The following is a 60,948-nucleotide window of genomic DNA, read 5'->3' as shown; positions in this document are numbered from 1 at the left end:
GAAATGTATTACCACATGTGGTGGAAGTGTCCAGAAGCAGAAAAATGCTGGGCTATGATTAGAAATTGGTTGAAAGAGATTCTAAATTATGAACTAGAACTAAAACTGGAAGGGATCCCCTTGAGATCATCTTAGAGATCCCAAGTTGGAGATTCCTAACAATCTTACTGTAACCCACCTTTCGTATGTCAACCATTGAAATAAATAAGGACAGCTGTCCTGACTCTTGGAGATCTGGCCTGTTCCACAGATTCCAAGGCACAGGTGTGTTTTGCAAAGATGGCTAATATTGCACTAACAGGAAGGAACTGAAGCACCTTCAAATTAAATACATTTTTTCCAGTGCAAGTAATCTTTATACTCATGGGAACAAAAATAATAATTGCTGGTTACCACCTAATGGTGGCAATACACTCCCACATGCACACACTCCAGCAAGCAAGCTGAAAGACCCAAGCAAATATAAAGATGGCTTTCTGTGCTGCAAGACCAGAGATCCATTCTAAGAGGTCCTTTTTTGAAGCCCATACACACCTGACTGCTTAATGATTTCTCTCTCAGAAAAATACAATTTAGTCTCAGGTAAGAAGTGCTAGGATAGCTGTCAGGAACAAGAAAGAAAGAAATCTAAATAAAGCATTGTTTCATAATTGAAGTGAATGGGCAGGGGGAATAATGCAAAATTATTGCACTAAAAGGGATTATGAAATATGATTCCAGAACAAGAGGAAGATAAATATATAATAGAACTACCAAAATCAGGAAAGGTAACTGGCATGTTTAGTAGTATTTTATTTATTAATTTTAATTCTATGCCTCTCCGAAGACTTGAGGCGGCTTATAACATATAAAAATCCAGTAAAAAACAGTATTAATAGTTTGTTTTACTTCCTTGGTAAAAAAAATGTAGTCTTTTTAAAAAAATATCAAGTTTCAATTTTACCCAAATCATTTTTTAAGTAAGAGTTGAAATTGGGATTTTTTTTTATTTTGTATTATTTTTATTATTGTTATTTTGCATGAGAAAACTACTGGGTTCTATATGGGCGAATGAAATCTGTTTTTTCTTCATTCTTTTTGTGGGGAACATTTGAAGCTGAACTTACTTTATACTTTTATTTGCAGAAAAGGATAGATGGCAAAGACAAATTGCACCTTGGTGTATGAATTCATCCTACTTGGATTTGGTGGGTCACCCAAATTACAGATTTTGCTCTTCATTTTCTTCCTCATAATTTATTTCATCACCTTGGTGGGAAATTTTGGGATGTTTCTGTTAATCCAGGTAGATTCTCGACTTCACACCCCCATGTACTTCTTCCTTAGCAACCTGTCATTAATTGACCTTTGCTATTCTTCTGTGGTCAGCCCAAAGATGTTGATAGATTTTGTAACAGAAAGCAAAACCATTTCCTTAAGCAAATGTGCAGCACAAATGTGGTTCTTTTCTTTTTTCGTGGCTGCTGAAGGTTATCTCTTAGCCTCCATGGCATATGATAGGTATGTAGCTATTTCTAATCCATTGCTTTATACAGTTATGATGTCCAGGAAAACCTGTCTGTTACTCCTAGTTCCACCTTGTTTTGCTGGACTATTAAATGCCATGACACATACAGTTATGACTTTCCAATTAACTTTCTGCAAGTCAGAGATCAATCATTTTTTCTGTGATATCCCTGCTGTCATATCCCTCTCTTGCTCTGACACACAAATCAACAAATTGGTCCTTTTTCTCATGTCCTTCGTTCATGGTTCCCTCAGTGGCATTTTTACTATTATCTCTTACATATATATTTTTTGCGCCATCCTGAAGATCCGATCAGTGGAGGGCCAGCGGAAGGCTTTCTCCACCTGTTCCACCCACCTCACTGCTGTTTCCATCTTCTTCGTCACCCTCTTCTGTATATATGTGCGACCCAGCCGTAATTTTATGCCCAACCAAGGCAAGCTGTTTTCTGTGTTTTATACAGTGGTCATCCCCATGTTAAACCCATTGATCTACAGCATAAGGAACAAGGAAGTACAAGATTCCGTAAGGAGAGTGATCAGAAGAAAAAGACTTCCATCAATCTTGAGCTAGTGATGAATCTTTCTCCAAAAAGAAAAATAATGATTTAAATTGTATGAGTGCCGTTAAATCGTAAGCTTCCTAGAGTTGCCTCAGCGAGATGGGTGGCATAAAAGTTTAATAATAAATAAAATAAAATTTATACCCTTTGTTTTTAAAATACAACTGGTAAAGTTTTAATAACAAAGATTGTGCAGAATATATTTTATTTTGCAGTAGTTACAAAACTATATTGTGGAATCAATAAAATTAATCCTGAGCTTCTATGATTGCTAATTATTTTGTGGTAGATAATATTTTTTTTCAATATTCTTATTCCTCCACCCCCATATTAATGAATTGCAGTCTCTTCGGTCCTGAAGGATGAGCACATACAGTTTTACATAATGTTCCATAAAGAATCTTGATCTCATCCTGGCAGGGATTCACAGTCTTTACCTGCCTAGAAACTACTAGTCTGGGGCAGAGGTCTCCAACCTTAGCAACTTTAGTACTGTTGGACTTCAACTCCCAGAATTCCTCAGCCAGTTGGGACTCTTGGCTAGCCTGTCAAAAATGCTTTGTGGAAGAAAGCAAGAAACCTGCATGGATATATGGATTTTGACTCAATGTATCCTCTGTCATGATGTTCAAAGGTCAAGTGCAGGCATCAGCTATTCCCCCCGGCCCTGTTTTTGTTTAGATTTATTATTGTCTGTTAAAAATATGTAAGATGCATATGCCTTTGGTCAAATTGGTAAAGATGAAAGAAAGGTCCTAGAGATTCATTCATTCATTCTCTTTTTGATTTTTACTTGAGACCACCGGCAGGCAGGGGGAAGTACTCTTAAGAAGCTTGTATGTAACTGTTACCCATCCATGTTTTGTAAAATTCTTTTGCTGTGACTCACCTACATAGTCTCTGTGGAGAATCCTTATATTTTCATTAGCGGTCCTGGTGTTCAACTGGGTCCCCCCCCCATAATAGAAAATATATTTCCCTGTATACAATCAGAGACAGCCGGCTAAATGTTCTGCCTGTGGCACTCTCAACGGATCCTATTCAGAGAGTGGGATCAGCATTGCACTGATTAAGCACCTTGGTGCAAGTGTACCTCTTTCCTCCTGGCTTTTAAGAACTGGAGTTCCAGTGAGTACCCAGCTTAGAGACATGGACCACTCCAAACAAGATTTTCTTTTGCATTGTCAGTGTGTTGTGGCCTTTCAGCCACCGGCCCCTCAGCAGCTGAATCAGAAGAGGAAAAGACATGGGAGTCAGGATCAAGGCAACCCAAGAACTCCGGGTGGGGTGGGGAGAGGATGTGGAGCTGGCAGAGAGAGAGGTGGAGCCTAGAATATCCACCAGCCCTCAGATATGGAGTCAACAGGCTCCAGGTCTGGAGCTGGTTGATGAGAAAGAGGAGGAACAGCTGGGTCTAGTACCCTGATATGCAAATAGGCAGAAGGCAGAGAAGAAGAGAGTAGTGGAAAGTCATCAGCCAATCCTGGGGAAGGAAGAGCCACCGGTGCTAGCGATGCCCCACCCTAACTCTGGGGATAAAAAGCAGGGTACGGAGATGAATAGATGTGTCAAACCAGGTTGCTCCTGGTTCAGACTGGTTCCTAGAACTGGTAGCGCTGGTGGCAAGAGGCTCTGCCCACCCATCTAGAATGCACAGAAATGTTGTGCATATCGTACATGTGGTGGAAGTGTCCAGAAGCAGAAAAATGTTGGGCTCTGATTAGAAATTGGTTGAAAGAGATTCTAAATTATGAACCAGAACTAAAACCAGAAATTTACTTACTAGGAATTATTAGAGGGCAACATAAAAGGGCAAATCTATATCAAATAATCCATATAGCTACAGCAGCAAGACTGAGTTTTGTGCAAAACTGGGAAAAAGAAAATGTACCAACAGAACAAATGGTAATTAGAAAGATACTAGAATGGGCAAAAATGAATAAAATTACGTTAGAAATCCAGAACAAACAGGAAAATGAATATTATACCGTATGAGGAAAATTTTATAAATGGATACAGAAAAAGATGGAAATACAATAATTAGGTGAAGTAAAAGGGGACAATGTAGAAAGGTAATGTAAAAACAACTTTATTTCAAAATGTATAAGTTTTTGTAATTTTTTGTAAGATGTATTGTATAGTTTGTTCATTTTTTGTTTTTGTCTTTGAGTTGTGCATATGAATGCATGCATGAACAAATAGTAACGGGTTTTAAAAATCCCTACTGTGGCAGACATATTTATCTGTAGCATAACTATTCATGTGGACTGACAGATTTGTTAGCCTGCATTGGGAGAGAAACCTTTTACTGCAGCTGCTGGCACTCCTAATAAAGGAATCGTTGAGTTAACTTCAGAGGGTTTGTCTTGTTTGGAGAGCTGGGTCAGAACACAATGGCTGAACCTAAGTTCTCCTTGGTTGACCCTTATCTAGGGCGGAGCCTTCCGCTGCCTTCATGATTCAAAGAAACTGGGAGCATTTCATCCCTGGTTTCACCAATCATATCTCAATCTCATCTCCATAATTAACCACCTCCCGTGTTTTAAAGGAGAAAATCTGGCACAATGCTGAACCCCTACAGGGAGAGGAGCTTAAATTTAATTATTAAATGCTAGAAGTTTAGTCAACCAAATGTCTGAATTCCTCCTTCTACTTGACACCTCCAACTTCAATATAATTTTTATATGCGAAACATGGCTAAATGCTTCCTACCCAGACTCCATTATCACATCAAAAAACTACCATGTTTTCCACTCAGACCGTGAATCCCACAGAGGAGGCGGAGTAGCTATATTCTAGAAAAAATTGCTGAACCTAAAAATCCTCAAAGTTGCACAGGATTTATTGGTACCTAAAACTATTGTCTGTGATTTATCCCTAAATATCTCAATTTGCTTCTTACTCTGCTACAGAGCCCCAGACTACCACATCGAACATGCAAACAAATTATCCACATTACTAACGTGGGCAACCAACTGCCCATACCCCATTATCTTCCTCTGAGACCTCAACCTACCACACATTAATTGGTCCTTAAATGAATGCAGTACGGAACTCATCCATTCTACTATATATAATACCGTCACCTATCTGGGACTTGACCAACTAGTAACTAACAATACCAGACTTGATAACTGTCTGGACCTCATCTTCTGCAACAGCAAAAGTGCAAAATATGGCTTACAAATAACAGAACCATTTTCCAACAGTGACCACAGCATGATAAACTTCAGTCTCAACCTAAGCCACACTATGATCCACCAAAATAATACAATACCAAAATTCAATTTCAAAAAAGTGAACTACGCACTCATTGAAGCCCACCTCTCAACATTAAATTGGAAAACTCTATTCTCTGAATGCTACACCACTGAAGACCTCTACAACAAATTCCTATTCGAAATGAAAATTATTATCAGACTTCATGTACCTCTAACATGTACCACAAAAAAATAATAATAACCACCCCATCTCAATAAGAAAATTACAAACAAGAAAAAAATCTCTCTGGAGGAAAAACAAAAAAGGACAAGTTTCCAACTTCAAAAGCCAATATAAAAGCATTTGCAATCAAATAAAAGCAGAATGCCTTAAGTACTACAGCAAACAAGAGGAAAACCTCCTACGCACCAAATCTAATAGAGCTTTCTACAACTTTGTCAACAATAAACTCAAAGACTCTAGACCTATCCCACCTCTCAAAGGACCCAACAACAAAGAATACCACGATGATTCATCCAAAGCCAACCTCCTCAACTCTTTCTTTGGCTCTGTCTTTGTTAACAGCAATGGCTCATCCCCCAATTTCATCAATCCTTGAAACACCATTGAAAATGTCCAAAGATACTTCACCAGAAGAGCCCTTCACTCCTCCACTCGAAACAGAATACCCTACAAGACTAGACTTTCAATCCTGGGCCTAGAAAGCCTAGAACTAAGACGCCTTAAACAAGATCTAAGTATTGCCCACAAGGTCATATGCTGCAACATCCTGCCTGTCGGCAACTACTTCAGCTTCAACCGCAACAACACAAGAGCACACAACAGTTTTAAACTTAATATTAACCGCTCCAAACTTGACTGTAAAAAATATGACTTCAGTAACCAAGTTGTCAAAGTGTGGAACTCATTACCGGACTCCATAGTGTCATCCCCAAACCCCCAACACTTTACCTTTAGATTATCTACGGTTGATCTATCCAGATTATTATTATTATTATTATTATTATTATTATTATTATTATTATTCCCATTTCAAAATGGCTTTGTAAAATAAAAACATTTCCCAGAAATCAATTTTTAAAAAATGTTTAAGGACATTGCAGTTACAGATGTGTATAAAACTACTTAGAGAATTTTAGAATTAAAGGGCTGGAGGGGATCCCCTGGAGATCATCTTAGAAATCCCAAGTTGGCGATTACTAACAGTAGAAGACCTTTTACAGTAACCCACCTCCTAGATCTCAACCATTCAAATAAATAAGGACAGCTGTCCTGACTCTTGGAGATCTAGCCTATTCCACAGATTCCAAGGCACAGGTGTATTTTGCTAATATTGCACTAATAGGCAGAAACTGAATCACCTTTAGATTAAATACATTTTTTTCAGTGCAAGTAATGTTTATACCCACCGGAACAAAAAAAGTAATTGCTGGTTACCACCTAATGGTGGCAATACACTTCCCCTCCCTACTCCAGCAAGCAAGCTGAAAGACCCAAGCAAATATAGAGATGGCTTTATGTGCTGCAAGACCAGAGATCCATCCTAAGAAGTCCTTTTCTGAAGCCCATACACACCTGACCGCTTAATGATTTCTCTCTCAGAAAAATACAATTTAGTCTCAGGTAAGAAGTGCTGCGATAGCTGTCAGCAATGAGAAAGAAATCTAAATAAAGCATTGTAATTGAAGTGAATGGGCAGGGGGAATAATGCAAAATTATTGCACTAAAGTGATTATGAGATATGATTCCAGAACAAGGGGAAGATAAACATGCGATAGAACTACCAAAATCGGGAAAGGTAACTGACATGTTTAGTAGTATTTTATTTATTAATTTTAGTAGCATTTTATTTTTTAATTTTATTTCTATACCGCCCTTCTCTGAAGACTTGGGGCAGCTTATAACATATTAAAAAAACAGTTAAAAACAGTATTTGGTAGTCTGTTTTACTTCTTTGGTCCATCTAGCCCTTATACTATTCCCTGTATTTTATCTTAGGAGGGACATATATTTATCCCAGGCATGTTTGAAACCCTGCTGTTCTGCTCATAAAAAGTCACTCATGTACTGTTTGGGTCGTATACAAAGGTTTATTTTAGGTACTTAACTTTGGTCTTTTTGAAAACTTTTTTCACTGTGATACTAATTTGAACTTTTCTTAACACGATGAGAGTAAAATTGAGATGAAAAAATTACCCCCCCCCATTTTTTCAAGCATGTCACTTTATAAATTTTTCTAGGCCCATAATTACAAATATTTTCAATAACTTTGGCATTGAATTACCAATTTGAACATTTCTGAACATAATGAAATGAAAATTGAACTTAAAACATTTATGCTTATTTGTTTATTTTGCTCAGAAAAGGCCCCCACCAGGCTGTTTTCAGTTTTTTCAGTTTATATAAAAATTATGCTCTTAATTTCAAAATTACATACTTGTTTTTAGTAAAATGTATTTCTTTCATAAAATTAGTTGTCTGGCCATCATGTACTTAGTTTTCAAAAGGATATTCCAAGTATTTTCAGCCAAATCTATATAAAAACTGAACATAATGGCACACAGCAAGTCTGAGGGGTGGGGGCTCTTTGTGAGCAAAATAAACAAGTAAGCATCATTTTTTTCTGCTCATTTCTATTTTTCTTATGATCAGTAATGTTAAATTTAGTATATCAATACCTTAGGGGGAAAGTTTTGTGGAGATTTGCAGCCTAAAAAAACCTGAAAAAAATGCTCCAAATCGAGGGGGGGGCTTTCTGACCAAAATAAACAAATAAGCATCAATTTTTCCAGTTCAATTTTTATATCATTATGTTCAGAAATGTTCAAACTAGTATTTCAATGCATAAAGTTTTAATAATAATTTGATTTTGGAGCCTGAAATATATATAATATATTCTTTAAATTGGGGGTTTTTTAGATTATTTTTAATATTAGATTTGTTTTCATTGTCTTTTCATTGTTGTTAGCCGCCCCGAGTCTTTGGAGAGGGGTGGCATACAAATCTAATAAATAAATAATAAATAAATAAATAAATATGAGTACATTGGAGGGGGGGGCTTTTAGGAGTAAAATAAACAAATAAGCATCTATTTTTTCAGTTCAATTTTTATATCATTATGTTCAGAAAAGTTCAAATTAGTATCCCAGCAAAAAAAGTTTCAAAAAAGTTGGAAATGGCAGGATTTGTAGCCTTAAAAAAAGGTAAAGTGAACATGATTGCACACAGTCATGGGGGGGGGTGACCCTATTTCTGAGCAAAAAACCCAATAAGCATTATTTTTTTTCACTTCATTTCTATTTTTCTAATGATCAGGAATGTTCAAAATAGTGATCCAACACAAACAGGTAAAAAAAAAATTGAACTGGCAGCCTGAGCTAGATAAAAATGAACAAAATTGCACAAAAACACTAGGGGTGGCCTTTTGCGAGCAAAATCAAAATATAAGCATTCTTTTTTTTTCATCTCAATTTTACTTTCATTGTGTTCAGAAAAGTTCACATTTGTATCCCAGCAAAAAAAGTTTTCCAAAAGACCAAATCTAATTACCTAAATTAAACCTTTTTTGGTCCGGGTCGTATACGACACAAACAGTACATGAGTGACTTTTTTTACACAGCAAAAACTAAGGCCGCCCCACCCCCCCAAAAAAAATACTCAAAGAAAGTACCCATCATATGATATAAAGTCATGGAATTTCAAGTTCCAGATATGCAGGGAAAAGATTTTACAGGGTCTCAAACATGGCTTCGGGTCCCATTATGACCAGAACAGAACAGCAGCATTAAATTCAGTTACTGTGGATTTGCCAACCACATCTCCTGGAAGTTTTTTCCAAGCATCTACTATTCTTTCGGTAAAATAATATTTTCTCACATTGCTTCTGATCTTTCCCCCAACATGGGGGGATGAAATTGATTTTTCTTCATTCTTTTTGGGGGGAACATTTGTAGCTGAACTTAATTTATACTTTTATTTGCAGAAAAGGATACATGGAAAAAACAAATTGCACCTTGGTGTATGAATTCATCCTACTTGGATTTGGTGGGTCACCAAAATTACAGATTTTGCTCTTCATTTTCTTCCTCATAATTTATTTCATTATCTTCGTGGGAAATTTTGGAATTTTTCTGTTAATCCAGATAGACTCTCAACTTCACACACCCATGTACTTCTTCCTTAGTAACCTGTCATTAGTTGACCTTTGCTATTCTTCTGTGGTCACCCCAAAGATGTTGATTGATTTTCTAAGAGAGAGCAAAATCATTTCCTTAAGTGAATGTGCAACACAAATGTGGTTTTTTTCCTTCTTCTTGGCGACTGAAGGTTATCTCTTAGCCTCCATGGCATATGATAGATATGTAGCTATTTCTAATCCATTGCTTTATATGGTTATAATGTCTAGAAAAACCTGTCTGCTACTCTTAGTTCCACCTTGTTTTGCTGGACTATTAAATGCCATGACACATACAGTTATGACTTTCCAATTAACTTTCTGCAAGTCTGAAATCAATCATTTTTTCTGTGATATCCCTGCTGTCATATCCCTCTCCTGCTCTGACACACAAATCAACAAAATGGTCCTTTTTTTCATGTCCTTCGCTCATGGCTCCCTCAGCGGCATTGTCATTATTATCTCTTACATCTATATTTTTTGTGCCATCCTGAAGATCCGATCAGTGGAGGGCCAGCGGAAGGCTTTCTCCACCTGTTCCACCCACCTCACTGTTGTTTCCATCTTCTATGCCACCCTCTTCTGTATATATTTGCGTCCAAGCCATAGTTTTCTACCAGACCAAGGCAAGGTGTTTTCTGTGTTTTATACAGTGGTCATCCCCATGTTAAACCCATTGATCTACAGCATAAGGAACAAGGAAGTACAAGATTCCATAAGGAGAGTGATCAGAAGAAAAAGACTTCCATCAATCTTGAGCTAGTCTCCTAAGTGTTGAATCTTTCTGCAAAAAGAAAAATAATGATTTAAAATGTATGAGTGACTTTAAATCATAAGCTGCCTAAAGTTGTGGTAACGAGATGGGTGGTGGCATAGAAGTTTAATAATAAATAAAATAAAATTTAGACCTTTTGCTTTTAAAATACAACAGGTAAGTTTTTAATAACAAAGATTGTGAGAAATATTTTTTCGATTTTGCAGTAGTGACAAAACTGTACTGTGGAATCAATAAAAGTAATCCTGAGTTTCTATGATTGCTAATTATTTTGTTGAAGTCTAAATATGAAGTCTAAATTCTGTTGCTACTGCTCAAGCAAATACAGTGTCAAACTGGGTTTAATAACAACAGAGTTGGAAGGGACCTTGGAGGTCTTCTGGTCCAACCCCTTGCTTAGGCAGGAAACCCTACACTACTTCAGAGAGATGGTTATCCAACATCTTCTTAAAAACTTGCAGTGTTGGAGCATTCACAACTTCCTGGAGGCAAGCTATTTCACTGATTAATTGTTCTAACTTTCAGGAAATTTCTGCACAGTTCTAAGTTATTTCATTCCTTGTTTAGTTTCCATGCATTACTTCTTGTTCTACCCTCAGGTGTTTTGGAGAATTTCTTTTTTGCTTTCTGCGTTCTTCTTTGTGGCAACCCCTGAGATATTGGAACACTCCTATCATGTCTCCCCTGGTCCTTCTTTTCATTAAACTAGCCATGCCCCGTTCCTGCAACCATTCTTCATATGTTTTAGTCTCCAGTCCCCTAATCATTTTTGTTGCTCTTCCCTGCACTTTTTCTAGAATCACAACATCCTTTTTGCATCATGGTGACCAAAACTGAATGCAGTATTCCAAGTGTGGCCTTACCAAGGCCTTATAAAGTGGTATTAACACTTCACATGATCTTAATTCTATTTCTCTGTTAATGCAGAGAACTTAACTGTGTTGACTGTGTTGGCTTTTTGGCAGCTGCTGCACATTGCTGGCTCATATTTAAATGGTTATCCATTAGGATTCCAAGATCCAGAGGTGGGCTAGGGCCCAGACTGGGATGGTGGATGCAGTGGGGTAGCAAAAATGGAGCTCCACCCCAGAGCACCCAATTTGCACTGAAAGATGTTGAAAGAAAATGCAAGGCGTCCTGCATAAGCCACACCCACAGTGTGGTAGTAAAAATTTTGGTAGCCCTTCACTGCCAAGATCCCTCTCACAGTTACTACAATTGAGCAATGTACCACACATGCTGTACCCGTGCAGTTTGTTTTCCTTGCCTAAATGTAGAACCTTACTTTATAATACTTATTATATATGAAGGTAATATTTATTATACTTTTCTTATTCCACCACCCCCATATTAATGAACTGCAGCCTTTTCAGTCCTGAAGGATGAGCACATACAGTTTTACAAATGTTCCATGAAGAATCTTGATCCCATCCTGCCAGGGATTCAGCCTTTACCCGCCTAAAACCACCAGTCTAGGGCAAGGGTCCCCAACCTTAGCAACTTTAAGACTTCTGGACTTCAACTCCCAGAATTCCTCAGCCAGTTGGGACTCTTAGCTAGCCTGTCAAAACTGTTTCCTGGAAGAAGGCAATGGGAAACCTTGTGTGTTTGTGTGATTGCCAAGAAAACTGCATGGATATATGCAGTGAAGGGCTACCAAATTTTTTAGTACCACACTGTGGGCGGGGCTTATGCAGGACACCCTGCATTTTCTTTCAATATCTTTCAGTGCAAATTGGGTGCTCTGGGGTTGAGCTCCATTTTTGTTACCCCACTATGCCCCCCCCATCCAAGCAGTAGCCCACCCCTGAATATATGGATTTTGACTCAATGTATCCTCTGTCATAATGTTCAAAGGGTAAGTGCAGCCCTCAGTTATCCCCGCCCCCCTAGGCGGTTTTTGTTTAGATTTAATATTCTCTATTAGAAATATGTAAGATGCATATGCCTATGGTCAAGTTGGTCAAGGTAGGAGAAAGGTCCTGGAGAATGTTTTTTTATTTTCTCTTTTTTTATTTTCACTTGAGACCATTGGCGGGGAATGGGGCATACTCACAAATTTCAGTTAAGAAGCTTGTATCTAAATGTTACCCATTGTGAAACACTTCGACTGTGGCCTCACGTCCATAGTCTCCCTGGAGAATCCACTGATCTCTATAGTAAGGTAATGTTCAGTTTTCCTTGGTAATCCTGGTGTTCAACTGGGATTCCCCCCCCCAATAGAAAAGATATTGCCCTGGATACGATCAGATACACCTGGCTAACTGTTCTGCCAGTGGTGCTCTCAATGGATCCCATTCAGGGAGTGGGATCAGCATTAGACTGATTAAGCACTTCAGGTTGGTGCAGGTTTACCTCTTTCTCCCTGACCTTCAAGAACTGGAGCTCCAGTGAGTACCCAGCTTGGAGACCACTCCAAGCAAGAGTTTCTTTTGCATAGTCAGTGTGTTGTGGCCTTTCAGCCACCGGCCCCTCAGCAGCCAAATCAGAAGAGGAAGAGGCATGGGAGTCAGGATCAAGGCAACCCAAGAGCTCCGATGGGGGAAAGGAAATGGAGCTGGAAGAGAGGGGGCCAGAGAGAGAGAGAAACAGACGGAGCCTGGACCATCCATCAGCCCTCAGATGGAGAGTCAACAGCCTCCAGGTCTGGAAGTAGTTGATGAGGAAGAGGAGGAACAGCTGGGTCCAGTGCCATGATACACAGATGGGCAGAAGGCAGAGAAGAGGAGAGTAGTGGAAAGTCATGGGCCAATCCTCGGGAAGGAAGAGCCATCACTGCTAGTGATGCCACACCCTAGCTCTTGGGATAAAAGGCAGGGGGTGGAGATGAATAGATGTGGCAGACCAGCAGTGAGTTGCTCCTGGTTCAGACCAGTTCTTAGAACCGATACCACTGGTGGTTAGAGGCTCCACCCACCCACTTGGCATGCACAGAAATGTCATGCAGAGAAGCACATGCAAGAACCAGTAGTAAATGGTTTTAGAACCTATTACTTTGACAGACATATTCATCTGTGGCATAAGTATCCATCTTCCATCCAGCCGGACTTCTTAGTCCGCTTTGGGAGAGAAATCTTTTGCTGGTGCTCCTGATAAAGGAATTCTTGAGTTAACTTCAGAAGGTTTGCCTTGTTTGGAGAATTGGGTCAGAACATAGTGGATGAACCTAGGTTTTCCTTGATTGACCCTTATCTACTTTTTAGGTGCCTACATGACTCACCTACATGACTGATCTAAATCCACAGGAAAATGCTTTGGCTGAGAAGAAAGACCTGACTAGCCTTCCCCCTCCCCCAAACTGCAAAGTAAGATTCCCTTGACTAAAGGTAGAGAGATTAAACACATAGGCAAAGATATCTCTCACAATTCGCTTGTAACTGTTGGTCATTGGAGAGACAGCAAAGGGAGTGTGAGGCTCTGTCAACCTGCCCAGATGCTGCCATTTGGGTTCTTTTACCCTCTGCACATGTGCAAAGAGTTCTGTGTATGTGCAGAGGGTAAAAGAACCCAAATAGTGGTTTCTGGGTGGGAGGGTGGGTAGAGTTTCACGCTGCCTCTGACAACTGTCAGGCACAAACAAACCAGCAGCATTTCATCCCTGGTTTCACCCATTACATCTCAATCTCATCTCCATAATTAACCACCTCCCCTGTTTTAAAGGAGAAAATCTGGCACAGCATTGAACCCATGTAGGCAGAAGAGCCACTTTAGCTGTTGGCCAAACTATGGAGTATTTGCTTTAGGAAAGAAGGCAGGATTATGCCATTCCCATTTCAAAATAGCTATTTAAAATAAAAACCTGATCAACATTTTCCAGAAAACTATTTTAAAAAAATGTTTAAGGTGTGAAAGTTGTGTATAAAACTGCTTAGAGAATTTTAGAATAAAAGGGCTGGAAGGGATCCCCTGGATATCTGTTCTGTCTGGGTGCCCCCAGACCTCAACACCAACTGGAAAAAACAGCCAGACACGCTGGTAAAAGCAAAAGTACTTTACAGTGATCCCTCGATTAGCACGGTCTCGATTAGCGCGAAACGCTGCAACGTGGTTTTTCAAAAAATATTAATTAAAAAAATAAAATATTAAAATAAAATATTAAAAAATAAAAAATAAGTCCACGCTAGTTCTCTCTCTCTTTCTCTCCCTGTTGCCGGCGTGGTATATGAGAGAGAAAGAGAGAGGCAGAGGTCGGGCGCATTACCGGGAGGTGGAGGCGGCGTGGGGACGCTGGGTGCCGGTTCCCTGAATGGAGACCGCCGGCCGCTCAATCGGGCCGGCAGGGAACAGAATGGAGCCTTCCGCGGCGGGGCTGGTAAGGGAGGGAGCCGAGGGGGGAGCCGAGCCCAGCCCCGTGGCATTCGCTTTCCTCCCGCCCGCAGCCGACTGATCGTGGGCTCCTTCGCAACCTCGGAGAACTTCCTGGTTTTCGTGAGCTTTCATGCCCTGGAAGCTCTCCGAGGTTGCGAAGGAGCCCACGATCAGTCTCGGCTGCGGGTGGGAGGAAGGCGAATCCCCCGTGGGCTCCGTTACATCTTCCACTGCCAGCCAGGCCATGCTGGCGGCAGCGGAACAATCGCCTTCCTCCCGCCCGCAGCCAACTGACCGTGGGCTCCTTCCCGAGCTCCCTTCCTGAGCCTCCCGTTTTCTCTCCCCCCCCCCCTCGCCCCTTCGCCTCCCTGTGTTCCTAGGAGAAGTGCTGGGGATTGAGGCAAGACAGACCTTCTGCTCCTCACCAGCACTTCTCCTAGGAACACAGGGGGGCGAAGGGGCGAGGGGGAGGAGAGAGAACGGGAAGCTCAGCATTCCGTCAGCCGCAGCGCTGGCTGTCAACTTTTCTTTTTAAAACTGGGCAGGAGCTGACTTGCCTCCCCAGTGCTAAAAAGAAAAGTTGACAGCCAGCGCTGCGACTGACGGAATGCTGAGCCTCCCGTTCTCCCCCCCCCACCTCGCCCCTTCCGGTTTCGGCGTTCGGCAATGGAGTCCGGCGCTGGGGCCATGCGGGGCTGCTCATCCAGGGGGGCGTGGACTGGCAAGTCACCCTCCTTTCTCTTTCTTTCTCTCTCTTATACCACACCGGTAACAGGGAGAGAAAGAGAGAGAGCGGAGGGCACCTTGCCGGTCCACGCCCCCCTAGATGAGCGGCTCCGCATGGCCCCAGCGCCGCCCAGGCAAAGGGGAAACCCCAAGATCTTGGGGTTTCCCCTTTGCCTGGGCGGCGGGAAGACCAAGGGAAGGTTCCTTCAGCCGCCCAACACCTGATCCGCTCCGCAGCGCGGCAACGGGGAAACCCCATCTTCGGCTCCTCGCTGCTTCCGCGCTGCGGAGCAGATCAGCTGTTGGGCGGCTGAAGGAACCTTCCCTTGGTCTTCCCCGCCACCCACACGCAAACTCCACCATCTGCGCATGTGCGGCCATGAAAAAATGGCGCACATGCGCAGATGGTGGTTTTTACTTCCGCATCCAGTATAACGCGGAAATCGGTTAGCGCGGGAGGTCTTGGAACGTAACCCCCACGCTAATCGAGAGATCACTGTATAGCTTGAAAAATAAACACAGAGAAAAACCTGTTCTTCCCAACAGGCAGGCTAGGAGACTTTACAGCAGAGTCCTGATGTCCAGACAATACAGCAAACTTCTTGCTGGCACACCCACCACTGTAGAGCATAAGACCCCAACCTTTTCCCCCCAAGGTTTCAGTAGTCAAAGTCACAAACCAGAATTCCAAGACGCCAAAGATCACAGCCAGGTCCCAGGACTCCCAAAGATAATACTCCACAAGCCAGGAAGGGTGGGTCTGCCTTTTAGCCTTTCCAGAGAGCACCACACCCAAACCCAGCTGTTGCCTCTTTAGTGCTGAAAGTACCTAGCCAATTGGTCCCTTCTTTGTGTTGCTCTTCTCTGTCGCAGATCGATTATTGCTTGTGCATTTTCCTCTAAGGAATCCAGGCTGCTTGCTGGGGAGAGCTCCCTCTCGGGGGCCTCTGGCTGTTCCCCCTCTTCCTCAGCCTGGGATTCCTCCTCCTCGTCTGCCTGCACCTCCTGTTCCTCATCCTCCCCCTCTGAGCAGGAAACTGACAGAAGATCAGCCGTTCCCTGAGGGGCCTCGGATGGAATCACAACAGATATCATTTTAGAAATCCCAAGTTGGAGATTCCTAACAATCTTACTGTAACCCACCTTTCGTATGTCAACCATTCAAATACACAAGGACAGCTGTCCTGACTCTTGGAGATCTGGCCTATTCCACAGATTCCAAGGCACAGGTGTATTTTGCAAAGACAGCCAATGAGAAAAGTGCACTAACAGGCAGAAACTGAAGCACCTTCAGATTAAACACATTTTTCCAGTGCAAGTAATTTTTATACCCACGGGAAAATCAAGAAAAAGCAATTATTGGTTACTACCTGATGGTGGCAGTAAACTCCCCGAACTCTAGTAAGGCTGAAGGAAAGATATAAAGATGTCTTTCTGTGCTGGGAGACCAGAAACCCATCCCAAGGAGTCCTTCTCTGGATCCCATGCATGGTTTTCTCAGATCTGACTGCTTAAATGGATCCTCTCTGTGCAAAATACAATTTAATCACAGGTAAGAGTGATTAGGGTTACAGTCAGGAACAAGAAGGAAATAAATCTAAATAATATTTCATAGTTTTGGTGTAAAGTGGGGAAAATGCAATACAGTGTTCCCTCGGTTTTCGCGGGTTCAAACTTCGCAAAAAGTCTATACCACGGTTTTTCAAAAATATTAATTAAAAAATACTTTGTGGTTTTTTCCCCTATATCACGGTTTTTCCTGCCCGATGACGTCATATATCATCACCAAACTTTCGTCCACCCTTAATAAATATTTTTTTTATAAACTTTAATAAAGAAACATGGTGAGTAATAATCTAAATGGTTGCTAAGGGAATGGGAAATTGCAATTCAGGGGTTTAAAGTGTTAAGGGAAGGCTTGTGATACTGTTCATAGCCAAAAATAGTGTATTTACTTCCGCATCTCTACTTTGCGGAAATTCAACTTTCGCGGGCGGTCTCGGAACGCAGCCCCCGCAAAAATCGAGGGAACACTGTATTACAGCATAAAGAGATTAGGGTATTTATGGGGTATGATTTCAGAAGAATAGAAAGATAAAACTGCAAAATTTGGAAAACTTATCTGGCATGTTTAGTAGTATTTTTTGTTAAAATTGCACATGATGCACATAATCTGTGTTTTCTTTAAAAAATCAAGTTTCACTTGTTATCCTAACTTTCTGGGTTTTTAGGTAACAGCTGAAATTGGTGAGGGGAAGCAAAATGTTATATGTGGGAATGTCCTTTTTTAAAATCTTTTTTCATTCATTGTCAATGTTTTATGACATATTGCAGATAAACTTGCTTTCTACTTTTATTTGCAGAAAAGGATAGATGGCAAAAACAAATTGCACCTTGGTGTATGAATTCATCCTGCTTGGATTTGCTGAGTCAACAGAGTTAAAGATTTTGCTCTTCATTTTCTTCCTGACGATTTATTTCATCACCTTGGTGGGAAATTTTGGGATGTTTCTGTTAATCCAGATAGACTCTCGACTTCACACCCCCATGCACTTCTTCCTTAGTAACCTGTCCTTACTTGACCTTTGCTATTCTTCTGTGGTCACCCCAAAGATGTTGATAGATTTTGTAACAGAAAGCAAAAGCATTTCCTTAAGGGAATGTGCAGCACAAATGTGGTTCTTTTCTTTTTTCGTGGCTGCTGAAGCTTATCTCTTAGCCTCTATGGCATATGATAGGTATGTAGCTATTTCTAATCCATTGCTTTATATGGTTATGATGTCCAGGAAAACCTGTCTGTTACTCTTAGTTCCACCTTGTTTTGCTGGACTATTAAATGCCATGACACATACAGTTATGACTTTCCAATTAACTTTCTGCAAGTCTGAGATCAATCATTTTTTCTGTGATATCCCTGCTGTCATATCCCTCTCCTGCTCTGACACACAAATCAACAAGATGGTCCTTTTTATCATGTCCTCTACTTTTGGCTCTCTCAGTGGCATTTTTACTATTATCTCTTACATCTATATTCTTTGTGCCATCCTAAGGATCCAATCTGTGGAGGGGCAACGAAAGGCTTTCTCCACCTGTTCCACCCACTTCACTGCTGTTTCCATCTTCTATGTCACCTTGTTCTGTATATATGTGCAACCCAGCCATAGCTTTCTAGCAGTCCAGGGAAAGGTGTTTTCTGTGTTTTATACAGTGGTGATCCCCATGTTAAACCCATTGATCTACAGCGTAAGGAACAAGGAAGTACAAACTGCTGTAGGCAGGGTGATCAGAAGAAAGGGGCTTTTATAAACTAAATTAAGATTTCCAGGTTTGTGTAAAATGAAAGAGACTGATTTTAATATTTTGCTTTTTATGGAATAAAGTCTGATTTTGTAGTAATCATAGTAACAATAGAGGCAATTCTGAGCTTGTGTGAATCTTAATTAATTCTGTTTTGGTAACTTTTTTCTATGCATACACACAAACACACACACACACATGCCCTGTTTTTCTCTTGGTATAAATCCCTAAGGAGTGGGGACATACAGTTTTCCATAACTTTCCATACAGAGTGTGGAGCTGATCCTGACTGGGAGATTCTGGAGCTTCCAAACTTCACATACCTAGGAAACACCATCCTGGTAAAATATTTGCTACCTTTAAGCAACATGGGGAAAAGCAGCCACAAATCTGAATTAAGAACATTATATCTGTTTCCAAAAATGCTTTATTAAACTGTTTCTTCTACTATGTCTTCATGAAATAGCCTCCATCTGATTTCCAGCCCTTACCCTAAGGCAGTGCTTCTCAAATAGGGGGGCGGGAGTGATGCCAGAGGGGGCATGTGTGACCCAGGGGAACATGTGTGGTCCCTCTTGATCGATTCTCCCAAAAGGGGGAATGTTTTCGCAGTTGTATGCTGCTCCGAGCTCAGAAGAGAAAGCGGCCAGGTGGAGCAGGGTGGCTGAGTGGGTTCTTGTTGTTCTCGGCGGGCGCCGCTGTAGCCAGAAGTGCATGGCGAATCTACTGCTGGACAAGGAGGAGCATCCTCTACAGCTGGGTGAAAGCTTTGAACGGCATCCTAAAGCCGTTCCACACCATTCGCTGTGAGTGTCCAGCAGAGGCAATGCTTATGGGCCAGGCCAGCAACCCCCAAACATAGGCTTGGTTATGCTGGCTTTGCCCCGTGCATTAAGGTTTCTCCTTAATGTACAAGTACACAGATCTGCCAAAATGCAGGAGTGGTTACTCTAGAGCAGTGTTTCCCAACCTTTTTTGAGCCGCGGCACATTATTCACATTTACAAAATCCTGGGGAACATTGAGGGGGGGGGCTAAAAAAAGTTTGGATAAAAAAACCCTCTCTTCCTCCCTTTTGCCCTATTTCTCTCTCCCTCCCTCTTTCTTTCCCTCTCTCTCTCCATCCCTCTTTCTTTCTTTCTTTCTTTCTTTCTTCCTCTCTTTTTTGCTCTTTCTCTCTCCCTCCTTCCCTCCCTCTATGTCTTTCCCTCTCCCTCCTTCTCCCCCTCTTTCTCTCTTTCTTGCTTTCTCTCTCTTGCATTCTTTCTCTCTCTTTCTCTGTCTCTCTTGCTATCTCTCTTTTATTCTCTCTTGCTTTCTCTCTCACACACTTTCTCTCTCTTTCTCTCTCCCTTGCTTTCTCTCTCTCTCTTTCTCTCTCTCTTGCTTTCCTTCTCTCTTTCTCTTTCTCTATTTCTTGCTTTCTCTCTCTCTCTTGCTTTCTCTCACACACACACCCTTTCTCTTTCTCTCTCCCTTGCTTTCTCTCTCTCTCTTTCTCTCTCTCTTGCTTTCCTTCTCTTTCTCTTTCTCTTTCTTTCTCTCTCTCTCTTGCTTTCTCTCTCTTGCTTTCTTTCTCTCTTTCACCCTCCCACCGGGCCCCAAAAGCTCACTTGCCATCACCGCCAGGGAAGCTCCAGCTGGGCCGGGCTCACGGCACACCTGACCATGTCCCGTGGCACACTAGTGTGCCGTGGTACACTGGTTGAAAAACACTGCTCTAGAGGAGATCTCCTCGGGAGTAAGACTTGGAGCTAAAAATCCTTAAAGTGATATTACAACTGTAAATATATTAACTACAATAGGCAGTTTAACAGACATGGCAATCCCAAATAACAGTATGTACCATGTACTAACACATATATACCTAGAATTAAAGAGTATATTTTTGTATGTTCAGTAATAGTAAATAGATAGGGAAATTGTATCTCTTTGATGCGAGGAGATGCCAGGCACCCTAACCCCAACCCAAACCCTTGATGTGAGTGACTTTAAGTTGGCCACCTTTAAGCCAGTCACATGACCTTTAAGCCACCTTCCGGTCACATGATCATCAAACTACTTTCGCCTGGTCATATGGCCAGCAAGCCACACCCACAAAATAAGCCACGCCCACAGTGTGGTAGTAAAAAAATTTACAGCCCTTCACTGTGTGACCCTCCAAATAAGGCAAAAATACTACTCCCAACAGACCCAGTTTAGCAGTATTTGGAAAACCACTACTGAGCTTCATAGCCAGGGATGTTACATTGTTTCAGGTAATTTCTTACATCATTTCTCTAACATGCTTTTTGGAGTTACAGTATCAGTGGATGCAGCCAGCAGAGTTCTCTAATTTTTGTGATGAGCTGAAGTGCCTGAGCCAGCTACCAAGAAAGGAAATCTTAATTAGACAGGAGGAAATATCATAACAAAAACAGCACTTCCAGTTGTCATAAAATTTAATCTTGGTAGGCTTAGTGATTAGTGTTGTTATAAGAATGTGACATTCAAAGGTATAATATGAAAATCTGTTATAGAAGAGATGTTTTGACATATCTGAGTGAAAAACAAGTTAAATTAATATAAATGGGATAGAATTAAGTAGAAGTAAACTGGAAAAATATGACCTTGATTCTCGTCCAGAGGGAGATTATTAAAAAACATATGCAAATGATAAATCTGTTTAATGTTAGCAATAACATACTTGAAATTACACTGGCAAGTACGAATTGAAGCCTCAGTCAATTTCTATGAATTTTTTGCTACCCACAGAAGTAAGCTTGTGGATGTTATCTGTAACCAGCTGAAACTGGGGAACCTTGAAAATGTTAATCTAACTCTAATTAATAGGATAAATACCATTATTTTTCTTAAATTGTAGTTGCTCTGGCCTAGATTATCTCTGCATCACCAGGTACTTCTCAAAGAATGGCTCTCTCCAACTTGTCTACTGAATATATTATGACCTTCTATCTTCTAGTGCAAACTTGCTCAAAGATATAGGATGGTTCTGACAGGTTTTCAGTGACAGGCTAAGCCTACAAAAAAGGAAAGGTTAACATAGCTGTTAGCAAGATTGCCCACCAAGCTTCTTAACATCAAAAATAATTGAAGGAAATTGGGGAAATCAGCAGCCCAAGAGAACCCTTAAGAGATTCTAAGGGCAGAGCCACTTGTCTGAGGGAATGGCAGGCGTTAGCTGCGGTCAATGCACATTGAAACAGTGACAACATTCAAGCATGGCTCTCCAGAGTCCCATTCAAAAGCTTTTTGCACAACATTGATGTATGCTCAGCAGGATTTCCACAATAAATTCTTTACTTGGTTGATCTGACATATTTATACCATTCAACTAAAATTTGCTTTCCACAGAATCAGAGGATCTGAAGGATTTTAACTAAGCATGCCTGGAAATGAATTGGAAATATCATGAATCTAAATCAAAGACCTCGTTTTGTTTCTCCATAGCAACAGCATAGTCCTCCTCCTTTTTAATCAATACTAAACTTTGCCTTCTAACAACAGACAAAAGGTCAATCTACTCTTTTCCATGCAGGGAGCTACTCTTAAAAGGTATCCAGGAGCTTCATTTGGTATGAAATGCAGCATCTCAATTCCTAAAAGATACATAATATCTTATCTTGCCCATGGTAAATTATTTGGTCCCTCAAGCCACTGTGTTCATTGTAGCAGAATGTGTCTCTGGGTATATAAACGTGTGTGTTTGTGAGTGTCTGTGTGAATTCCTGGGAGGGATGAACAAGGAATACTGGGAATAAATGAGGGCCATATATTCCCACTAAGATTACCTAAGTGATTTAGATCATGCCAACTGCCCAGTAAAGCAAGCAGAAACAGCAATACATAGGAAAATGCTGGAGAGGTGGATAATCATTTTATTGACAATAGCAAAGCTATTCTATGCTTTGCAGGGAAAAGCTAGGGTCAATTACTCCTGTATTTTATCAAAAAGCCCACATCAATCTAATGCCAGTTGCTCAACCTTCAGGTTGCCTGGCACCCATGCTACTACTACTACTAATAATAATAATAATTTATTAGATTTGTATGCTGCCCCTCTCCAAAGACTCGCGGCGGCTCACAACAATAATAAAAAACAATATTATAGCGAAACAAATCTAATATTAAAAAAGAAGCATATAAAACCCTATCATATTTAAAAACCAAACAGCACATACTAAGGAACAACTGAGGATCTTTCCCGGTATTAATTATATTTATTGACAAGGGTTAAAAAGAATAGGACCAATCTAATGTCAACAGATATAGCAATTAAGCTTAGAAATGACAACAGTGGTGGAAAGCTTTTGTTTCTTAGGACCAACTGTCAATAATAAAGAGAGGAGAAGAGGCAACCGGAAAGGAGATAGTAGCTAAGAAGTCTGACAAGAGTAAAGTGTCTATTTTGTTTCCTCTGACTGGTGTCCAGAGAAGTTCTTCAAGCCATTTTCCTCAAATAACACAAAGATTAAGAAAAGGAGAAGATGGAAGAAGCCCAGCCCAGGAATAACCAAGCAAAAAAAGGCAAAGCAAAAGTCAAGACTTTATCAGAAAAGAAATAGAAGGCAGAATTTAAAAAAAAAGATATGGAAAGATAAATTGCAGAAAAAGATGAACAGCTCTGTAAAAAGTGACCATCAAGATGTACAGGATTAATGCAACAGGAATTTAGAAGTCATCCATAAACAAATATATTAGAGCTATAAAATTGAAATGGAAATATAATAGAATTGGACTTATAAAGTCCTTGTAGAAATAAATTGTTAAAATAGAAAATAAATTTATTTATTTATTTTTCTATGCCACCCTTCTCAACCAACTCAGGGTTTTATTATTATTAATAAACTATTAATAAATAGTTTTATTATTAAGATTCGTTTCTACACTAATTTTCAACCTCCTTTCTTTTATCTGTAAGCTTTTCTTTCATAAAATAAAAGTCTTCTCCATTCCCCACCCCCCCACCCCAGCAATTGAGGGGAGATGCAAAAACCTAATCTGTTGCCTAAATTCCCAATGCTTTTTGTTGATTGAGTATGAATGGTTTAAAAGAAGAACGTGAAACATCATCAAACCAGCATTTAACAGGGAAACAATGAAGGTCTTGCAAAAGGCAACCAGATACTATAACAATTTATATCTATAGAGTTCAGAATTATATCTACAGAATAGATCTGTGACACATGTTGTGATGATGATGATGATGATGATTGTGATGGTGATAGTGATGATTATTTGATTCATTATCTGTCCTTCTATCTACAGGAGACTCAAGGAAGAAATAATTTAATGTAGTATCTAAATATTGATATTTAGCAAAAAAATATTAGGGCAAGTTGTTTTCTAGTGATCAAAAGTAATACTAGAGTCACAAGTAGGGTATTTTCTACTTGCTTTTGTTAAATCTAGAATAATTAATAATTAATTTTAATTTGCTTTTAGTATTGGATTATTATTGTATATTGTCTAAGATTACTGTTAGCCACCCCAAGTTTTCGGAGAGGGGCAGCATATAAATCCAATAAAACTTAAACTTGAAACTTGAATTAACTCCCATGAATCTGCAAGACTTATAGTTTTACAATTGTTACAATGGTCCTGAAAAAAAATGACTTATTGTCAGTACCTGTACTGACAACCAGTAGTGGGATTCAAGTCAGTTTGCGCTATTTCTGGAGAATCGGTTGTTAACTTTCTCAGCAGTATGATGAATTGGATGTTGGAAGAAATCATTAGGGAAGAGAACTGGTTGTTAAATTATTTGAATCCCATCAGTGCTTACAGCCACCAAAATGTCCTCGTGATCACATAATTAAAACCGGGGTGCAAGATAACCAACATGTATTTATGAAGGATTGCAGTGTCATGGGCTCACATGATCATCATTTTGACCTTTCCAAGGGGCTTCTAAGAAGCAGAGTCAATGAGGGAAACCAGATATGCTTAACACAGAAAACAAAATCAGGTGCAAAAAAAATCATTAAGAATTTCATTTGTAGTCATATATTTTGAAAGAAAAAATTCACCTATTTGACAAAATCCTAAATTAAATGGGAATAATATCGTACACATATTGTTTGAATTACTGATAGTAACACAGCAAAACTCAACAATTACACAACTGGGTTCTTTATTGTTGCTTTCTTTATTTCTCTAATAGATAAGATAAATAAATAGTGCTGGCTTGCTGTATACCATGGAAAGTATGGGTCATCTCACGCCTTTCCAGTATATTCAATTCCAGTTCTCATAATTTTGCCATTCCCCAAGCTGGCTGAAATCAATAGACATTGCTAACAGCCAAAATCCAAGCCATAAAGAGTATCAAGTCGCCTCGAAACAGGGGCACCCCATGGCTTTTTACCTGAATCTGACAAATGCTACCTTTGATTTTAATTCATGAATAAGTCCAGCAGATGGCAGCAATGCACTACTCTCTTGAAATCTCTGACAACCAATTGGGTTGCTGCTATCTATTGCTTCCATTTGTGTGACTGCATGATTGCTGTCAGCTTGTCAACTTATTTATCAAAGGGCAAACTGGTGTAAATCATTCTGGGCCTGAAAGAAAGTGTGAAAGTATGTGGGTGCCTCTGGGCAAGCCCAGGCATGTCATGGCATACTGAGAATTAAAATAGATAACCAGCTACCTCAAATACATACCAATGATTTCCAATAAGCCCTTTGAAGAACCTGACATTTTCGAGCAAACCATATTACAACTTATTGGTTTCTGGAGTCCCCCCACCTCATTCCACATACTTACTGACATTTCCAGTGCTACTCCATCAACATCCATCACAACCTATAAGTGAGAAGGAAAACATCTTCAACTTAAGTTTGACTATAGGTGATTTTATGGCCAACAACATTGCAAAAAAGGCTTCAAGAGTTGTTAACTTAATCCTATGTAGTTTCTTCTCTGGTAACATCACTTTACTAACCAAAGTATACAAAACTTTTGCCAGACCAATCCTTGAGTACAGCTTATCTGTCTGGACCCCACACCACATTTCGGACATACAGTAAATACATTAGAAAGCATCCAGAGATACTTTATGACAAGAGCCCTCCACTCCTCTACTCACAACAGAACACAACCAGACTTAAAATACTAGGCTTAGAAAGCTTAGAACTACGTTGCCTTAAACACGACCTAAGCATAGCCCATAAAATCATCTGCTGCAATGTCCTTCCTGTCAATGACTACTTCAGCTTCAACCACAACAATACATGAGTACATAACAGATACAAACTCAAAGTAAAGTGCTCCAAACTCGACTGTAGAAAATATGATTTCAGCAACCGAGTTGTTAATGCATGGAACCCACTACCGGACTCTGTTGTTTCATCACCGAACCCCCAAAATTTACCCTTAGACTATCCACTCTTGACCTCACCCAATTCTTAAGAGGTCAGTAAGGGGTGTGCATAAGTGGGCCAGCATGCCTACCATCCCTGTCCTAAGCCTCTCTCTTATTAGTACCAATATCATGTACATAAACAGTGTTATTTCTTTGTATACTACCAATGTGTACTTGACAAAAATAAATAAATAAATTAAAAGTCCTGAAGTTTTAGGGAAAACACAACAGTTGTTTGTTTATTGACTTCTGGAATGATTTTTCTGATTTTCAGGTCTAGTTTACAACTCTGGGATTCCCTAGCATTCTCTCGTTTGAGTATCCAGCCCTGCTTTCCTTTGGAGATCAACCCCAATTATATGCCGTCATTTGCTTGGGCAACCCTCCATTAAGCTCCGTTAAAAATGTGCTCCAGAAGGGAAAGTGGGTTGGCGGTTAAGTCACAGAACATTTGTTTCCATGTGACAAAAGGAAGCTTCTCCAGATGCTGCGATGTCTCCAAATGCTACCAAGGGAGGCTGGGAGTACCAAGGAAATTTATATAATGTTTTTATATGAACGTCCACATTGTTTGCTTAAGCAAAAAATAATAATCATGGTGATTCAAATAGATAGGGAGTTGAAGCTTTGAAGTCAACTCTCCCTTTTCAGAAAATTAGTGTGAAAATAAAAATCCTGCTAATTGAATAGAAATACATCAAAAGCAGATCAAGATTCCTTCTTTCTTTGTTCAGATTATAAAAAAGCAGAAAAAATACAGAGGAATTTTAGGGAAATAACTAATAACTTTGAAGCTAGGTGAAGTGGGCTAAACAAGGACCTCCAGCAGAGTGAGTCAAACTAAAAAATAAAGTGGAAATACGAATTGAGAAGAAACTAAAGTCAGGGAATACTGGAAGAAATGTTTTGGGGCCATGTATAAAAGCAGGAAATATATGTCAAAAATGGAAACAAATAGTTTCTAAAATTAATGAAAAAGAATGATAATTGCTTTCAGAACATCAAAATGTTAAACAGTATTGTGCATGAAGTATTGTTAAAATAAAAATATGAATTCCTTACAAAAGTTGTATACTGTAGTTTGTTTAACACTCTGTGGGCATTGCATCTGTGCTGGAGATTCAGAAGAATATTACCTTTCCTATAAAAAATAGCATGAGGGAAAACTACAGGGGGTTAATTTGTGAAATTGCCTGAAAGACATTTGGCAAAGTCTGATTGAAAGGATGTAAGAGATGATCATGAAAAACTTTGAGAAGTGTAGTGAGGCTTTATACCAGGCAAAGGGCAGTTTTTGCTTTTCTAAAGGTTACTAAGAAGTGTATGGTTGTCAGGGGGGAAAAGTTGTATATTTGTATATTTAGAAGAGAATTTATGATAAAGTGAGTAGGCTTCAGTTATAGAAATATTCTGGATAAATAATGAGGTTGAAGATGGGCTGCTGAAGGTGTTACGAATGAAATGTGATAAAAGTAAAGCGTGTATAAGAAGAAATGAAATGCTTAGCATATTGAACAGTTGCGGAGCCTTTGGTACTCTTTGAGCTTTGCTGTTTTCTTACAGATGTTTCACCACCAAACCAGATAACATCACGCCACAATAGTTTGTTTGTTTATTTGTTTGTTTGTTTGTTTTTAATTGGATTTCTATGCCTCCCCTCTCTGAAGACTCGGGGCAGGTCACAACATATAAAATATACAATACACAATATCTTAATCCAATTAACTAATTAAAAATCTAACACACACACCCAGAAACCATAAAAAAACAATTATTCCATTCACTCCATGTTATTGATTATTGGACAAGGAGTAAGACATGGATATATGATATCGATATTTGTACCTACTGATATTTTACCCTTCAGTCTTTCTGAATTTCCTTTCTATGTTTGTACAGCAAGCAAAATCTAATTGCAGATTTTCTCTCACAGAATGTAAAGACAGAGGCTGCACTTTGTAAAGATAACTTGGAACTGTAAGGGGATAAGGCCAGAATCTTAAATCCAAACCTTTAGGTTAAAAAGAGTGTGTATGGATAGAGTGTGTGGAGATAGAAACATTGCACCTTGCTTTGAAGGTTTATGGTGCTTTTGAAAATTAAAGGATCTATTCCTTCATAAAAAAAGAGGAGGGAAGGGCTGGAGACTGACTGGAGCTGTTTTAGAGATACCAGAGCCGAGCAGGGAAGTGATGGCTGATAACAGAGAAGATAGCAGGACCAAGCACCAGATAACAAAAGTAACAAGCTGCACATAACTGCCCTCGCTGGCTGGCAAGATGCAGAATTGAAAGAAAAATAAGTCAGGAATAATAGAAGATGAAATATAGTATAAGGTTGGTATAAAGCATTATACAAGTACAGTGATCCCTCAATTATCACGAGGGTTCCGTTCCAAGACCCCTCACGATAATCGATTTTTCGCGATGTAGGGTTGCGGAAGTAAAAACACCATCTGCGCATGCGCGCCCTTTTTTCCATGGCCACGCATGCGCAGATGGTGGAGTTTGCGTGGGCGGCGGGGAAACCCGGATCTTCGTCTGCTCACTGCTGCTGCGGCCGCCCAGCAGCTGATCTGCTCGGCGGCAGCAGCGAGGAGCCGAATCGGGCTTTCCCCTTTGCGTGGGCGGCGGGGAAACCCCGATCTTCGTCTGCTCGCTGCTGCTGCAGCAGCAGAGAGCAGACGAAGATCGGTCTTTCCCCGCCGCCCATGCAAAGGGGAAACCCCGGCTCCTCGCTGATGCCCCCGCTCGCCCGCCCGCCCACCCGCCCACCCGCCGCCCGCCGCCCGCCAGCAAGAGGGGGAGAGAAAGAGAGAGATGGAAAGAAAGAGATGAGAGAGGGAGGAAGAGAGTGTGAGAGAGGAAGAAGCAAGATAGAGAAAGAGAGAGAGAAAGAAAGATGAGAAAGGAAGGAAGAGAGTGACATCATCGGGTGGGAAAAATCGCGATATAGCGTTTCGCGAAGATCGAGATCGCGAAAATCGAGGGATCACTGTAAAAAACTATAGGAGATAAGATGTACTGTAGTATTATAAATCTGAGGATTAAGTTAACAAACAGTCAAGCATAGCAGGAACTTTGTATTTGAGTGCAAGCTTTTGTGAAACTTTGCAATCCAAAAGTCTAGTGTCAGGTCTGCTTCCTTTCAGGATCTAGGAAAGTAAAACTCAGATATATTGGCGCTTCAAAGGGCACTTTTACTAGACAAGAAATGAACGCAGCAAAAGCAAAGCAAAGTCTGAAGAAAAAGGCATACAGAAGGCATATACAAAGTGTTGCGGTTGGCTCTGGGCCAGCTCCTGCCCCAAGGACTATGGGTGTGGATGTGGGTGAATCCTCCCAGTGTCAGAGGCCAGTTTTACTGCCGACTGCTTCGGACAGCAAAGCCTCGGAAGAAGGGAGTGAATGTGAAATGGGATCCTCAGAGGGGGTCATGGCTGACAGCCCATTAGAGAGTAATTCATCATCATTATCCTCGTTGGGTTCGAATGAAGAGACACTCATTGATGTATGCAGCGGCAGGGCAATGACTAGGAAACAGCAACTGCGTAAATACTACAAGAGATAAGGGAGTTCACTTGTGGTCAGGTGTGGTTCCACTAATTGGGGCTGCTGTTAAATTGGCAGTGTTCTGACCTCTGAGTGTGGAAGTTTATCCATTCAGTGAAAGAGGAAGTGGCTTTCGTCTCAGGATTCTCCAAGGACCCTCTTTGCACTGATTCCAGGACTTTGAAACTAAACCATAGTCAAGTGTGTGAGTTGAAAATGTTTGAAGGAGAGTGGCTATGATGTCTTCACAGCTGCTTGTTAATTTCTTTGCGTTTGATTGGGAGAGCAATCATGGGCTTCTCTAAGTAGGCCCATGTTACTCCAACACTCCTCAGTCTGCATTGGCTGCCGATCAGTTTCCGGTCACAATTCAAAGTGTTGGTTATGACCTATAAAGCCCTTCATGGCATCGGACCAGGATATCTGCGAGACTGCCTTCTGCCGCACGAATCCCAGCGACTGATTAGTTGGCCTTCTTCGGGTCCCATCGACTATGGGATGACAATGTCATCTGGCGGGACCCAGGGGAAGAGCCTTCTCTGTGGTGGCTCCAACCCTCTGGAACCAGCTCCCCCCAGAGATTAGGATTGCCCCCACCCTCCTTGCCTTTCGTAAACTCCTTAAAACCCACCTCTGCCCGTCAGGCATGGGGGAATTGAAACATCTCCCCCTTGCCCATGTAGTTTTTGTGTATGATTTGATTGTGTGTTTGTTTTTTATATATTGGGGTTTCTTTTTTGGACTTTTTAATCTAAAACTGTAATTTAGATTTCTAAATATTAAATTTGTTACTATGTACTGTTTTTTACCATTGTTGTGAGCGGCCCCAGATCTGCGGAGAGGGGCGGCATATAAATCCAATAAATCTAATCTAATCTAATCTTTTTCACCGCATTCAAGTCTGTTGCTTTGAAGGTGAGCCCTTTGACTACCAAAAGGGTGTTTTGCTTCTATTTTATTTTCAATAAAAATAGTGTTCTTGACATTTCAAGTGTGTGTGTCTGACTTTCTACCTTTGCACTTAATTGGGGGCTCATGCCATGAGCCCAGCAGAACAACAAAGTATCCCCAAACCCTCCCAAATGGGTAGCCATCCAACACCATAGGTGGATACGTCATCCGTTAGGTGTCACACATCTGGAATGCAATGACCGTTGACCTTGAGTTGGTGATACGCAAGTCTGCTCGGCATAACTGTACCAGGCAGGGAATGGCAATGCTAAATCTCCCCCCTCTTTCTTTCCACCGGGCTCTTCCAGTGCACTTCCCCCTCCCAAATCCCCCCAGCTTCCTCCCCCCTCCCACTCTTTCTTATGGAACCCGATGAAAGCAGGACATGAAGAAGAAATGCAGAGGCCGACATCTGCAGACATTCTCAGTCATCCAGGTGATGGTTTGTCCCTAAGGTGCTTTTCTAGGAGGCAACTGGATTTTCTTGTTTTTTTTTCTTTTGAAGTCATTTTGCTTCTTGGATGTAAAGTGAAATGTCTTCAAAGAAAAAACAAGAAAGACCAATTGCTTCCCATAAAAGCATCTTTGGAACATTTCAAAGTGTTGGTAATGACCTTTAAAGCCCTACATGGCAGTGGACCAGAATACCTCCAGAACCGCCTGCTACCGCACGAATCCCAGCAACCGATAAGGTCCCGCAGAGTTGGCCTTCTTCAGGTCCCGTCAACCAAACAATGTCATTTGGCGGGCCCCAGGGGAAGAGCCTTCTCTGTGGCGGCCCCGGTCCTCTGGAATCAACTCTCCCTGCAGATTAGAACGGTCCCCACCCTCCTTGTCTTTCGCAAATTACTCAAGACCCACCTATATTGCCAGGCATGGGGGAACTGAGACATCTCCCCCAGGCTTTTATATTTTATGTTTGGTATGTATGTGTTGTATGATTTTAATCTTGGGGTTCTTATATATCTTTTTTTTATTAGATTTCTTTCAATGGTGCACTGTTGTTTATTATTGTTGTGAGCCGCCCCGAGTCTTCGGAGAGGGGCAGCATACAAATCCAATAAATGAAATAAAATAAATAAAATAAATAAATTTGCAATCCATGGCCAGATTTCAGCAATTGGTCCTTCTGCCTGAGTCTATTACCAGCCTCAAACCAAAGTATTCACATACAATAAGAAAGAGCAAGCAGGGGCACTGTTCCCCATTGTTGCCAACCAGTGGGGAATACTTTTATAGTAGACTGAGCAGAGGTGAGTTCCTCCCAGTTTGGACCGGTTCTCATAAACCAGTAGCGACCCTCTGATGATGTCACGATGATGTCACGGAAACGCTTCTGTCTGTGGGCACCGCCATCTTTTTTTGATTTTTTTTTTCTTCTGAACATATGCAAAAGCCAAGTTTTCAGCACTATGCATGCGGTCGCCATGGGTTTTTAAAAAAAAAAATATGGAATTTTTCGCCACTGGGCTTGTGCCCACGTGTGAAGCATCTGCATGCCCACGAGAAGTGACCACACGGTGCGGGAGGAAGTGAACTGGCAGAGAGGTAGGTTAGAACCCACCCCTGAGACTGAGCCATCACAAAGGTCAATATTGAGAGTGGAACGGAATGGAATTCTTTATTGGCCAGGTATGATTGGACACACAAGGAATTTGTCTTTGGTGTATATGCTCTCGATGTACATAGACAAGTTGAGCCTTTCATTTTCAGCAATGGAAATTAGTTCTACGTGCAACCAAACTTTACTCCACACAAATTCCACCATGTAAATAAGCAAAGGGACATTTTACACACACCCCTTCTCCATTGGCCTTCTGCTTCTTTTCTGACTTTATGTGAATAGCTGTACTAAGCAGACTGAATGTCATGTCCAGTTACAGCTGCCCTTTGGTTTCAAGTTCCAAACTATTTGAAGATGTAAAAGTGATATCTATAGATCTAAAGTATGGTATTTGATCTTTCATGTACAATTCTGATTTTACTGAGCCGGTGGCCTGGCTTGGCAAAAAAAAATGATCTTATGTAAACGGAAAGAAATGAATACTCCTGATATTAAGGAATGGATTCAAAAGATGTGTCCTTTGTCAACCTTTTTAAAAAATGGCTCTATATTTTAAAACTATCAATGGAGATTCTCCATCACCCAAGTCATGGTTGTCCCAAATGTGCTTTTTCAAGAGGCAACTGGACTTTCTTGTTTTTCTTTGAAGACATTTTGCTTCCTATCTAGTGTTGGGTGAACCCAACGAAATTCGGGTTCGGCGGAAACGTGCGAACTTGGCAGCTGATTCGGGCAAGTTCATGGAACCCGAACCCGCCGAACCCTTCTGGCCCCAGCTCCCATCTTCCAGTATATAGTTTATTACCATAGTGTATTATCAGTGATGCTTTTGTTTTCTTGTTATATTTAATAGACTAATTTTTAAAAAATAATTCAGACTGAATCATTATATTCATATTTCTAAAAAAATTAAAATAAACTTCTCTGACCTTACCCCCTAGTCTCAGTGATTTGTAGCTCCCTTTCTGATTTGTACCATTGTGAGGCAGTGTATCCAGATATCTTTTTCATCTCTTTATGTCAGGTTAATCCACAACAGACAGGGAACGTGAATTGGCTTCAGAAACAGCCATTTCCTGCTTTGCAATTTGGGATGATCATCACTGAATAAAAATGGGGAAAGACTTGTGAGTTCCCTTAATATATGATTTGAGAAAAATCTTAATTCTAGCACTTTCTCCTGTGCCAGCCTTGTATTAAATTTTATTCCATCTATAGAGGATTTACCAGACATAGGCAGCAAATATTTAGAAGATGATAAGATGATAAGACTCATCTATGTCGCCAGGCCTGGGGCAATTAAAGCCACAACTAATAATTGCGACATATGGTGCAATTGTACCATTTGATTGAGTAATACATAGGGGTTTTAGCTAGAGTTTTTTTAATGTATTAGATTTGTACTGTACGTTGCGTTTTTATATTTACTCTATGAGCCGCCTAGAGTTTTCGGAGAAGGGTGGCATACAAATCTAAATAATAATAATAATAATAATAATAATAATAATAATAATAATAATGGTGGTGGTGGTGATGATAATAATAATAATAATAATAGTAGTAGTAGTAGTAGTAGTAGTAGTAGTAGTAGTAGTAGTTAATTTTGGCCTGTCTCTGCTGCATTGTTATCTAGCAGTCATCTGGATTCTTGCAGTCCATTCTTACAGCTTTCATAAATGTATCTTGGAGGAAGGAGCAGCTGGCAAATAACACTGCTAGTTCTTTACAAGCTGATATTGTACATAGGCAATTATGTCAGTCATTCTCATACCTCCCCACACACTTCTCACTCACTGCCATGCATGCACATGTAGGACATACACACACACACAAGTGAGACAAAAAGTTAATCAACCCTCATTTGGGACTGATCCTCTCTCCAGTCAACAAATTGATCAGTTGCTCTGTGGGAAGGACATTAGGAGATTTTGGTTTGTTTATAAATAATATTCAATGTGCTTTATTTACACTTTTAAAATCTTGCTTGTAAGACATTTGGATAAGTTTGTTATCCACAACACTGGGATATGAATAATTGCTATACCAATAACAATCCACACTTAATGTTGCATAGCTGTAATCTCAGCATAGCAAGTTATTTTCCTTAGGAAATGGCATCTGCAGTCTAAGTATCCTTCTCATCACATTCTCTTGTCGTAACACTTGTGAATACACTGCGTCTTCAAAGATCTGTCTTGGACATATCCATTTCCAGCACTTTGTCCTTCTCTTGGATGGGGCAGAGTTTCCTTATGATCATAACCTGGCTTGATGGTAAGAGGCAGGACAGAACAAAACAAAACAGACTAACAGAGTTAGAAAGGACCTTGGAGGTCTTCTGATCCAATCCCCTGATCAAACAGGAAATTCTATACCATTTCAGACAAATGGCTGTCCAATCTCTTTTAAAAACCTCCAGTGTTGGAGAAGCATTACAACTTCTGGAGGCAAGGTGTTCCACTGGTTTATTGTCCTAACTGTCAGGAAATTTCTCCTTAGTTCTAGGTTACTTCTCTCCTTAATTAGTTTATACACATTGCTTCTTGTCCTGCCCTCAGGTGCTTTGGAGAATAGTTTGATTCCTTCTTCTTTGTGGCAGCTCCTGAGATATCGGAACACTATCATGTCACCCCAGTCTTTCTTTTCATTAAATTAGACATATCCAATTTGTTCTTTGTATACTTACCTTCCAGACCCCTAATCATCCTTGTTGCTCTTATTTGCAGTCTTTCTAGAATCTCAATATCTTTTTAATATTGTGGTGACCAAAACTGGATGTCATATTTGTTGGGTATTTTGATTATTATTAATATTATTTGTATTAGCAGAGTTCAGCTGGCTTAATTTGCAGCAGAGTTAGCATGGCAAGAAATAACACGTGGTTCAGAATCCCATTTGTTAGCAATGAATGATCACTCCTTCATAAAGATGAAAAATACAATCTTTACTTACAATTATGTTGATTCATGCAATTGATAGATTGCAGGCAGATAGGTTTATATTCCAGTCCATATTAATAACTTCTGGATGGTCCCATGTGTGAGGATGGCTTTGGATTTCATCTCACACATGTGTCCTCAGCCGAGGACAATAGAGCACACAGGAGTTCAGAAGAAGGTAGAAGAGGTAGAAGAGAAGGGGGAGGGCATCCACTCTGTAGAGGTTTTTATACCCTGTAGAGTGCCTGCCCCTTTTGGTCATCAAAAGGTGACACACTGGTCAGTTAATTGCGACCTGACCATAGAGATGCATTTACAAGACAGTGCAAGCACGCAGTAGAGTAGTTAAACCCAACAATATTCCAACTGTGGTCTTACCAAGGCAATCGGAGGCAGAGCAGTGAATGGAGCCCTTCTATTCCTCCAAATGTGTAGTACCCAAAGTCAATCAAGAGCCGGGATGGCGCAGCAGGTAGAGTGCTGTACTGCAGGCCACTGAAGCTGACTGTAGATCTGAAGGTCAGTGGTTCAAATCTCATCACCGTCTCAAGGTTGACTCAGCATTCTATCCTTCTGAGGTGGGTAAAATGAGGACCCGGATTGTGGGGGCAATATGCTGGCTTTGTTAAAAAGTGCTATTGCTAACATGTTGTAAGCCGCCCTGAGTCTAAGGAGAAGGGTGGCATAAAAATTGAATGAATGAATGAATGAATGAATGAATGAATGAATGAATGAATGAATAATCAAGTTCCACACAGAATTCAGAAATCTCTCAAGTACTTCTTCTGCTCTATATTTGTCACCCTTGACAATAAATAATATTTCATTACAGAATTAAATAAGTTTTTTTCTCTATCTGTGACATTAGGATCTGCTGCCCACATCTAAAAAGGACCTGCTTGAGGAGTCAATTATTTAACATCTTACCTTCTTTTTCTTAATATTTTATTGTAAAGTCATTAAAAAGTCACCAGTCTTGTTCCAAGACAAGCAAACAAATAGACAGCTGTATTATGTAAAACAGACCCATCTGCAGATTAACCTGCCAAAAGAGATAGAGAAGCCTGTTATATTCACATTTCCAGATGATTAAATTTTCTATCCCTGTGTGCTATGACTTCCTCCAACTTAATTCAATGAAAATGGCAAGGACAGATATGGAGCAGGATGCGGGAGGGGAGAAAGGCTTCCAGACTCCTAACCCCTAAATGGCATCAGGGAAGCTGCATCAGAGTCTTATGGCTTTTGAGACACTTACTGAGAGGGGAATTTTAATTGTGTTAACTTTCCAGTCAGATACCATAATGAGACTGAGCACAGTTCACTTTCTTAAATATGCTCACTGCTGGCTAGGCTGCATGGCTACCTAATAGAGCAGTGAGCTTATGTAGAATTAGATCTTCTGTTCAAATAAGTTAACTGCCCCTAAATTCATTTGTCTATTGGTTTGCTTGTCTTGGTATAAGACTGGCGAGATTCAATGGCTTCATTATACATTTACAGGTATGGATGGCATCAGGAATCAGAAGCGATCCATAATTGGATCAATTCCTAAAAAAGCAGAGCATAAAAGTGGGAGTGATATAAGGCATTTTCACAGGCAGCCATGAGGTAGTGAAGACGTATATGGTGATATCACAATTCATATGTCCATCCTATTTTTGGAGGCAACAATGAAATGCTACTGGTTCATTCATGCCTTTTGGTCATCGGACAGCTGTTGTGAAGGAGTGTGAAACTCCGCCCATCTGCCTGGACACTGTCATTTGGGTTTTTTACCCTCTGCACATGGTGCAAAGTGTTCTGTGAATGCGCACAGGGTAAAAGAACCCAGGTGGGCGGAGCCTTGTGCTCCCTTCACGACCAGCTCTCTGATGACCAACAGACACGAGTGAACCGGACGTATTTCATCCTTGATTGGAGGCAATAGTCAGGAGGGTTGTGTCATAATGTGGTCGAGCGGTAGGAAAAGCAAGTAGGATGCTTGGCTGCATAGCCAGAGGTATAACAAGCAGGAAGAGGGAGATTGTGATCCCCTTATATAGAGCGCTGGTGAGACCACATTTGGAATACTGTGTTCAGTTCTGGAGACCTCATCTACAAAAAGATATTGACAAAATTGAACAGGTCCAAAGACGGGCTACAAGAATGGTGGAAGGTCTTAAGCATAAATCGTATCAGGAAAGACTTCATGAACTCAATCTGTATAGTCTGGAGGACAGAAGGAAAAGGGGGGACATGATCGAAACATTTCAATATGTTAAAGGGTTAAATAAGGTTCAGGAGGGAAGTGTTTTTAATGGGAAAGTGAACACAAGAACAAGGGGACACAATCTGAAGATAGTTGGGGGAAAGATCAAAAGCAACGTGAGAAAATATTATTTTACTGAAAGAGTGGTAGATCCTTGGAACAAACTTCCAGCAGACGTGGTTGGTAAATCCACAGTAACTGAATTTAAACATGCTTGGGATAAACATATATCCATTGTAAGATAAAATACAGGAAATAGTATAAGGGCAGACTAGATGGACCATGGGGTCTTTTTCTGCCGTCCGTCTTCTATGTTTCTATGTTTCTATGTAACATACCTCAGTTTCTCCCCTCCCTCTGTCAAACCTGTGAATATTTAATGGGATTGTTTAGGGTGGTTAACTTATTTGAACAGAAGATCTAATTCTACCTATGCTCACTGTTCCATGTGCAACTTAGACAGCAGTGAAAAGCTTGTAGCTAGCCATGGACTCTGAGAGTTGTAATTCAGCCCAGCAATCAAGAACAGACCTGGCATTTCTCTCAAAAGATTTCCCCCTTATCTCTTAACTAATTCCGCCTATTGTCTAATCCCACAGTCTGTATACTAGCATTTCATCAGACCACTCAGTACACCTGTAAAGTCTTTAGATAACTTAGAGGTATATTATAAGAGACTATTTGTTCCCTAGAACAGATTTGTGTCAATGTCATGAGGTACAAAGGGACAACATCCACATATATTATGAGCTCAATATAGTATGTGTACAAGCACTTAAGTGCAGGAAACATTTTATAGCAGAAGCTGGACATAAAAAGCTTAAACACATTTTTTTTCTAAATACAACACAGTGATGGAAATCCTTTAAGGGGAGTAACTTCAGGATCCAGACTGGTAGACAAATTAACATAAATCCATAGATATACAAGACATTTGTTCTGCTAAAAATTACAGAAATAACTCTCTAACACAGACCTATTCAAGATACATCTGTCATACTAACTTAGAAACAACATTCACCCTCTACATAGTTCTCACATAATGTAGCAGATGGTTGAATAATGCAAATTTAAAATGATAGCACTATTGTCATGGTCTGTCAGCAAAGTCCTTCAAAATCCAGTATTTTAGTGCTACCAATCACTCCTGACAATCACAGCATTATAGAAAATATCTGTAGAATTTATGTGAAATAGTATTATTATTATGGTTGGTCGCACAATCAACTAGATGTTTAGTCTAGATTGACATTTTTATCTATTTACCAAGTCTTCCCCAATTTGGGGTCAGCAGATATTGTTTGATAGTATTAAATACAGTGATACCTCATCTTACAAACCCCTTGTCATACAAACTTTTTGAGATACAAACCCGGGGTTTAAGATTTTTTTTGCCTCTTCTTCCAAACTATTTTCACCGTACAAATCCAAGCCGCCACCACTGGGATGCCCTGCTTCCGGACTTCTGTTGCCAGCGAAGCACACATTTTTGCACTGCTGGGATTCCCCTGAGGCTCCCCTCCATGGGAAACCCCACCTCCAGACTTCCATGTTTTGTGATGCTGCAGGGGAATCCCAGCAGCACAAAAACGGGCGCTTAACTGGCAATGGAAGTCCGAAGGTGGGGTTTTCCAGTGAGGGGAGCCTCAGAGAAATTGCAGCATCACAAAAACACGGAAGTCCAGAGGTGAGGTTTCCCATGGAGGGAACCTCAGGGGAATCCCAGCAGCGCAAAAACGGGTGCTTCGGCTTGCAAAAGGGGTAAGTTTTGGGCTTGCACGCATTAATCACTTTTCCATTGATTCCTATGGGAAACATTGTTTCGTCTTACAAACTTTTCACCTTACAAACCTCGTCCCAGAACCAATTAAGTTCATAAGACGAGGTATCACTGTATATCATTGCAGGATGTGAGCTGTTCTAGCTAAAGCTGCCTTTTGCAACTGAGGGGAGTTGATTTTGTCAATGCCAAGGATGTTCAAGTGGTACTCCAGATGTTTTGAAATTGCCTCCAAGGTGCCTATTACTATTACAGTGTTGACCAGTTATTGTATTTAGGATGGAGCTTTTCCATACAATTTTCTATCATCCACGTAAAAGAGGTGAGATAGCCTTGCAGATGTTTTGATAGACAGCGTCTGACTTGTTCAGCATTGTTGACAAAGGGATCAATGCAGTGAAAACAGTAATGGTAATAATTAATCCCTTTGAAATATTCCTCTCTTGATATCAATCTCTCTCAGTCTGTCACCACTTACCTTTACTGTATATAAGGCTTCTGATGTTTCTACTGATTCCTTTATTTCCGGGCACTTGATTATCCAGTGATGTGGTAGGGAGTCAAATGATTAATCCAAGTTATATTCAAGTTAGTCTTCCTTCTCTCACAGTTTTTACAATCATTTTTTTTCCATTCAGGAGCTGGTGTTTTGTTTCTGTGCTGTAAGTGCTTCTCCACTTCTGTTCAAGTGGAAAGAGTTTGTTTTCCACTAGGTGCAGTTGTCCCACCAGTTAGCAATTTGAAAATTATTTACAAGTAGGTAATTGGCCTGTAGTTGTCTGCTGTTCCCTTTTTGTTGGATCTTTCATTATCAAGTGGATTTTGACAGATGTTAATCAATATTTAATTTAATGCATACAAGAGAGATTTTGGCAATTTATGGCAAAAAAAATTCTGCGCATGCGCAGAAGCAAAAAAAATCTCACTGAAATCTCACACGGCCATGCATCCTCTCACAATATTTCAATTTTTGCGCATGCACAAATCTCACTTGGATGTGCACACATGCTCCGATCACCCGGAGCAGCGTGCACATCACACTAGTAGCGGCAGTAAGTAGGAACCCCGGACTGATCCTAACACTTAATGAACTCAATCTGTATAGTCTGGAGGACAGAAGGAAAAGGGGGGACATGATCGAAACATTTAAATATATTAAAGGGTTAAATAAGGTCCAGGAGGGAAGTGTTTTTAATAGGAAAGTGAACACAAGAACAAGGGGACACAATCTGAAGTTAGTTGGGGGAAAGATCAAGAGCAACATGAGAAAATATTATTTTACTGAAAGAGTAGTAGATCCTTGGAACAAACTTCCAGCAGACGTGGTAGATAAATCCACAGTAACTGAATTTAAACATGCCTGGGATAAACATATATCCATCCTAAGATAAAATACAGAAAATAGTATAAGGGCAGACTCGATGGGCCATGAGGTCTTTTTCTGCCGTCAGACTTCTATGTTTCTATGTTTCGATGTTAACATATTGTACAAGAACAAATATGGTATCAAATGCATCATTGAAACTTTGTGAGATGACACATGGTGGAAATGTAGCTTTGGAAGGCTACAATTTACTCCAAAGAAACAGATTCAACCAAAGGGGAAGGCTGTGCCTAAAAAACCCCACACCCCATAGAATATGTTATTTGTTTGTTTGTTTGTTTGTTTGTTTGTTTGTTAATTTTGTTGAACATGTATAGGATTGTAGCTTGTATAAGCATAACATAAGTAGTAAATAATGATAAAAGAAGACAATAGGACAGGGATGGTAGACACAATGATGCCTAACCCTAAAAACCTCTTAGAAAAGGGGAGAGGTTGACTGTGGAGAATCTGAGGTTAAAGATTTTGGGGTTTGGGGAAGAAACCACAGGGTCAGGTTATGCGTTCCAGGCATTGATTCACTCTATTGCTGAATATACCTGCACAGAACGTCCTGATTCAGGCTAATTTCCATTCTTTGTGTTTGGGTAATAATAAGAGGAGAAAGAAACAAAAGAGGAACTGACTGGATGAATCCTTTCTGTGTGTCAGATGACCAAACCTTCAAAGAGCAGCACAATAGTAACAAAAATAAATTTCCATGAGCCTGACATCTGCAGAAAATCTATTCCTGACTAAAGTCAAGCTTTTTTCTTTCTCCTCTCTTTCTTACATTTTCTATTGTCATAAGGTAGAAATGGGAGCAAGACAGTCTACAATCTTGGACCAAATTATTACTAAGAGGGAGCAGTTGGTTGGTTGAAGAAAAGTAAAGTGCTTGGAACTTTGGGGAGGAAACTGACCATAATACAGTGGTACCTCATCATACAAACTTAATTGGTTCCAGGAGGAGGTTCGTAAGGTGAAAAGTTCATAAGATGAAACAATGTTTCCCATAGGAATCAATGTAAAAGCAAATAATGCGTGCAAATCCTTCAGGAAAATCCCAAACTTTAGAAGGGAGGCGAACAGAGGGCAGGGAGGAGCAGCTAAAGGGGGCGGGTGGAAGAAGCAAGGGTGAGTGGGAAGGAAGAAAGGCAAGGGGGCGCCCCTCCCTTTTCTTTCTTCAAAAGACACAGTTTCAGTGCCTTTGCAAGCATGCAAAATCTTTACTCCTCCAAGCTGCCCCTCCCTTTTCTTTCTTCAAAAGACACCGTTTCAGTGCTTTTGCAAGCATGCAAAATCTTTACTCCTCCAAGCTGCCCCTCCCTTTTCTTTCTTAAAAAGACACCGTTTCAGTGTTTTTGCAAGCATGCAAAATCTTTACTCCTCCAAGCTGCCCCTCCCTTTTCTTTCTTAAAAAGACACCGTTTCAGTGCTTTTGCAAGCATGCAAAATATTTACTCCTCCAAGCTGCCCCTCCCTTTTCTTTCTTCAAAAAAGGGGAAAAAAGAAACCCCTTCATCCCAGCAGCAGCTGCTTGGGTTAGTAAGGTGAAAATAGTTCGGAAGAAGAAGCAAAAAAATCTTAAACACCGGGTTCCTATCTTGAAAAGTTCGTTAGAAGAGGCGTTCGTAAGATGAGGTACCACTGTACTTGAGTTCATGGTATCTAGGAAAAAGAGAAAATTGAAGATAGTCGTATTTGCACTGTCACCTTTAGAAGAGCTGTTTTGAGAGAACTTTAAAGGAAGATGGATCATATCCAATGACTTGAAATTGTGAAAGAGAAAAGGGTCTAGAAAAAAATGTGGAATCCTGCAAAACAAGATACTAAGGCAGTAGTTCTCAACCTTTCTAATTCCAAGACCCCTTAATACAGTGGTGACCCTCAACCATAAGTTTAGCACCAATTCTTCCAACAGAGCTTTAAGCTGATTGGCAGGAAGGTCACAGGGACACCCACACAGTAAACACCTGATTGGTCGGATTATAAAAATATGTTCCAAGGCACCAGAATAGAAGCTATAGTTCCTAACACCATGGGAAATTTGTCTTTTCCCATGGTCTTGGGCCACCCCTGTGAAACGGTCGTTCGACCCACAAAGGGATCCTGACCCCCAGATTGAGAATCACCATACTAAGGTCTCAATGGAGACAGTTCCTGCTAGAAGGGAAAACGGGAGACAGTGAAAGAGAATAGGGTAGCTACACGGAGCATTCTAAAATACTGAAAAGAGAAAGGAACATGCAGAGAAGACAGAAATATATAGCTCAACAATGATACAAGGCAGCCAGTTATCAGAAACAGCAGGATCTGTGTCAGAAAGGCTAAAGAGAAGAAAGAGCTGAAGTTTGCAGAAATGCCCAAAGTCATCACCATCAAGATCACAAAGGCTTTTTTGAGTATGTCAGGGGTAATTAGTTTAATTTAACTCTTTGAATAAAACTGAAGCTTCAAGGACAATGTAGCTTCACTGTCACAAAATGACAAGGGGGGAATTTGTAGCCATGATGTCTTCCTTAAATGTTGGTGACATTTACAACATCAGGGATGGGGAGAAACATAGAAGACTGACGGCAGAAAAAGACCTCATGATCCATCTAGTCTGCCCTTATACTATTTTCTGTATTTTATCTTAGGATGGATATATGTTTATCCCAGGCATGTTTAAATTCAGTTACTGTGGATTTACCAACCATGTCTGCTGGAAGTTTGTTCCAAGGATCTACTACGCTTTCAGTAAAATAATATTTTCTCACGTTGCTTTTGATCTTTCCCCCAACTAACTTCAGATTGTGTCCCCTTGTTCTTGTGTTCACTTTCCTATTAAAAACACTTCCCTCCTGGACCTTACTTACTTACTTACTTACTTACTTACTTACTTACTTACTTACTTACTTACTTACTTACTTACTTATTTATTTATATTTGTATGCCGCCCCTCTCCGCAGACTGTTAACCCTTTAATATATTTAAATGTTTCGATCATGTCCCCCCTTTTCCTTCTGTCCTCCAGACTATACAGATTGAGTTCATTAAGTCTTTCCTGATACGTTTTATGCTTAAGACCTTCCACCATTCTTGTAGCCCGTCTTTATATCTTTTTGTAGGTGAGGTCTCCAGAACTGAACACAGTATTCCAAATGTGGTCTCACCAGCGCTCTATATAGCGGGATCATAATCTCCCTCTTCCTGCTTGTTATACCTCTAGCTATGCAGCCAAGCATCGTACTTGCTTTCCCTACCGCCTGACTGCAGTATAGGGGATCCCTGAATCCTGTACCCATAGTTGGGGAAGAATTTAACGATAAACATACTGGATGCCCGCTATTCCTCTCTTGCAAAACAGCCTAATATTTTTTTTAATGCAGATTCACCGTCTCCTTCTATCCTTCAGAGTAAATAGACCAGATGATTTCCTCAGATTTTTCTTATTTGTGTAAGCATGAGTTGGCTTTCAGGCTGCTTTATCTCACCCCACCTCTCACATGCTCTGTACTCTCTTATCCCCTATCATTATGCTTCTATAATTGCTCTTGCTCTTTTTTTAATCTCGTTTCTCCTTGGCCCCACAAGTCCCTGCACTGAAGACCTTGAAGCTTTCAAGGCTTTTAGCTGATGCCAGCAGACATGTTTCTCCAGGCTTGTCATAAAACTGCTGGTCCATGAAGGAGAGCAAGGGATACATCTGAGAGAAAGGAGAGCGGAATAAGAAACTAAACAAGTAAGGAATATAATGGGGGAAAAGTGAACCATGCTAACATGCCGGTAATAACAAGTTGCGGTGTGGTATTAGACATCAGTTACAGTGGTACCTCCACTTAAAAACTTAATTGGTTCCATGACCAGGTTCTTAAGTAGAAAAGTTTGTAAGTAGAAGCAATTTTTCCCATAGGAATCAATGTAAAAGCAAATAATGTGTGCAAACCCATTAGGAAAGAAATAAAAGCTTGGAATTTGTGTGGGAGGAGGAGGAAGAAGAAGAGGAGGAGGAGGAGGAGGACAGTCGCTGCCCAGAGTGAAGGGAGTGTTTCTTTTCTCTGGGCGCTGACAGTGGTTTATTCCCTCTCCAAGCGCCCAGAGAAAGGAAAACGCTCCGTTCGCTCTGGACTGCCAAAGCCTCCTTAAGCACCACCGAAAGGCTCCTCTGACAGCCCAGAAAAGCCCGAGATGGCCAGGATTAAAGGAGGAATGGTAGGAAACTGGCTGGGCCTTCGTTCCACTCTCAAATTTCCTGTGAATTTTTTCTGGGCTCGGGTTCTTAAGTAGAAAATGGTTCTTAAGAAGAGGCAAAAAAATCTTGAACGCCCGTTTCTTATCTAGAAAAGTTCTTAAGTAGAGGCGTTCTTAAGTAGAGGTGCCACTGTATAAGGGATCTGACTAGATCAGAATCATATTATTATAACATCAAAACCACATTTTTATGCACTATTTTTATGCACTACTCTGTGGTTTCTTCCCCAAACCCCAAAAACCTCAACCTTAGATTTGTCTACAGTCGACCTCTTCCTGTTTCTAAAATGTCTGTAAGGGGGATGCATAAGTGCATCACTGTGTCTACCATCCCTGTCCTACTGTCCTATTGTCCTCTTTTATCGTTACTTTTTATTTATGTTATGTTTTTACAAATTACTACTATCCTATACATGTTTGACAAATAAATAAATAAAATAAACAATCATTTTTCAGATTGATTCTTTCTATAAGTTAAATGAGGGTGAGAAAGAGCATTTCTAAAACCTTTATTTATTTATTTATTTATTTATTTACTTACTTACTTACTTACTTACTTACTTACTTACTTACTTACTTACTTATTCCAATACACAATGAGGGTTTTAGTGGGTATATATCTACATACACATAGTAAAATACATGATGAAGGTTATAGAGGAGATACTCAAAGTAAAATATGTCTAAGAAATAATAGAAAAGAAGGTATAGTAATAGAACATATCAATGAAAGAATAGAAGAAGAGATATAAGGAATAGAAGAAAGGTATAGGAGATATAGGAGAGCAATAGGACAGGGGACGGAAGGCATTCTAGTGCACTTGTACTCACCCTATGGAATGCATAGTTGTTTTTCCAGTAATACAGGGATCTTGGGTCGTCCTCAAAAATGTAAGAGTATATTATATGTTCTCAAGGGCATTTAGGCAGCAACTGCTATATAAGGCACTACGGTGGGGGTAGCTTTCATCATGGGATTGCTGCTTAATAACAAATAGAATATAGCAAATGTCATTCTCTTCAGAAGGTAAGAAGCAGGCATCTTTTTCATAACAAAAGAAATTCTTGCTGCTGTGTTTGCAAGAATTCTAAGATCAATTTCCTGCCTGCAAATGTGGATAATCTCTTTCTTGCAGCACATTTTATTGCATTCGTTTCTTTAAAAAAAAATTAGAACTTTCCTTTCTCCATAACTTTGGGTTACAGCTTCTATTCTCCCATCACCCCTTGATGCTTGCTGGCTCTTAATAGATTTTACCACCCATTTTATCCAAGAATCAAGACTAGACAATATCCTAAGGCCAATTTAGAAAACCTCCCCAGCTTGATTTTTGCTGCTCCAGTTAATAGTGTGTACTTTCCCTTAGCAGGGTCCTCTAGATAAATTGATAATACTGCCATTTGAAATATATTGTACCCAGCAGCACACAGAAGCTACAGCCATTCTAAAGGTTCATCATAGAAACAGCTGGAGGGTATGGATTTCGGAGAGACAAAGAACAGGAAGATAAGTTGGAGAATATGCACTACAGTGTACACTGTTTGTCTCTCTTTGAAAAATACTGGCTAAAAGCAGGGCAAAGTCTGGGGTGACCCAGGTTCACACCAAGGGTTCAGCTTTGAATGATTCTGCATTAGCCCGGCCTACTGCACAGATTGTGGTGCAGGAATTGTTGGGCAGGGAAGGAAAAGAAGTAGAAGAAAGCAGATCTATGCTTGCTGCCAGTGAAGGGCTACCAAAATTTTACTACCACACCGGCTTATGCAGGATGCCTTGCATTTTCTTTCAACCTCTTTCAGTGCAAATTGGGTGCTCTGGGGTGGAGCTCCATTTTTGCTACCCCACTGTGTTTCCCCCGTCCGGGCAGTAGCCCACCCCTGCTTGCTGCTGTACTTTTGTAGGAAATGTAGACTGTAAGTCTAGCAAGCAACCTGAACCAATTAACAATGGGAGGTGGGGATAGAGATTTCATATAGCAAGATTCCATATAGCAAGTGGGAATATTGAGCATAACAACCAAGTATGCTAAACACCTATGGAGATTCTCAATCAAGGTCATTAGATATCCCAAAGGTGCTTTTTCCAAAAGGCAACTGGACTTGGATGGGGGTTTTGTTTTTGTTTTTTTAGTTGTTTGAAAACATTTCAAATAACCAGGAGAAGAGCCTTCTCTGTGGCGGCCCCGACCCTCTGGAACCAGCTCCCCCTGGAGATCAGAACTGCCCCCACCTTCCTTGCCTTTCGTAAAGTTCTTAAGACCCATCTCTGCTGTCAGGCATGGAGGAACTGAGACATCTCCCCCGGACTATACAGTTTATACATGGTATGTTTGTGTGTATGCTTGCTTTTAATAATGGGGTTTTTAGTGTTTTTAAAATTATTAGATTTGTTCTTACATTGTCTTTGTTATTGTTGTGAGCCGCCCCGAGTCTATGGAGAGGGGCGGCATACAAATCTAATTATTAATAATAATAATAATAATAATAATAATAATAATAATAATAATAATTTCAGTTCTCATCCAGGAAGGCTCTTTATTTCTGAATGGAAATAGCTTCTTGGATGAAAAGTGAAACGTATTCAACCCCCAAGAAAGTCCAGTTGATTTTTGGAAGAAGTACCTTCAGGACAACTGTGGAATTGTGGATGGATTGACAGAATGGAGCTGCAGTGTGAGAAGTAAACCTCAGAAGAAAATGGCAAAGCAACATACAGTAAACGTTGTTAAGGATCATGAAAGACAGTATACAAAGGGACATAATCTGGAACAGCTGACAGCCAGTGATTATCAGAACATAATAAAATATCTTGCCAGCCAAGATGGATAAAACAATAAGGATGGATAGTGGAGAAATTTATAAGACTACTGAAGAAGTGCACAGGAGAAGGCAACTAGAACTAGAATTGAACTTGAGACCTTTCAAGAAAGCCCAGAAGACAACATATAATTTAACACCAAATATCCCCAGGGTTACAAATTATTATGTTTACAAAGATGCTCAAGGAATTTTAAATTCAACGGAACAACTGAAATAGCCAGAGGAAGATTCAGTTACTTTTAAAGGAAGAAAGGACTAGAGGCCAATTGATACAGTATGTCTGTCATATTCCCTTTGCAATGAGAATAGGCCAAATAGTAAATCCATAGATGGAGAATTTTTTATTTTCTACAAGACAGTATTTTTCTCCAAGAAGCTTGGTTGATTGGAAATAATGTGATAGCATTCCTTGACTATGGGTATTTTTACAAATGGGTCAAGAAAGATCAAAAGATGGGACATAAAAAGGGTGCTTAAAGAGCCTAACCATCGTACACCTTGATCTAGAAATTATGGAATATGTGAAATTCAAATGCTGAGACTAAAATCTCAAGGGACAATGTCACCCGACAACAAGTAAGTTGGGATAACCTGAAAGAGACATTATTTTATATGTTTCATCATCCTACAAGAGCAGGTTTAATTATTTCTGGGGATTATAATGCTAGAATTGGCTCAGGTTTGTAAATATGGAACTGAAAGGGTAAAGGCTTTTTTTTAAAATCAAAGATAATTTTCTTCTAGTTTCTATTTCACATGACAGGATCCAAAACAAATGTGGACTAGAATTACTTTTTATGTTGCTATTCTGTTTTATATTCCTATATAAAACTTTTTATATTGCTATACTGTTTTATATTGTTGTTTTATATTCTGTCACATTGCTTGTTCACAACCAACAATCCGAAAGGAGTTGGCCGGCTTAAAAATGTAATAAAAATTTAAATCAGTGCTTCTCAAATAGTGGTGCGGGCCCTCCTGGGGGAGCGCGGAGCGATGCCAGGGGACGCATGACCCCGAGAATGTGCTCTTTTTTGCCCCAGGGAGGGGCGGGTATTTGCACTGAACAATAGCATACCGCACAGAGCAGGAGATATGAAATGCAGATAACTAACCCTTAAGAGACATCATGGAAAAATATTTAACAGGATGAAAAGAAAGGAGGAAAGAGACGGAGATAATGAGACAAATGTAAGTCTCCTGAAAGCTAAGACTAGGAAATATGATGACACGTATGTAGCCCTTGGCTTCACTGTAACTACAGTGGGAGATGAGGAAAGACTGGTATGTTTACTGTCTCTAAAAGGGTGGCAGCAGACAACATGAAGCCAAACAAAGTAAGGTGTCACTTAAACACATTTCACGCCAATCACGCTGATAAGCCACTTGAGTTTTTTTCAGCAAAACCTGCCAAATATTGCAAACAATCATGCTGGCAGAGAGCTGGAGAGGGGCACAAAATATTTACTTCTTCTTGGGGGGGGGAAGAATAACAGAAAAGAATTGAGAAGCACTGGCTTAAATTAATGTATAAATTACAAATGGCCAGTTTACATGGATAACAATGGAATCAAGCCATGGTGGCACAGTGGTTAGAGTGCAGTACTGCAGACTACTTCTGATGACTGCTGGCTACCTGCAATTTGACAGCTCAAATCTCATCAGGCTCAAGGTTGGCTAAGCCTTCCATCTTTCCGAGGTCAGTAAAATAATAATAATAATAATAATAATAATAATAATGATGATGATGATAATAATAATAATAATAATAATAATAATAATAATAATAATAATGGCTTACAAGTGGAACACTCAAAAAGGAGACAGAAGGACTAATACTGGCGGCACAAGAACAGGCCATTAGAACAAATGCTGTCAAAGCCAGAACTGAAAAATCAACAGACGATCCAAAGTGCAGACTCTGTAAAGAAACAGATGAAACAATCAATCACATACTCAGCTGCTGCAAAAAGATCGCACAGACTGACTACAAGCATAGACATGATGCTGTGGTACAGATGATCCACTGGAACTTGTGCCGGAACTACCATTTACCAGTGGCAAAGAACTGGTGGGATCATAAGCCCGAAAAAGTGGTTGAAAATGAGCAAGCAAAACTACTGTGGGACTTCCGACTTCAGACTGACCGAATTCTGAAGCATAACATACCAGACATCCTGATTGTGGAGAAAAAGAAAGTATGGATCATCGACATCGCAATCCCAGGAAACAGCAGAATTGAGGAGAAGCAGCTAGAGAAATTAGTGAAATACGAAGATCTAAAAATCAAGCTGCAACGACTCTGGCATAAACCAGTGAAAGTGGTCCCAGTGGTACTTGGCACGCTGGGCGCAGTACCAAAGGATCTCAGCGGACATTTGAAAACCATCGGAATTGACAAAATCTCCATCTGTCAATTGCAAAAGGCCGCTTTACTGGGATCGGCAAACATAAATCGCTGCTACATCACGCAGTCCTAGGTGCTTGGGAAGCACCCGACTGGTGATGAAATACGAAATCCAGCATACTGATCTCGTTTCCTGTGTTGTACTGATATAATAATAATAATAATAATAATAATAATAATAATAATAATAATAATAATAATTTATTAGATTTGTATGCCACCCCTCTCTGCAGACTCGGAGGATCCAGATTGTTGGGGGCAATAAATTGACTCTAAACCACTTAGAGAGTGCTGTAAAAGCACTGTTAAGTGGTATATAAGTCTAAATGCTATCGCTATTGCTATCAACTTGGAGTTCTAATACATCAGTCAGCCACAGAAGGGAGTATTGCTTTTCATTATATATTCATATCACCCTCAATAATTCCAGTTGCACTGTATTTTAATATTATACATTGACCAAAGTAATCACTTTCCACTTTGATTCAGATGTAATGTGGATATGTGGAAATGGCATTGGACCAGAATACCTCCGGAACCGCCTTCTACAGCATGAATCCCAGCGGCCGATAAGGTCCCACAGAGTTGGCCTTCTCCGGGTCCCGTCAACCAAACAATGTCGTTTGGCGGGCCCCAGGGAAAGAGCCTTCTCTGTTGCGGCCCCAGCCCTCTGGAATCAACTCCCCTCGGAGATTAGAATGGCCCCCACCCTCCTTGTCTTTCGCAAGTTACTCAAGACCCACCTATATCGCCAGGCATGGGGGAATTAAGACATCTCCCCCAGGCTTTCTTATATTTTATGTTTGGTATGTATGTGTTGTATGGTTTTTAAATTGTTGGGGGTTTTTAATGTAATTTTATTGTTAGATTTGTTCCATTGTTATACTGTTTTTTATTGTTGTTGTGAGCCGACCCGAGTCTTCGGAGAGGGGAGACATACAAATCTAATAAATTGAATTGAATTGAATTGAAATAGTGTAGCACAAGACAGTCATAATATAAAAGCTGCTACAAAGAATCAGAAACAATTAAAGAGGACATCCCCTTGGCTAAAGTTGTAAGATCAATGCTATAGCCCAACAATGCAATAGCAGAGGGTCACATTTTTTCAGAAACCTGAAAATGTAAATATCAGTGGGTGGGAATGTGGGTGGGAATCTTAAACCACTGGTGTGTAAATCATGGCAAGGAAAAAGGACTGTAACCAGAGCCCCACGGCTTAATTTCAGATTAAGGAACTGATTAGATAAGTGAAACAAATTATAAAGAATAAATCAACTGGCAAAATAGATTGTTGTGTTTACAAAATACTGATGAAAAATTCTGGGAACTAATTTCCCAAGGCCAAAGGAGCGCAGATTTCATCTAAATTTCGAAAATAAATTTGAGGATATTAGAATACCAAGTCAGCAGTTAATAATGGGTACAGATATATTAAAAACATAATTAAAATAACCCCCAATCACTGTTGCAGAAGTTAAAAGAATAATTTCACAACAGGCAGCTGGCAAAGCCCAGGGAGAAGATATGTTACTGCCAGAATTTTTTAAGACATTCCATGATTGATGGGCTCTTACGCTTATGTCCTTGTTTACTTGTACCAATGCCATGGGAGCAAATCCTTGTAGACTGGAAAATAGTGTAGCAATTTCAATATTTAAAAAGGGACATTCCACGACCTCTCTAACCTTCACCCCATAAGACTTATTGACACAGAGTGAAAGTTATATACAAGGTATATTATAAATAGATTTATTGATTGGAGTCATAGATAGGCAGATAATAGCAGAAGGATAGGCAGGCTTAAGAAAGGGAAAAGGTACTATAGATCAGTGTGTCAGTTTAGAACATTTGATTCACAAATCATGTACACTGAGAGCATATGCACCAAGACAAATTCCTTGTGTGTCCAATCACACTTGGCCGAAAAAGAATTCTCTTCTCTTCTCTTCTCTTCTATTCTATTCTATTCTATTAACGGTCCCACAAAATGACTTTATGCATTTATTGATATATTTTCTGCCTATGATAAATAAATAGAGGAAAATTATGGGGGAAGTTTTAATTACTGATATAGATAATTAGCCAATATAAAATTACCTAATGTTTAAATAGGTTATGTAATACAGTACAGTATTATTATTATTATTATTATTATTATTATTTATTAGTTTTGTATGCCGCCTCTCTCCATAGACTCGGGGCGGCTTACAACAATACTGTATAATGCAAATAATATGAAGGCACTTACATACAAGTACAGATAAATCGCAATGGCTCCTTAACAAAGCAGTTTAAAATCACAAAATGTGCCTACCAGGGCTTCACACTGGCTCTCTTCCTCTTTAAGTTTTATATGAACAACACTGTAGAAGAGCTTAATAATCCTTCTTTTTATGTTCCATCAATTAGAAATTGAAAGTCCCAATACATAGAGATGTTATGGTACTGATGGCAACAATAATTGGAATAAGAAGGATTCCGACAGCGTTTGTAATACTTACACAGATTATTCCAAAACCAACTAGTATAAATAGTATATATAACTAGTATAATAACTAGTATATAGACTTAAGAGGTCTGTAAGGGACGTGCATAAGTGCACCAATGTGCCTACCATGCCTGTCCTACTGTCCCCATTTATTTGTATCAATTTCCTGTGTTCGTGTCCATGTTTATACTTATATGTGTTATTTGTACATGTTATAAATAAATGAATGAATGAATGAATGGATGGATGAATGAATGAATATTTGCTAAGAGACCAAAGAGATATCAATGAACCTTATATGATAAGGAAATAGAACAAGTGAGGTCATTCAAGCATTTGGATATCCATTTTACTGAAATAATATACCACTCAAAAAAATAAAGGGAACACTCAAATAACACATCCTAGATCTGAATGAATGAAATATTCTCATTGAATACTTTGTTCTGTACAAAGTTGAATGTGAAATTGATTGTCAATCAGTGTTGCTTCCTAAGTGGACAGTTTGATTTCACAGAAGTTTGATTTACTTGGAGTTATATTGTGTTGTTTAAGTGTTCCCTTTATTTATTTATTTTAGCAGTTTATAATAAAAAATATACATAGATAACATCATGCACTGATGATGTTACCTAGTTTGGTAATGAAACATCTGCAATAAAGCCACCAAGCTTAGAGAGCACTAAGCACATGTAACATCAGCAAGAACAATGGCTGTGAGGTTAATCGGAGCCATTTGCTCCTTCTTCTACTCAAAAGAAACCTGGCTAGTACAGTCTGGACAACAATCTCACAGTTGACATACCAAGCCCCAATATGAGATTTCTAAACTAAAAGAATTAGAGGTGGTCCAAAATAAATCCAGGAGATCAATCTTAATCTTAGCCAAGTGGTATCGATCTTCCAATGATCCCATTCCCTGATACACACTTTCATACAACTTCACTTTCAGACAATGTCAACAGCCTGTTTGAATAGAAAATATAAAGGGTTAATAATTGCACAGCGTTTATGCATTTGTAATAATTCACACGAGGAACATTTGATCCATTACTAACTACACTGTGAATTATATCAGAAACCAAGATCTACATTCATCAAGCTTTTGTTAATCCAACTGAATCGGTCTAGCATAGAAAAATAAGAAAAATCGTATTTCTTGCTGACTAATATAGAGGAAGATGTAACAAAGCCAGTTGCATTGTTTGCAATGGCCACAAGGAAGATGTGAAAGCAGATGTTGACAGATAGTGCTGTTAATATCAGAATGGATATATTGAACATATGGATTGTTGCAATTCTGTATGAATTCTGATCAAACTTATGGTTGCAATTACATGTACTAATACAAAAACCAAGTTTATTCATTAGTTGCAAATGGATAAAGTTAACACAACCAACTCTAAGCACTTTAAATAAGGTTTTTGGATTGCCTATCATCCTGAGCTGAAGCACAGTAGCTGGCCCAAGGTCACCCTCCTGGCTTTGTGCCCAAGGCAGGATTGGAACTCATGGACTCCCAATTTGTAGCTGTAAATATGTTTGTAACTGGCTGTCAAACACCATAATAAGGATATTCTAAATACCCATACTTAGATCCTGCCTCAGGATCCTTCTAAAGAAGGGGCTTAAGAACTGAAACTGAGGAAGTCCTGAGGTGTGGACAATATTCTAATTATTTTTCTTGCTAGTTCCATTTTTTGCTCTTTTGCTGCACAACATAATCCATCAGCCTGATTAGCTTCAAGGCAGGATTAGACAGATTCATTGATGCCAAGTGTATCAGTGTTATTGAAACGGATGTCCAAGTGCCGTCTCTATGTTGGTTGAGGTAGTCAGAATTCCCTTGGGTACCATTTGTTGGGAATCAATTGAAATGGAGGGTTTTGCCTTCTCTTTCTGCTCAAGATCCCCATGTACAATTGGTGGGCCACTTTGTGACACAGAATGCTGGGCTCGATGGGCTTTGGCCCAATTCAGAATGGCTCTTCTTATGTTTTATGTTCTTTGGTCCCCTGAATACATTACACTGCGTATTCAGAATTTTTATTTTCCTCCATAGAACATAGGCTATGTTAAAAGGTTTAAAAATAATAATAAAAGAAGTTCACCTAGCCCTAGGCATGACAAACATTGCTCATGCAACCTGAATCTTTCTTCAGCAAAGGAAATTGTCTAAAACAAGTTTTGTCCCTGTAAACTGTCCTCTTTCATGTTTCCTATGGGTTCAGAGATATACCAGTATTTGCATTCTTCCTGAAAGGCAAGAAATTTTAATTGGGGGTCAATGCTAGAGGTCAGGGAGACCTTGACCTTGAATGAGGGAAAAAAATTATAGCCTTAATTTCATTAACCTCTGAGATTTACCTGATCTTGTTATTGATGAACAAAGAAGCACAAATATTACTGTGGTATATATTGTATTTATTTGTTTGTTTGTTTGTTTGTTTGTTTGTTTCGTTATTAAGTTTAATTGTCCAATTATTTAAATGATTCAGTTAAATATTTCCATAGCTGTCTGTGATCACAATTGCTTCATAAAATGACCAATACTTTCTGCATTTCAAGGGGAGAGGCAGATTTCACTGGACTCTCAGAAAGGTCCATGGGTCAGAAAGAATTATAACCCCAGCTTCAGAGTAAAGGTAAAGCCAGGATAAGATGAAACCTTGACTATAATTTTCAAGTCACAAGTTTCAAAGAGCCAGCAAGGACACACTGTCCGTGACATTTCGCAAATTTCCCTTGGAGTGGCACCTGGCGAGGCTTAAAATTGTGCATCTGAAAGAAGGCGTTTGCTGACTGCTGTGCCCCCCTAAGATTCAGCTGGCGGGCATCCTATCTGCCTTCTGAAGTCCATTTTCACACAGGAAGTTCCTTTGCAACCTAGCAGGGATCTTGAAAGAAAAACCAATTAACAGCCACCCAAGGGAGGTACACCAAGCTCTTCTTTGGAAGGCTTGTGTCAGCTGTCTACCCATCAGGTGATCTGCAAAGATAGCAACCATAAAACATACATGAAACCACCCCTAGGAAGTGCCAAAGACCCCTACAGAGAAAGAAGGAAACAGATCCCTGTAAGAGGGTAGAAGTGGTGGGGAGGGAAAAAAATAAATAACTACAGTAATCCAAGGCACCAGAGTGAGCAAGTGGTTAACAGTTAACCCCATTGTTGGGAAGGAGGATGGGGAGGTTAGGAAGGCAGATAATGCAGCTGTTAGGGCAAAAAATGTCTCCAGGCAAAGGCAAGAGCTGTGTGCCAGGCAAGACTATTCCTTCTCAAACTCATCTGCTGCGAGCAGATACAAGCAATTGCCTCTTGAGAGCTAACAGGGAGAAACTGCTTCCCTGGCATCTCCTCTTTATTCCTGGTTCCTCCCCACCCACCCGTTTCTCTGCTTCTGTGTGCGTGCATGTATGCTCTGGCATGTCCCTGTCTGATCTTTTTCTACCCACGTCTGTCTCCCAGCTTCCCAGCCGCCCCCTTCGTCTGCCCGGTTCTGCTTTCCCCCCACTTCAGAATGCCTGTCCTCCCTCTCTTGTCTCTAGGATCTTGTGGGCGCATTTTAAAAAAAACTGCATCCATTGCCTCCTGCCCACCCACCCCTCGCACTCCACCCCGCCCTGGCCACTGCCTCCCTGCCTCAGCTCAGTGGGGTCTGCAGCCCCTCCGCTCTCCTGTTGCTCAGAGATGAGGAGGCAGTTGCTAAGAGACAGAGAAACGTCAGTACCTGGCCCTCAAGGAAGAAAGAGAGAGCGAAAGAAAGAAGGGGGAAGGAGGTGGGAAAAGACCTGGTTGGAATCTCTCTCTCTCTCACACACACACACACACACACACACACAAGCAGAGGCTGCAATTCAAGGAGAGGCTGAAATTTCCTCGGTGTCCTTATTTCCAAGGAGGCAAGAAAGATTCCATGGAACGGAAAGGCTATTCTGGCAGGAAGCAGAGGCTTCTCTGATGGATTAAGGCAACGCTTTATTTTTAAAAAAGAAACATCTTCGGCTGAGAGTAAGTAATTATATTTGCTGGTGAGATGAAACTGAAGGGATGAGAGGGGGTGGGGTGAAAGTGGGGCCGCTTGCTAGGAGGCCCTACAACATTTTTGTTAAGGAAAGTAAGATTTCTGGGTTCGGAAATGTGAGCAGGGCGTGTCTTAGCAGGTGAGGATATGTGTACCTCCCAAGGGTCCAGGGAGGAGAGGAAGGGCAAGGAGATGAAAAGAAAGGCTGCTTGCACGAAAGCATGTGGGGATGCCAGCTCAGCAGAGAAGGGGTTTTTTTGGATAAATTGTGTGACTTGCTTGATCTTCAAAAGATAAGGGAGGGGAAGGAGGACGGGGGCTATTGCAAGGAAAAGATGACCATGGAAAGAGAGAGCATTGCAAAGAAAAGGGAAGAATGAAAAATGTGACATGTGAACTCCTGCCCCAAGCGTGCCCAAAGGATGGAAAGAGATAGAGGGATTCCGAAGCACAGCACCGGTCCTTTAATGGAAAAATAGAAACCAGATTTCTCTCTTGGTATGGAGTAACTCTCCAAACTGCTTCATAGCTGCAGAAGGAGAAGCCTCAGAAGACCTCATGGATGGGCGGTGCCCTTCAGCTGGGCCCCGAACTATAGGAAGTAACTGGAGGTTATTTTGACACAAGGTTGAGTGCAATCCCAGCACCATTACAAAATGTTTGAGGTTTAACCTGAGCCTCCCTTATTTTCTACTTTAAAGTAGGGGGTGGTCCTACTTGGGGATCAAGTTCAAAAGGTCTGGGGTCCTGTACAATAGTAGAATAGCAGAAAAGGAATAAATTAAATTGAGTTTCAATAATTCATTCCCATTCTCTCTCTCATTCACTTGCTTTTACCTGCCATCCCTCAATTGGGTTGAACAAATGCTGATTTGTGGTGTGTTTGAGAAGAAAGCACTAAACAAATCATCAGGTGAACAACTCAAGTTAGAAGTCTTCCAGCCAGCCTAGTGATTTAATTTTCCTTTCATCTTATTTATTTATTTTATTTTTATTTATTTATTTATTTTCCAATACAAATTGAAAGTTAAGGAGAATAAAAACATGTAGTAGTAAATACCAGGGAAGGGATAGAAGAAGAGATATGAGAATAGAATCTTCCATCATGGCCCGGATGGCAAAGTTCCATAAACTTTGCCATTGAGTAAAACCACCATGTTCAAGGAAGATTAGCTACCAGATAGTTTGTTTTAGAGCTAGGTACTCCCTTTCCTAGTGAAATTTAGTGTTATTTCCAGGAACGGTCTCATATAGACTCCTTCCCATTTCTCACCTTTTGGAATGATTGATTTCTGACTTCCCACAGTTATAAACCACATCTCAGGTCATTTATAATGGACTTGTAAAGTTAAGAAAGAGGTGGATAACTGAATAGTTTAAGGCAGCTTTCATCGACCTCATGCCTTTCAGATGTGGGGGGAGTAATGGATGTGGAATCTAACTCAGCTGGCTTCACACTGAACTACAATGCTTTTCCTCCCTCTCAGCCAAAGCTGAATATATTTACTTCCTTGAAGATAAATTCACTCTTCAGCCAAACAAGCAGTGCCTCAGCATTCTTTCTTCTTCCCACACATCTTGGTCCAGTGCTACAGTAAATGCATTAACAGCTGTACATTGAGAAAATTGTGTGGGGTTCCAAGAATGATGTTTACAATAGAAGACAAAGAGTAGGGTCTCCAGCAGTGATTTGGGAAGAAAGCGGAGCATGTGCATTACTATAAAAACAGATGGCAAAGGGAGAGTTATGTTGAATGCACAAGGGGTATATGATCCCCACTTTGATCTTCATTATATTTCATTGACAGGTTCTCCTGGAAGAACTAGGAAAAGACCAAGCTTCAAGGACAGCATTACACTCCTTCTCCTGACCCTTATTATTTGGAAAACATGATTGTTCTTGGCATACAGCTTCCAGCTTAGTTTTTCAAGTTAGGCACAACATGGATTCATGTACCTATTTCAGTGGCTCTAATTCTGAAGGGCGGAATCTGCTCCTAAAGTGAAAGATAATGGCTAGCCAGCTTCTCAGGCAAGTAAAAATTTGGACTGCTAAGAGGCTCCTCATCTCCAGCCTTAGTTTCTCCTGACCTTTCCAAGGGGGACTCACTTGGAAGTTTAATCCTGTTTAGCAGCAGCTTATCAAGAGGATCTCCTCCAGACATTAGCTTTTTGGGAAACAGAAAAAGGAACAGCCGTAGGCAGCTGTTTCATTTATTTTAATAATACCTGAATGGTTCCAGGAGAAGTTCCTTCCAGTCTGGTAGAACTGCAGGTAGAATTACTGAGACTGCAAAAAGCAGTGACCTGATTATATTTTTCTAGTGCAATGGGAACCGTCTGCAAGGAATCAGCAAGTTATCTCTCCAGCACACCAATACAAAATAAAACACACTAAAAAGGAAGCACATTTTATCTTAATTCAAGATCCAGAGATCTAGCGATCAGCAGATCCTAGGTAAAAGTTATCAGCTTTGTTTACATTTTTATTATAATCTTTTAACTTCTAGATAGAAATTACATATGCATGTACGCAGGTAGATTACACTCAATTTCCTACAGGAAAACGTTATTCAGGAAGCTACCAAAACTTGTCAGCTTCTCACTTAGTTAGAACTCTTTTATGGTCCTATAAGTGCCTCAAGATCTGACAAACGTGGGTACAGTGCTCCACGTTTCTGCAGCCATAATGTAGCAGGTTTTTTGTCAGTAATTCCCATTGGTTGGATTGTGTCTCCACCCATTGCTGCCCCTTCTTGATTGGCCTCTCTTGGCCATGTAGCTTCCACCCTGCCAAAATGAGTGCAGACTGTGTCCAGCTGGGAGGAGAGCAGTTTGTACCCCATTGCTCTCCTGCCATGATATTAAGCCCTTTCCTTGTAGCAGTGGTAGTAGTCTTTGCCAGTGCTGTCACTGGTTGCCCAGTTCTGTGCACATGCCGCAACCAAGCCGTGGATTGCAGTGGACTACGACTGTTTTCAGTCCCACCAGATCTTCCATTGGACACCAGAAACCTAAGCTTGGCTCACAACCACCTCACAAGCATCCCTCCTGGATACCTTACCTGCTACCTGGAGTTGAGAGTATTGGATTTGCGGAACAACTCCCTTGTTGATCTACCAGTTGGACTCTTTTCGACATCTAAGCACCTTTCCCACTTGGACTTGAGCTACAATAACTTGACTCAGGTGGTGGCTGATATGTTCCAGGAAGCCTACAGCCTGGTACATGTTGACTTAAGCCACAACCCTTGGCTGAAGAAGATAGACCCCCAAGCTTTCCAAGGCTTGGTCCAACTACGTGCGCTTGACCTCAGCTATGGGGCTCTGTCTTTCCTTAGCCTTGAAGCCTTAGAAGGTCTCACTGGCCTGGTGACTCTTCACATTGGAGGCAATCCCTGGATATGCAGTTGTACCATGGAGCCACTGCTGAAGTGGTTGAGAACTAGGATCCAAAGATGTATGTCAGGTAGGTGACATTAAATGATTATCCAATTCTTGGATTTATTGCTAATTGCGTCACTTATCTTGTTGCGAAGTCTTTATTCATTTGTTGATCAAGTTTAGATAGTCACCCATCTCATTGAAGGCAAGTCTGGGCAATATGCCACAAACCACAAATACAACCACATTAAAAAGAACCCCATAGATATAAATAAATAAAAGATCACCTAAACAGTAAATATTACTAAATACAGACATAAAAACCCTAGGGAATAAAAATAGCCAGCTCAGCAATGGAGCCATCTAAGCATGTCTTAGAGATAGAGCTAATCTAATTTGGGAGGAGGGAAGGACGATAGGGAATGTTCCATAAAGCAAATGTCATGGTAGAGAGGATTTGTCTCCTGGGACCCATCAAATGTAGATCCTAGCTGAAAAGATCTCTCATTCCTTTCTGAAAGATCTTTCAGGGCAGAGTATTAAACTTTCATCTGAAGTATAAGAGAAATATCTTCTTGTCTCAAAGATAATATGATAAAGATTATTAAACAGGTAATGGGATTTTAATTCAGGTGAAATGCCAAGAGTTTCAGAAATGTGTAAACGTGTGTGTAGATTTTTGGAGCTTCAAACGTTCTCTAAGTAATGAACATTACATGTGAATATATGTCTATACCGAAAAACGTAAGTATTTCAGGTATACATTTAATGTATATGTTATATTATAAAATAGTTATCATAATATGTCTTGAATGAAACAACTCAGTCTAATAATAAAAATAAATATCAAATGATACACACACGTTATAAGGATATTAACATTTATTAAATTTATATAACTGGCCCTCTCACATAAAGCATCTTGGGTCTTTAACACAATTAAAACATCAATGAAATAAAAATTGCAGTAGAAAAATTGCATCGGAAAACAAAAGAAGGATAAACTAAGTTTGTCAGTTAATTTGTTGGTAACAAATTCATTCATTTTTCACATTCAATCACCTCCAAGGAGAAAAAGTCAAGTACTTAGAAGCTTTATAAAAGGCCAAATAGTATGGGAGTAATCTAATCTCAAAAGACATGGTTTTTCTGATACAGGAACGCTATATTTCCTGAGTCTGCCAACTGACATGCTTTAATTGACAGGACCTGGCACATGAACCTGCTGCCAGATCTGATGGTGCAGGTAA

General features: G+C 40.2%; 4 protein-coding genes across 4 annotated transcripts in view; all 4 read left to right on the top strand.

Moving 5' to 3' along the window:
* Window positions 1–1,135: 1,135 nt before the first annotated feature.
* LOC139164983 (olfactory receptor 5G9-like) lies at window positions 1,136–2,080 on the top strand. Its single transcript, XM_070747814.1, has one exon. The coding sequence runs from the start codon at window positions 1,136–1,138 to the stop codon at window positions 2,078–2,080; it is 945 nt and encodes a 314-aa protein (XP_070603915.1).
* Window positions 2,081–9,283: 7,203 nt separating this feature from the next.
* On the top strand, window positions 9,284–10,228 carry LOC139164923 (olfactory receptor 5G9-like). The gene has a single exon (XM_070747683.1). The coding sequence runs from the start codon at window positions 9,284–9,286 to the stop codon at window positions 10,226–10,228; it is 945 nt and encodes a 314-aa protein (XP_070603784.1).
* Window positions 10,229–17,647: 7,419 nt separating this feature from the next.
* Window positions 17,648–18,580, top strand: LOC139158891 (olfactory receptor 5G9-like). The gene has a single exon (XM_070736235.1). The coding sequence runs from the start codon at window positions 17,648–17,650 to the stop codon at window positions 18,578–18,580; it is 933 nt and encodes a 310-aa protein (XP_070592336.1).
* A 40,533-nt stretch (window positions 18,581–59,113) lies between these two features.
* The window catches only part of LRRC55 (leucine rich repeat containing 55), an 18,691-nt gene continuing 16,856 nt past the window's right edge, over window positions 59,114–60,948 (top strand). The window contains exon 1 of the mRNA XM_070736225.1: window positions 59,114–59,783. Coding sequence (XP_070592326.1) covers window positions 59,114–59,783 — 670 coding nt within the window. The remainder of the gene's footprint in view (window positions 59,784–60,948) is intronic.

Source organism: Erythrolamprus reginae, chromosome 1, assembly GCF_031021105.1.
Source record: "Erythrolamprus reginae isolate rEryReg1 chromosome 1, rEryReg1.hap1, whole genome shotgun sequence".
Classification (NCBI taxonomy): domain Eukaryota; kingdom Metazoa; phylum Chordata; class Lepidosauria; order Squamata; family Dipsadidae; genus Erythrolamprus; species Erythrolamprus reginae.
This window is presented reverse-complemented; position numbering and strand designations above follow the sequence as displayed.

Coding starts and splice junctions, on each gene's coding strand:
- LOC139164983 (XM_070747814.1), top strand. CDS start 1,136: ATGGCAAAGACAAATTGCACCTTGGTGTATGAATTCATCCTACTTGGA.
- LOC139164923 (XM_070747683.1), top strand. CDS start 9,284: ATGGAAAAAACAAATTGCACCTTGGTGTATGAATTCATCCTACTTGGA.
- LOC139158891 (XM_070736235.1), top strand. CDS start 17,648: ATGGCAAAAACAAATTGCACCTTGGTGTATGAATTCATCCTGCTTGGA.